The 72,089-nt window shown below is 44.5% G+C and overlaps 2 protein-coding genes across 2 annotated transcripts; one reads left to right on the top strand and one right to left on the bottom strand.

The window, feature by feature from the left end:
- Nucleotides 1-16,834: 16,834 nt before the first annotated feature.
- Nucleotides 16,835-27,935, bottom strand: RBM7 (RNA binding motif protein 7). Its single transcript, XM_079788190.1, has 5 exons — nt 27,730-27,935; nt 26,584-26,746; nt 25,618-25,705; nt 24,039-24,129; nt 16,835-21,245 (listed from the first exon to the last, which is right to left on the bottom strand). Exons 1-5 carry the CDS (start codon nt 27,823-27,825, stop codon nt 20,922-20,924), a joined length of 762 nt encoding a protein of 253 aa, XP_079644316.1. The 5' UTR covers nt 27,826-27,935; the 3' UTR covers nt 16,835-20,921.
- Nucleotides 27,936-28,011: 76 nt separating this feature from the next.
- On the top strand, nt 28,012-29,390 carry LOC307109463 (uncharacterized protein C11orf71). The gene has a single exon (XM_079788191.1). It carries the CDS (start codon nt 28,142-28,144, stop codon nt 28,544-28,546), a length of 405 nt encoding a protein of 134 aa, XP_079644317.1. The 5' UTR covers nt 28,012-28,141; the 3' UTR covers nt 28,547-29,390.
- The last annotated feature ends 42,699 nt before the right edge of the window (nt 29,391-72,089 follow it).

Genomic DNA, 72,089 nt, shown 5'->3' with positions numbered 1-72,089 from the left:
GGGAGGCGCAGGAGCAAAAACCACAAGTCCCAGCATCCAGTGCGCCGGCTCGCCCTGAACAGCCCGGCTTAACTGCCGAATAGGATGCTGGGACTTAGAGTCTCGCCTGTTATTGCGACCGATTTCTCCACCCCCGCCACGTGTTTTCAGATGTTATTGGACGCGCTTGTTTTTCAGAACTAAGTTTATTCGTTTCAAAGAGTCATTTCCTGAGTTTGGGTTAGTTGTAAACTGCCTAGTTGTCAAAGAAACTCCTTATGTTGTTTGGTCAAAAATGACCTGGTTATCTATTTTTAGGTTAGGAGGGTCAAATATATCTTTGATTTTTATGCTCGCTCCCCCTCCCCCGACCCTCTTTTTACTTACCTGCCCCTCCACTACACACACTGGGTATTTTTCTCATTTGATACGTATTAGTTGTGGAAGTCCCTTGCTTTCATTGGCAAAGAGTTATTCCGTATTTCTTCCAGAGGGATGTTTGTTTCGTTCAGCTGTTAGGTATCTCTGGTAATGATTACTCCTCCACCCTTACAAGTTCTCAAAGTTAAATCTAGACCTTGTATGACGAATCCAGGCGGCAAATTAAGTGAAAATGAACTAAAAACTCTAAATTCGCTCTGTAATCTGCTTTGATCTTTGTTGTTTTGAGAGAGAGAGAGAGGGAGAGAGAGAGACAGAGAGAGAGAAACATCGTTGCCTTAGGCTCCAGGCTCATGGTGGAACCGGCAACATTGGTTTATTGGGAGGATGCTCTAACCAGCTGAGCTACCAGGCCAGAGTTGCTTTGGTTTTAATGAAACTATATTTACTCCATCATTTCGGCAAGTAAAGATGACTACCAACAGGACCTTTCAAGTCTCTTAATGTTGACTATTCAGTAGCAAATTTCTGTGCGGAGTGCAACTTTGTCTCAAGCATTGGATTCAGCCTAGAATTATATCCTCTATAGATTTTCCTGAAAGTCGTATTGCCACTAATTACAGAGCTTGTGATCCTTCACATAGTGGTTCCTACATGGTAAGCTGGCATGGTGAGAGAGAAACTTTATTGCTTTATGAGACTGTAACAATAGAGTGGATTTCACCTTTAATTCCTTTGTTGTACCCAACCCACCACCAGCCCAGGCTCTGAGAAACTCTCTTTGGAGTCATCAAATTGTGTGCACGGATTACACACATACAGTATGGAGACTTTCATTAAGCAGATTGTGTATAGTTGTAACCGCATTGCCTGATGAGTCACATTGTTTTGCTATAGCTTTTTATTCATTTGTAGCCTACTTTTAGGTGAATGGCATTATAATGTAAGATTTACAGTTTACTGGGTTTTATGTGTAATATCATTAGATTTGTAATCTTCAATATTAATGTCCCAAAGCAGAGCAATGTATGCATCAAATTAACAAATCAAAACCATGAAAATAAGAGAGAGGACAGACTCAAGAAAATGGAGCCCTAGAATCTGAAAGCAGCCTTGTCCCACAGTGGACTCAATCATTTCTTTCTCTTTTCCTTAACAGAATTTATCTCAAAGCTACACCACTCTAAGAGACTTTGGTTTTTTTTTTCAAATCTGTTGTGAAACCATAAAAACTGCTTTTGTTAATTAACATCAAGTGTATAGGACCAAGAAATCTTGCTCTTTAAAATCATAGACAATGAGAAACTGCTAGTTGGTGTTATTTCAGTGAGAATAGAACACCTCTTATTGAAAGAAGCTGAGCCATTTAGGTCACTTTGACACAGAGAAGCTGCTTCTATTTCTAACCCAGGGGCAGAGATTCAGATAAAAAGTCTTCAGCCAGCATTCCTTTTATCTTAACTTTGTATTTTCTAGGGAAACAAGGCCCTGAGTCAGCGTCTCAACACTGCTGGTAGTCAGGCTATAATGTTCCTGTCATTCATCTATGACAATGTTTCTAACAGGACATGGCCAAGGCCACACAAACCCTCCCTTATAATAAGAGATCTCTAGATCTTTTTTTTTTTTTTTACAGTTTTTTAAATTGTGGCAAAATACACATAACATAAAATTTCCCGTTTTAAACAATTTTTAAGTGTGCAATTTAGTGGCATTCAGTACATTCTGATTGTTGTGCAACTCTCACCCCTATCCATCTTCAGAATTTTATCTTCCCAAATTGAAACTTCATACCCATTAAATATTCACTCCCCATTTCTGCCCAGTTGCTGTTCACCAACATTCTATTTATCCCTATAATTTAACTACACAAGGTACCTCATATAAGTGAAATCATACAGTATTGGTCCTTTTGTGTCTGGCTCATTTTACTTACCATAATGTCCTCAAATTCACCCAAGTTGTAGCATGTGTCAGAATTTCCTTCCTTTTCAAGGCTGAATAATAATTCAATGGATATATACAAATACCACATCTTATTTATCCATTCATTGGTTGATGGATACTTGGGTTGCTTCTACCCTTTGGCTATTGTGAATATTTACATGGATTTTAATTTTATTTTTTTACTGTTGCTTTCTTACCAGGACTTCCCCAGCCCTGCTTTTTTCCTCTCACATCCTAAAGAAAGATTACTGTAAAAACAATCCATAGATGATCCTCACTTCCCTTAGTTCTTCTTTAGAATCATCCTAAACCCTATTTTTTTCTTCATTGATTTTTAGAGAGTGGAAGGGAGGGAGGGAGGGAAGGAGGGAGGGGGAAAGAGAGAGAGAGAGAGAAAAAAAAAGACACATCGATGTGAGAGAGACACATTGATTGGTTGCCTCCCATATGCGCCCTGACTGTGGCTGGGGAGGGAACCTACAACCCAGTACGTGCCCCTGACTGGACATCGAATCCACAACCTTCAATGCATGAGCCACTGAGCAACACCAGCCAGGGCATCCTAAACCTTATTATTATTTTTTTTAATCCTTCTCTACTTCTTAGGAGAGGTCTCTGGTTCCTCTTGTTAATTATTACCTAGTTCACAAATCTAATATTGTTAATGTTATGTTCTTAACGAGTTTATCTGATATGCTTTATCACATTCCTACTAAAATAGACTTTAATTTCCAGAATATATGTATTTTTATACTTTACAGCACTAGCACAGAGCCATATTGTAATGGTAGTAGTACTAGTTAGTAGTCGCCAAAGTAATGAGACTATCTCACAACTGTAAACTGTCCTGCAGTTTATAAAGCATTTTCACATAGGCAGTAGGTACCTCACGAAGAGTTACTCGTTGATGATAATATCTCTTCTTTTCTCCTTTGTGGAACTTTCTCTTGAGAAATGTTGACATCAAGTTTACTGCCAATACTGATAACTGCTGTCTACTTCCTTCTAGCGGTCTGGGGAGGAATAAAGGATGATAAATCTTTTGCCTTTACCTTATATCACTGTAAAAAAATATATAAAACAAACATAATCTTCAAAACGCACCTTGGTCAAAATGGACACCTTAAAGGTTTTCACGAAATTTGAATTGCATTTTATCTCCGTTCAGATCAACAAACATTTACAGAATACTTGGTGTGTATCAAACACTTTGCTAGAATGCCCAAGTAAAAATGCATTTATTAAGCTGGTATTTATTATACCACACATTATAGGTATTTAAGATTTTAATGGTTCATTTTGGGTTTAGAATTGTTTATTTAGCAGATAAGGAAATAACTTTAATATTTCCTTCTGTGAAATGAGTTGTATGATGATTTTTTTTTTTTTTGCATGGCATACGTTTCGAATTTTATTGCACTTTTTCCATGACCATTGAATCCTGCTGGGCTCTGTGTCCAGGGCTCTGTGTCCAGAGCTCTGTGGCCTGGAAGGGTGAAGCTATGCAGCAAGCAGTTCACATGGAGAGACTGCCCGAGGAGAGCAGCGACCAATGACCTAGTCGCAATGGTTGCAAAAACCCCTTCAGGACTGAACCCTGTCCTTGTTGCTGTCAGCCATCGGTCCTTGACTGTCCCTGGGTCACAGGCAGGAAGCATGGCTGGTGGCTGCAGCTCATGTCCACAATCTTAAGGTGAAACAGTGGATCCTACAAGCCTAGCAGCACAATTTCAGGTCTTGGAAAGCCCTTCTCCACACCGCCTCCCGGATGCTTCCCTCAAACAGGGAGCACTTTCTGTCAGAAGCAGGCGAGTGTCACTGTCACTGTCTCCGTCTGGGAACGTCTCCGGAGGCTGCTGCATAGCGAGGCAGGGATTCCCAGAGAACCTGCTAGAAAATGCTGGAGATCGATGCAAGGGCCAGCCCAGATTGAGGTCCCCTGGATGAGCCCACCAATGGTATGATGATTAAATAAAAACATGAACATCTAATATGTTACATAGTAGGTAACCTTGAGAAACATGAAAATAAGAAGACAACAACACAAAATCTATGGGACACAGCAAAAGCAGTCCTAAGAGGGAAATTCACAGCAATATAGGCCAACCTCAAGAAGCAAGAAAAATTTCAAATATACCATCTAAACTTAAACCTAAAGGAACTAGAGAAAGAACAATAAACAAAGCCCTAAGTAAGTAGACAATGAAGATCGGAGTGGAAATAAATGAAATAGAGTCTTGAAAAATACAGTGAAATCAATAAAACCAAAACATGGTTCTTTGAAAAGATAAACAAATTGACAAACCTATAACCAGACTCATGAAGAAAAAAAGATAGAATGAAGTCACAAATAAAAGATAGAATGAAGTCACAAATAAAAGAAAAGTAACACCTGACACTGCATAAATACAAAGAATTATTTTTTGAAATATTAAGAGCAACTATAGGCCAACAAGTTGGACAATTGGGAAGAAATGGATAAATTCCTACAATTATACAATCTTCCAAAACTAAATCCAAACGAACCATAAAATCTGAACTGACTGATTACAACCAATGAAATTGAAGCAGTAATCAAAAATTCCTGACAAACTAAAGTGTTATATTCCAGAAAATTCAACAGCAAAGAAGAATTCCAGGCTCATTTTATGAGGCCAGCATTATCCTAATTGTAAAACCAGGAAAAAATACGACAAAGAAAGAAAATTATAGGCCAGTATCCCTGATGAACATAGATGCTAAAATCCTAAACAAAATATTAGCAAAATGAACCCAACAATACATTAAGAAGATCATTACCACAATCAAGTGGGATTTATTCCTGGGATGCAAAGTTGCTACAATATACACAAATCAGTTAACATGACAAACCACACAAAAAAAAATGAAAGATAAAAGTCATATGATCTTATCAATGGTTATAGAAAAAGCATTTGACAAAACCCAACACCCATCTATATATATAAAAGCCTAAGCGACCGTTACAAGCGAAACAACCGAACAGACGACTGAACAGGCTGCGTGGGGCGACCAGGCCAGAAGGGGGGTTAGTGAGGAGCGACCAAATGATGAACAGCAGGCTGCATGGGGCAACCAGGCCATCAGGGGGGGCAGTTAGTAGGCTGGCAGGTGAGCAGTGAGGAGCCAGTGGTCCTGGATTATGAGAGGGTGCAGTCTGGGCAGAGGGAGGACCCCCCGCCCCGTGCATGAATTTCATGCACTGGGCCTCTGGTTTATGATAAAAACTCTGAGCACAGTGGAAACAGGGAGAACATATCCCAACATAATAAAGGCCATATATGACAAACACATTGCTAACCGCATACTTAATGGGGAAAACTGAAAGTATTTCCCTCACAAACAGGAACAAGACAAAGATGTCTGAGTTCACCACTCATATTCAACATAGCACTGGAAGTCCTAAACATAGAAATCAGATAAGAAGAAATAAAAGCCATCCAAATTTGCAAAGAAGAAGTAAAATGGTCATTATTTACAATGACATGATACTGTATATAGAGAACACTAGTAGTTCCACCAAAAAGTTATTAGAACTGATAAAGAAATTCAGTAAAGTAGCAGGATACAAACATATGTCCTGACCAGAAAGGGAACCGTGACCTCCTGGTTCAGAGGTCGATGCTCAACTACTGAACCACATCAGCCAGGCAGGTTTTTCTTTCTTTTTCTTTTTCTTTTTTTAATTTATTTTAAAAAGGAAGGGGGAGAGAGGAAAAAAACATTGATGTGATAGAAACATTGATCAGTTGCCTTTCATATGCACCCCTGACTGGGGATCCAACCTGCAACCTAGGTATGTGCCCTCGATCAAGTATCAAACCCATAACTTTTTGGTGTATGGGACGATGCTCCAACCACCTAAGCCATGCAGCCATGGCAAAAGATGCAAATCATGTCTTAATTAACTTATTGGGGGAATTCTCTCACAATGTACATCAAACCATTAGGTTGTACACTTTATTTTTATTTATTTATTTTTAAGTGTGTGAAGTCTGAATTTATTTCTATTTTTTAAAAATGCTCAAGGAGGATCCAAGATGGTGGCCGACAAGATGGCAATGAGGGAGATAGTTTGAGTAAGTGAGAGAGTGAAAGGAGAGTGCGTGGACATACAGGGAGTGTGTGTATGTGTGAGTGAGGGACAGTTATATTCCACAGGACTGTCGGGAACTGGTGGACTAGGCTTCCCTGGCCAGGCAGCCTCTACTACTGCTGAAATATCTCCTGGGACGGCCAGCTCTGCCACAGAGACCTTGCCATCTTGAAGGGGAGAGTGGCTGTGATCAGAAGCCCAGACTTACCTTCACCTGAGGAGACCTCAGATACCACCCAAGTCCCTACAGCCAAATGCCCAGGGACCAGCTGGTTCGGCTGCAAACCCATGAACACCAAGACTCCAGCCTCCCAGCTGCAGGCACCTAAAAAGTTTGTCCAGGGGGAGACAAGGTGGCGGCCAAATGGGCGGACAGGTCCTGCACCTTCTCACACAGCAGATAGAAGAAACAGCTGAAGCGAATAACATCCACCTGGAATTGGAGAATTAAACACAGCTGGGGAGGCAATCCATGGACAGAAAAGTCAGAGATTGCCTGGAGAGGGTGGGATTAGGGACCTGGGCTGGAGGGAGAAACGCGCACAGCCGGGACTAGAGTCTCAGAGGGAGACTGTGCTGAACCACATTCGCGTCCCTTGGGGTCAGTGTAGCCCTCAAATGTGGAAGGGGGTCCACAGGGATGCTGGCAGTAGGGAACTCTAGATCTAAGCCCACAGCCATGGGAGGCTGCGTCCAGAAAGGCAGCCTGAAGTTCTACACGGGCCGCGCAGTGCCGGGGGGGAGAAAGATGGTAGGTGGTGCAGTAGTTCTATCTTTATAATTTCCTTGCTTTTCCTTGCTAAACCCAGTGGATGGGATCTTTCAAATAAAAACATTCATCGAGACTGCAGGGGAAGGTGGTTTTTATGGAAACTGGGGAGCAGAATAGGGAGAGATGATCAAGGGACATTTTTCTCCTGAAGACCAGACTCCTCCTAACAGCGCAGCTGCATCCAGCCTTGAGCTCGGCAAGGAAACAAAGATTCAAAATACCCCCAGGGAGCCCTCAGGGACTGGGTTGAGGGGCCATTTGGTCCCGGAAACTAATACAGAAACACCGCCACCTAGGGACCATGTCAGAAATAGATGCTTATGTAAATATAACTGAAAGCAGGCGGAAAAACAGAGTGGGCAGATGGATCCCGCCTGGCTGAAACCAAGGCTGTGGCATCTGACACAGAGGAGTGGTGGATCGCTGGGAACTTCAATACTTGCTGACTAGGAAACTGAGACGTGGAAGGCAGAACAGTAGAGATGGGTCTTAACCCAGCCCCAAGGGACATTGAAGCTCCGCTGAAGTGAACAAACTTCACTTTTTTATTTTTTATCTTTTACATAAGAAACTAAAAAATTTTTCACTTTATTTTATTATTTATTATTATTATTTACCTTTAAAATTTTTTTGGATTAGTGTTCTATATTCTATTTTTATCATTATTTTACTCTAACTCATTTTTTTACTTTATGCCAAAACTTTCTTCCTCACTCTTCCCTTTCTCATCCTGTTTCTCTTCTCCTATTCCTGCTTTAGTTTTTCTCTATCCTTTCTTTTTACTCGTTGTTAAAAATTGATCTTCTTGCCCTGGCCAGGGAACTCAGTTGATTGCAGCATTGTCCTGAAATGCCAAGGTTGTAGGTTCTATCCCTGGTGAGGGCACATACAGGAAACAACCAATGAGTGCATAAATAAGTGGAACAACAAATCAATGTTTCTCTCTCTCTCTCTCCTCCCTCCCTCTCTCCTTCTCTCTCTGTAAAATTCAATAAATAAAAATTTAAAAAATCATTTATCTTCTTTATCGACACCTTACTATTAAAGTAGTCTCTGTTGGCCTATTCATATATCTAATTTCCTCTCCCCTGCTCCAAGTCCATGCACACTTCTCTTTTCTCTTTCTTCACTAGCCAATTATTTTTTCTTTTCTTTCTTGTTGTTTTTGTTTGTTTGATTGTTTGTTAGTTTTTTTGTTTTTGTTTTTTTATTTTATGCTTTTGTTTTTCCTCTCCTCACTTGTTCTCTTCTTCTACTAATAGTTTAATTAGTTTCAATCACCAATTCAGGCCTATCTGCTCTCTATTCTCCTTTTCCAAAAAATAGATGAATACATAGATAGATAGATTAAAGAAAGGGAAATATTTATATGTTTTTCTTTTATATATATACTAGAGGCCCAGTGCACAAAATTCGTGGATGTAGGGGGGGTGTCCCTCAGCCTGGCCTGCACCCTCTCACAATCCAGGATCCCTCTCGCAATTCAGGACCACTGGCTCCTAATCGCTTGCCTGCCTGCCTGCCTGCCTTATCGCACCTAACTACTCTGTCTGCCTGCCTCATCACCTCTAACCACTCGCCTGCCTGCCTGATCGCCCCTAACCACTCTTCCTGCCTGCCAGACCCCCCTAACCACTCACTTGCCTGCCTGACCCCCCTAACCACTGACCTGGCTGCCTTATTGCCCTTAACCACTTGCCTACCTGCCTGATCTCCCCTAACCACTAGCCTGCCTGCCTGATTGCCCCTAACCATCTCTGCCTTGGCCCCTGCCACCACAGCTTTGTCCAGAAGGATGTCTGGAATGATGTCTGGAAGGTTGTTCGGCTGTCCAGTCTAATTAGCATATTATGCTTTTATTATTATAGATTTTAATATATATTTTTAAATTATTTTTTAATTATTATTTTCTACTATTTTTTGAGTATTTTGTTTTTTACTTTTCTTCTTATACACTCATTCTCTTTCTGCATACTCTATACTGAATCATGGCCATTTCCCCATTCATTTGATTTCTTTACCTTACCTTCTGGAAATAAGCTCTGCCTCTTCAGATTCAGCTTCTCTCCTTTTCTGAGTGTTTGTTGTTTGCATTTTTTGGATTAGTTGTATGTTTTTTGGAGTTTTCTCCCCATATACATATATTTTTTCCTTTCTTTTTTCTTCTTTTTCTTTTCTCTCTTACCTTTTTTCCTTTTCTCAATATCAATTTTGAGCACTTCTCTATCCCCTAATTCTTTTCTCCGGTGGTCACCTTTATTTGGGGTTATTGGTATTTTGAATACATTCCTGTTTTGTGCCCTACGGTTGTGTCTTGTCAAGTTATATTTTCTTCCTTTAAGTCAATGTGGTAGAGAGTGAGCCACATAACCAGACATCTTGAGAGGTGCAAACATGGGGAGACAAAATAACAGCCCCCATATGAAAGAAAAAGAGGAATCACTGGAAAAGGAAGTAAACAAAATGAAGGAAAGCAATTTGTCAGAGAATGGATTCAGAGCAATGGTCATAAGGATCCTGAAAAGGATGGAAGACAAATTCAACAACATGTGTAAGAACCAAGAGGAAATTAAGAAGAACCGAGAAGAAATGAAGAATGGCATAGCTGCCATAAAGAACACAATAGAAAGCATCCACAGTAGACTAGAAGAAGCTGAGGACTGCATCAGTGAGCTAGAAGACAAGGTAGGAAAAAATACCCAAGAACAGCAACTAGAAAAAAAAAACAACTTAAAAAACAGGAGGAGAGCCTAAGGGAACTTTGGGACAACACAAAACAAAACAACATCCACATAATAGGGGTGCCAGGAGGAGAGGAAACTGAGCAATAGAAAACCTGTTTGAAGAAATGACAGAAAACGTTCCTGATATTGGGAAGAAAAAAATCACACAATTCCAAGAAGTTCACAGAGTCCCAAACAAGATGAACCCAAAAAGACTGACACCAAGACACATTATAATTAAACTAGAGGCCTGTTGCACAAAGAGATTTGTGCAGCATGCCTTCCTTCTCTTGGCTTATAGCACCGGTTTTCCTCCGGCACCTGGGACCCAGACCTTCGCTCCAGCTGGAATCTGCTGTCTTTGCTGCAGACTCCGGAGTGTGCAGTCTTCATCTTCGCTGCAGCCAGAGTGCCACTCCTGTAGATCCCCTCACTTGCCGCCCTCCCTCTCATAGCAGGCATCCTGCCCAGCCCAGACACTTGGCGCCTGGAGCACCTGGGCAGCTGCCATCTTTGGCCATCTAATTTGCATATTCCCCTAATTGGCTGGTGGGCGTAGAGGGGTGATGGTCAATTTGCATGTTTCTCTTTTATTAGTGTAGATTGGAAACCACCAATGACAAAGTAAGAATCTTTTTTTTTTAAATTTAATAAATCTTTATTATTCAGAATATTACAATTGTTCCTCTTTTTTCCCCCATAGCTCCCCTCCACCCAGTTCCCACCCCACTCTCTGCCCTTACCCCCCCACACTGTCCTCATCCATAGGTGTACGATTTTTGTTCAGTCTCTTCCAGCAAGCCCCACACCCATTTCCCCCTGAGAATTGTCAGTCCACTCCCTTTCTATGCCCCTGATTCTATTATATTCACCAATTTATTCTGTTCATCAGATTTTTTCATTCACTTGATTTTTAGAATCACTTGTTGATAGATATGTATTTGTTGTTCATAATTTTTATCTTTACCTTTTTCTTCTTCTTCCTCTTCTTAAAGAATACCTTTCAGCATTTCATATAATACTGGTTTGGTGGCGATGAACTCCTTTAGCTTTTTCTTATCTGTGAAGCTCTTTATCTGCCCTTCCATTCTGAATGATAGCTTTGCTGGGTAGAGTAATCTTGGTAGAAGGTTCTTGCTATTCATCACTTTGAATATTTCTTGCCATTCCCATCTGGCCTGCATAGTTTCTGTTGAGAAATCAGCTGACAGTCGTATGGGTGTTCCCTTGTAGGTAATTAACTGTTTTTCTCTTGTTGCTTTTAATATTCTCTCTCTGTCTTTTACTCTTGGCATTTTAATTATGATGTGTCTTGGTGTGGTCCTCTTTGGATTCCTTTTGTTTGGGGTTCTGTGCGCTTCCTGGATTTGTAAGTCTATTTCTTTCACCAGGTGGGGAAGTTTTCGGTCATTATTTCTTCAAATAGGTTTTCAGTATCTTGCTTTCTCTCTTCTTCTGGCACCCCCATAATTCGGATGTTGGTACGCTTGAAGTTGTCTCAGAGGATCCTTACACTATCTTCATATTTTTGGATTCTTTTTGCTTTTCCGGTTGAGTGTTTTTTGCTTCTTTGTATTTCAAATCTTTGACTTGATTCTTGCTATCCTCTAGTCTGCTGTTAGATGTCTGTATAATATTTTTTATTTCAGTCAGTGCATGCTTAATTTCTAGTTGGTCCTTTTTCATATCCTCAAGGGTCTCACTAAATTTATCGGCTTTTTCTAGAAAATTCTTGAAAAACTTTATAACTGTGGTTTTGAACTCTTATCCAGTCATTTGCTTTCCTCCATTTCTTTCATTTGTGATTTGTTTCTTTGACTCCGCATTTTGGCTGCTTCCCTGAGTTGATAGTGTGGCTTTGTGTGCTAGGTGTCCTATAGGGTCCACTGGCTCAGCCTCCCGTTACCTGAGGTGGACACTCTTGGTGCACCCCTTTGTGGGCTGTGTGCACAGTCTTGTTGTAGTTAAGCCTTGTTGTTGTTGGTAACACTGGGAGGAATTGACCTCCGGGCCAATTGGCTGTGAGGATCAGCTGTGTCTACATTGGAAGAACTTCTGTGCTGGAGACACCCTTATGAGACAAGACTTGCAAAAGCCTCTGTGCTCAGCTTGGATGGGGCGGAGACTCAGGGCGGAGCAGATAGCATTGGTTTCCCATCAGCCCTGCCTTAATAGGCCCCTTGTGTCAGTGTCCCGTGGTAATCACTGCAAGCACCTCTGAGAGAAAGCCGCTCTCGAGTTCCACCTGTTGCCAGACAGTTCAGTTTCTCCCCGAATGAGTCTGGGTCCCCAGAGTCTCGCCCGGAACTGGAGTTCAAAGCTGTTGGGAGCTTTTGTCTCCCTCCCGCTTGAGAAAGCCAGCTGCATACTCAGTTGCCCACCCTCTCCGCGCACATGCCTTGTTACCTCTGCCTTCAGCAGTTTCTCTGAGTCTCAGTGTGCTTTACTCTTTCCTGACAGTCCAGTTTCACCCTGTATGAGTCTGGGTTCCCAGAGTCTCACCTGGAACTGGAGTTAAGCATAGTCAGGAGCTTTTGTCTCCCTCCCGCTTGAGAAAGCCAGCCGCGCACTCAGTTGCCAGTCCTCTCCGTGTGCACGTCTCAGTAACTCTGCCTCCTGAAGCTTCTCTGAGTCTTAATGTGCTCTTCTATTCCCTTCTAGTTGTAGAATTGCCACTCAGCCAGCCTTCCTGTGGTTCTGGATGATGTCCGTTTTGTCTTTTAGTTGTAGTTTTGAAATTGTGCGAGGCAGCAGTTTAGGTGTTTACCTATGCCGCCATCTTGGTTTCTCTCGCCAAAGTAAGAATCTTAAAGGCTGTCAGAGAGAGATAGAAAATTAACTATAAGGTATCTCCCATCAGACTATCAACTGATTTCTCAACAGAAACACATCAGGCCAGAAGGGAATGGAATGAAATATACAAAGTGATGCAAAGCAAGGGTCTGAATCCAAGAATACTGTACCCAGCAAGGCTATTATTCAAAATTGAAGGTGAAATTAAGAGCTTCACAGAGAAAAAAGGACTAAGGGAGTTTATTACCAACAAATCAGCAATGCAAGAAATGCTAAAGGGACTGCTGGAAAAAGAATAAATAGGAAGGGAAGAAGGAACACAGGCATAAAGAATAAAAATGGCAACAAACAAGTACCTATAAATAATATCTTTAAATGTAAATGGATTAAATGTCCCAATCAGAAGACATAGGGTAGCTGAATGGATAAGAAAACATGACCCATATATCTGCTGTCTACAGGAGACCCACTTCAGAACAAAGGACTCATACAGAATGATAGTGAAGGGGTGGAAAAATTTTTTTCAGGCAAATGGAAATGAGGGGAAAAAAAGCTGGGGTAGCAATACTTATATCTGACAAATTAGACCTCAAAGTGAAGGCCATAACAAGAGATTAGGAAGGCCACTTTATAATACTAAAGGGAGCAATTCAGTAACAAGATATAACTCTGGTAAACATATATACACCCAATACAGGAGCACCCAAATAGTCTCTTCATTCATTTATACACAGCCCCTTTTCCAGGTTCCTGAACCCTTGCAGATGGTGTTGGGAAAATTAGACAAGTACATACAAAAAAAAAAAAAAAAAATGAAACTAGACCACCAACTTACACCATACACAAGAATAAACTCAAAATGGCTAAAGGACTTAAATGTAAGACAGGAAACCATAAAAATCTTAGATGAAGTCATAGGCAGCAAAATAGTAGACATATATCTATTACCAAGACAGCTCCTAGGAAAATTGAAATTAAGGAGAAAATAAACAAATGGGACTACATCAAAATTAAAAGCTTCTGGACAGCAAAAGAAACCATTAACAAAACAACAAGGAAGCCCACTGAATGGGAGAACATATTTGCCAATGTTATCTCCGATAAGGATTTAATCTCCAAGATTTGTAGGGAACTCATACAACTTAACAAAAGGAAGATAAACAATCCAATCAAAAAATGGGCAAAGGACCTCAATAGACACTTTTTGAAAGAGGACATACAGAAAGCAAAGAGACATATGAAAACATGCTCAAAGTCACTAATAATCCAAGAGATGCAAATCAAAACAACAATGAGGTACCACCTCACACCTGTCAGAATGGCTATCATCAACAAATCAACAAAGGACAAGTGCTGGCGAGGATGTGGAAAAAAAGGAACCCTCCTGCACTGTTGGTGGGAATGCAGACTGGTGCAGCCACTGTGGAAGACAGTATGGCGTTTCCTCAAAAAATTAAAAAATGGAACTCTCATTTGACCCAGTGATACCACTTCTAGAAATATATCCCAAGAAATCAGAAAGAATATATGTACCCTTATGTTCATAGCAGCACAATTTGCAATAGCTAAGATTTGGAAACAGCCTAAGTGCCCATCCGCTGATACGTGGACTAAAAAACTGTGGTACATCTACACAATGGAATACTACGCTGCTATAAAAAGAAGGAACTCTTACCATTTGCAACAGCATGGATGGAACTGGAGAGCATTATGCTAAGCGAAATAAGCCAGTTGGATAAAGATAAATATCACATAATCTCACTCATTTGTGGAGTATAATAAACAACATAAACTGATGAAAATAGATCCAGGGACATAGAAGCATCGAACAGACCAGCCATCCAACCTCAGAGTGAATGGGAGGCCGGGGTGGGTTAGAGATCAACCAAAGGACTTGTATGCATGCATATAAGCATAACCCATGGACACAGAGAGTAGGGGGGTTAGGGTATGTGCTGGGGGTGGGAATGGCCAGGGAGAGGTCACTGGTGGGAAAAGGAAACATATGTAATACTTTATAAGTACCGCGCGCAAACCGATGGTGCCACTGGAGCTCCTTTATGTAACACTTTAAATAATAAAGACTTTAAATTAAAAAATAAACAAACAGGGCGCTGCTGGGTCCCCATCAGGGAAGCAGTGTTCCACCCAGTCCCAGCTTTCCTTCTCTTGTCTATCTTTTCTCAATCCTTCATCGCCCTCACTCGGGTTCACCCTTGGCCGTGCATGCGTGGCACAAGTGGTGCCCGAACCGGGCCTGCGAAGGGGGATCTACAATTATTAGGTGAAAGGAGGCCCCAAGGCGTGTGCACGCAGAAAGTAAGGTAGGGAGCCGAAGTGTGTTAATAGCTCGGTGTAAAACATGGGGAAAAAATAAAAATAAATAAAAAATAATAAATAAACAGCACATCAATGACATCAATGAGTTATGGGACATCAATCAACGTTATATAAGTGTAGCTAGAGTTTCCAAAGAGGAAAGTGAAGACAAAAATAATTCTTTTGGCTGTGGCCAGGTAGCTCATCAACCCAATACACCAAAGTTGTGCGTTCAATCCCTCAGAGCGCATACAATAATCAACCAATGAATACATAAATAAGTGGAACAATAAAATAGTGTTGTTCTCTCACTCCCTCATCCTCTCTCTCTCTCTCAAATCAATAAAAAAGTTTTTAAAATGTTTTAAATAATGGCCAGATTTTTCCAAATTTGATGAAAACGACAAACCATACAGGTTAATGAACCCCAAGCAAAAGGACATGAAGAAAATAACACTAAGGCACATCACAATCAAATTGCTCAAAATCAACCAGAGAAAAATAACACATTATGTACATGACAGTAGATTTTTTTTCCCATTGATTTTTTTAGAGAGTGGAAGGGAGGGAGAGAGAGAAAGAGACAGTGATGTGATCAATTGGTTGCCTCCTGCTCGAGCCCCGATGGGGGGCGGGGATCAAACTCACAACCCAGGTATGTGCCCTGACTGGGAATCAAACCCGTTACCTTTCAGTATACAGGATGATGCTCAACCCACTGAGGCACATAGGCCAGGGCTGGAGCCACATTTTTATAGTATTGAAAGAAAAAATCTGTCAACTTAGAATTCTACATCCAGCAAAAAAATAGGTATTTTTAAAAGGTTGAAAAGACTTTTTCAGACATACAAAATAATTTATCACCAGCAAGCCTGCAGTATAAAAAAAAAAATCAAGTTCTTCTAGCAGAATACCAGATGGATAAATGGATCTACACAAAGGAAAAAAGAGCTACAGAAATGACAAACTATTGGAAAAGTATGTACGGCTTTCTCTTATTTAAATCTCCTTAAAAGAAAATCTGTTTTTAACAACAATGCAGTGTGGGCTTATACATATGTAAATATAAAATGTATAAACAGCACAGCCACTAACAAATCTGGGTGTAGGAGGGAAGGCAAAATACATCAGAAACTAAAACTGAACTATCATTAGAGATAGTCTTACAAAAATTATAAGAAATACTACATACAACACCATTAATGTGGAAAGATACAAAAAATGGTTGATTTTTTTGAAGGATGTAAGGTATCCACATTGACTTCTGAGAAAGTAGAAAACATGAATAGAATAGCCATAAAGGAAATTGAGAAGGGAATAAAAGAGTTACTTCTAAGACCCCAACCCTATATAATAAAAACCTAATATGCTAAGTGTCCGGTCATCCGGTCGTCCATCCAACCAAAACATAATATGCTAATGATATGCTAAGGCCACTTAACCACTCACTATGACGTGCACTGACCACCGGGGGGGGTGGGGGGTGGGGGGGTGGAGATGCTCTGACTGGTAGGTGAGCTTGCTGCTGGGGTCCGGCCAATTGGGACTGAGCAAGACAGGCCAGACATGCCTTGGAGCCCTCCTGTAGTCCCTCCCTGGCTGGCCAACCTCCTGCATCCCTCCCCAGCCCCGATCATGTACTGGTGGGGTCCCTTGGCCTGGCCTGTGCCCTCTCGCAATCTGGGACCCCTCGGGGAGGGGGGGTGGAGTTCAAGAGCCGGTTTCGGCCCGATCCCGCAGGCCAGGCCAAGGGACCCCAATGGTGCACGAATTTGTGCACCAGGCCTCTAGTAGGTATATAAATGAATTTAAGTCTTCTAGAAACAGAGAATTCCTGTATTATTCAAATTTTTCCCAAGGCACTGAAAAAGATAAGCTTATCAACTCGCTCTACAAAACTAGTAGAACCATAATTCCAGAAACAAATTAAAGATTTTTTAAAGAAAGCCTAATGAATACAGATCAAAAACTTCTTAAAAATTTGAAAACCAAATAGAATTCTAGAGTGAATTAAATGCACAATATATTGAGATACATTGTTTTAATAATAAAATGCAATAATGGTTCAAGGTTAGCAAATCTATTTTTAGAAAGTTTTCTATGTTGAAGCCTTCTTTTTAAATTCAATTATTTGATAAATGTTCCTTCATCCATTCATCAAATATGTACAAAGTAGCCCTGTCTGGGTGGCTCAGTTGGTTGGAGTGGCGTCCCATACACCAAAAGGTTGCACGTTTCCCAGTCAGGTTACATATCTAGGTTCAGGTTCCATCCAAAGTTGGGGTGAGTAGAGGAGGCAACTGATGGATGTTTCTTTCTCACAGGGATGTTTCTCTCTCTCCCCCTTCCTCTCTCCCTAAAATCAAGAAAAACATATCCCTGGGTGAGGACTAAAATAAAAAATTTGCCTGGTCAATGTTTCTCGGTGGTTAGAGCATCAGCCCGTGGACCTAAGGGTCTCAGGTATGATTTCCGGTCAAGAGCACATACCTTGGTTTCAGGTTCAAGCCCCAGCCCCAGTTGGGGCCCATATGGGAAGCAACCAATCAATGTTTCTTTCTCTCTGTCCCCTCTCCCTTCCTTCCACTCTCTCTAAAACTCAATGGAAAAAAATATCGTCCGATGAGGATTAACAAAAAAAAATAAGAGAAAAATTTGCCAAGTATATTTATGCCAGGCACTGGACACTGCAAATTTCAGTAGTGAATAAAATATGGTCTCTGCTTTCATCAAGCTTAGATACACAAATAAAAAGAAAATGAAAATACAGTATAAAGGCTATTAAAGAGAAACATAGTAGTAAGAAAATACATAAACTGATACTTAAATATTAGGGTACTGTTGGAATAACCCTGTTGTGAGGAGTGCCCAGTCTAAGATGGTGGCAGTTGGTAAAAGGAACATGGGCCTTACAACATAACTAGAAAGTGGTATAAAGTTTATGGTTGATTGGATGGAGAAGGGTAGTCAAACATTCTTTGGGGGGGCGGGAGAGGTGCCTTAATATACATCCTATATAATAAAGAGCTAATATGCTAATTAGACCAAACAGCAGAACGACCTCCTGGACGAAGCCAGGGCTGCGAGGGCTGGCTGGGGCTGCAAGGGCCGAGTCCCTTGCACAAACTTCATGCATCAGGCCTCTAGTTATGTATAAAAAGATAAAATAAGGGTCAAGCAAATTTGGAAAATACAAGGTTAAGTATAAACAGATTTTTTTTTTTTGTTAATCCTCACCGGAGGATACTTTTCCATCGATTTTGAGAGAGTAGAAGGGAGTGGGACAGAGAAACAGCGATGTGAAAGACACAATTGATTATCTCCCATATGAGCCCCAACCAGGGCCAGGGATAGAGCCTGCAACCGAAGTATGTGTCCTTGACCAGAATCGAACCTGGGACCCTTCAGTCCACGGGCTGACTCTATCCACTGAGCCAAACAGGCTAGGACATAAGCATATTACTGGAGTGCTTGTCAGCAGCTTTATGGTGCTGTTTTTTATCATTCTCTTACAGAAAGTCAGTAGTAGGTTTGCCAAACATTTTATTACAGAACTCTATTTCACAGAACATGTGAGTAGTATTTCATAGAACACTCTGGAGAAGCTGCTCTCCTGCAATCTCCTTCTTACTCCTGAAGTTCTCAACACCTACGTAAACTGTTCACCAACTAGACTCAACTCTTTAGGAATGTCTTGTTCTATCCCTTTACACAGTACACTTAGTTACTTTCAATGAGGTGCGATTAAAGTGAAAAAGATTAACTGGAACCTCACAGGTGTGCCCCAAAAGGCACTGGAAAAAGATTCTGAATCAGGATCACCTATGAATCAATATGAAAGAACCTGACCCACAGGTAAGTGGCAATAGAGCAGTATTAACCTTTGTTAATATCTACAAATGCTACTGAATTGTCATGACACTTGAAAATAAGTTTATTGGAAAAAATCCTTCTATTAAACTGCTTGAGATGAAAAATTTGATCTTCATGCTCTCTATGCTGAATGGTTGAGTAGCTCCATTTACCTAGACAGAAAAAGGCATGCATTTAAAAAGAGGAAACTTGAATGTACATAAACTCCTAGAGACCAGGGAGAGTATAGTACTTGGAACAATAATCCACGTGTCACTGGAAGTCTGACTCTAAATACTAAGTTCAATATGTACAAAACGTTTATTTCTAAGATGCTTGAAAAACTGATATTCTTTTTTTTAATTTCATGTTTTTTATTTTAAAGAGAGGAAAGAAGAGGGATAAAGAAACAGAAACAAGGGAGAGAGACAGAGATAGAAACATCCATCAGCTGCCTCCTGCATGATCCTTTTGTGGATACAGCACACCACCCTGGCATGTGCCCTGACTGGGAATCGAACCAGTGACCTCTTCATTCATGGGTCCACGCTCAAGCACTGAGCCATACCAGCCAGATGAACTGATATTTTTATCACCAATCACTGAATAAAATGTTGCTAACTTTTTGTGTACAATGTCTCTATAGTGACATTAAAAAAAAAAAAAAAAAGAGCCCTGGCAGGCGTGGCTCAGTTGGTTAGGTGTTGTCCTGTCCACGGAAAGGTTGCTAATTTGATTCCAGGTCAGGACACATGCCTGTGTTGAGGGTCCAAGCCCCAGTCAGGAAGCATGCAGGAGGCAACCGGTCCATGTTCTGCTCTCATCGATGTTCCTCTCTCCCTTCCTCTCTAAAAATCAATAAAAATATTTTTAAAAAGAAGACACATACTCCTTTTTATGTTTTCAATATATTAAAAAGTAACAGTACAAAAATGCTAGTTATTAAAAAGGATCCAAATATATCAAGGAGTGAATTTGTATAAACAAGTTCTACAATTAAAGGGAAACAACTTGATACATAAAAGTTTTAACAGGATTTAAAATTTTTAAAATCAGAATGCGTAAGACTTAACTCTTTCAAATGTTCAAACATAAAGACAACATGTACAATCCCTATAATAAAATGTGTCCTTGCACACATACCCTGGGCACTTTAAAAAATTGTAAATTTTTAAAGTTTGAGTAATAGAGGCAGCACTTAAAGGCTTTGTGAACCTTTTCCCAAACAAGCATACTTTCAGTAAATCCTTTTATCTGACTCTGCATTTGCATTTTTGTTCTTCCTGAAAAGGAGAATTTACACTAATACTGAATTTTTAATTTAAAAAAATACATTTAGAGATATTTAACTTCCTGAGTGACTTCAGTTATTCAGTCAAACATGATTTAATGAGAAAATTCTAATATTTTAAAATGAAATAGGAAGTGTAGATTTACACTTGATATCCAATTAGGGAAAAACTCAAAGAGCATGTCACAGAACTTACACTTACATTCTTCATGAAGTTAAACGATATGATTATTCACAAACTTTACCAATAATCTTTCTCAAATGTTAGTAAAACAAATCATTGAAATTACATTTTCTCTTTTGTTAACAAAATACTACCGTATTTTAAACTACCAACTTGAATGTTTTCTATCATATACACAAAATGTGATTCACTAATAAGCAGGTTCTTGCAATACAATAGATAATAGATCATTAAAGTATTTGCTTTATGATACAACCAATACATATAACATGTGCCTTCCTCAATTTCTAAAACGATTAGGAATTGTGGAACTTTCTTTTGCATAAAACCCTTTCCTCTTCATGAAACCCTGAGGTGAAAGGTTATCAATGTAAAAACTGTAATCATAAGTCTTCTCATTTCTGTATCAGACTATAGCTATGTTTAAAAATTTTTATAAAGAAACGTGGCAACTTATAAAACTGCTTTGTACAGTTTTAACAAAACATTCCCAGACCAACTTAGTCCAAAGGGCCTAGGATGACTCTATAAAAACAATGTCCTTTGGACACTTGTTAGTTTCGAGATTAATGCCACTTTCCAGCTCTACTGCTGTCTCTTCTGTTATCGTGGTCATGGCTCCAGCCATCGCGATTCCTGTCTTCATAGAAGTAATCATCTCTGTGTCCTCTATAATGCTGTTCACGGCTATAGTGTCTGTCTACAAGGTAGGGATGAGAACTCTGCCTGGTTTTACGCAGTGATGATGGCGTATCTTGACGCCACTGGGAGCTTGAAGACTGGTTATAACTATGATTATGTGACTGAACTGATGGGGAAAATCCTGATTGATCAAGATGTGGAGAACCAAATTTCCCGCCATATGGCATCTGTCTCAAAACGTTGTTCATCTGAGGTAAGACAAAAAGAAGGAAATCGTAATTGCAAACATTTCTACATATCAAAGCCAATGGTTAGTCACAGTTAACCAAACTAATATAATAATAGAAAAGCAAAATCACTCTTGCCTAGATGGATCTTAATTTAAATATAACTAAAAGTAGTACAATACAATAGCTTCGTTCACTCCACTGTATAGCTACAGGATATTTGTACATAACTACCACTCCTTGCCCTCACGGAGACGACTTAGAAGGGAAGAAATCCTACAAAATGACTATAATATGGATCACTATGTGATGAACATATAAAGAGCCATGAGCTCAGTATTATTAGGAAAGGCTTCAGGAAGGTAGCATCTGATATAGGTATCAAAAGCATGAATGGGCCATTTTTAGAAAAATATTTTAAGGAGGTAAGTATGCCAAGGAAAGAAAACTGTACAAACAAACACACAAAAAAACACAAAACAAAACAAGGAAACACTGAATGGGTTCACAGAATAGCAAATAAATTCTGACTGAAACACATTAAAGATCTCCTAACCAGTAAATGGACAGTAAGGCTAGAAAGATTTATTTGAATTACAAGATGAAGTGCTAATTAAGTTGGCTAGAAAATTCTGATTTTATCTGCAAACAATGAAAAGTCACATCACCAGGATGATAAGCAAAGCAGAATTATATTAAATTTGAAGCAGTGTGTGAGATGGACTACTGAGGATAAAATGGAGAAATGTACTAACTGCCTAGGCAAGTGGTTCCCAAATTCTATGTGTGAATAGACATTAGCCAAAGATGATTTTCTTTAATGGCCTACAACAAATGAGACAAATAAAATGTATATAAAAGTTAATTCCTTTATATTGGTCTCAAAATTTTACTTTATTTCACCATTATATTTTGTAGACCTGTGAAATTCAAAAGGGTAGGAACCACAAGCCAAAACTGTGATTTGGGCAAAGAAAATAAAAAGAAGTGTGTGTAAGAAAAAGAAAAAAATAAAAGGAGTTGGCAACTGAAAGGAAACAAAGGTGAAACATCTCATGGAGATATTACAGAAAAAAGGGGAACATTCAAGGGGCAGCTAGTTTAGAAGACTCCAGTATATTAAAGTATTGATATTCAGTATTAAAGAGAGTATATGATTTTAAAAAGTCACTCAGCATAGGGTTGCAAGAACAAGAATGAATTTCGAGTATTTGAAACACACACACACCAACTGTGAAGAAAAATAAAAATGTGAAATGCAACTCTATCTATCTTCAATCCTTAAATATATATTTAAGGTCAGTGAAAACTAAACATGTGTGATCAGGAGGTCATGGTTCGATTCCCGGTCAGGGAAGAAATCAAGATACCTTGAAACAAATGAAAATGAGAACACAACCCAAAATCTATGGGACATAATGAAAGCAGCCCTAAGAGAGGTATTCATAGTATTTCAGGCCTACCTTAAGAAACAAGAAAAATCTCAAACAACCTAATTCTATACTTAAAGGAATAGAAAAATAACAACAAAGCCCAAAGTAAGAAGAAAAAAATAATAAAGGTCAAATCAGACATGAACAAAATAGAGTTTAAAAAAGAACAAACAAAAGATCAATGAAACCAAGAGCTCTTTTTTTTTAAAAGACAAACAAGATTGACAAACCTTTAACTAGACTCATCAAGAAAACAGAGGACCCAAATAAATAAAATTAGAAAAGATAGGACAAGTAACAACTTACAATACAAAGGATTGTAAGAAAATATTACAAACAACCGTATGCCAACAAATTGGATAGTCAGGATGAAATAGATAAATTCCTAGAAATATACAATCTTCCAAAACTGAATCCAGAATAATCAGAAATCTCAATAGAGAGATTACAACTAATGAAACTGAAGCAGTAATCCAAACTCCACACGTGCCAGAATGGCTACTATCAACAAACAACAAGTATTGGCGAGGATGTGGAGAAAAGGGAACCCTTGTGCACTGCTGGTGGGAATGCAGACTGGTGCAGCCACTGTGTAAAAATAGTATGGAGTTACCTCAAAAAAGTAAAAATGGAACTCTTATACCCAGCAATTCCACTTCTGGGAATATATCTGAAGAAACCCGAAACACTAACTCGAAAAAATAGATGCACCCCTATGGTTCACTGAAGCGTCAATTACAATAGCCAAGATTTGGAACCAGCCCAAGTGCCCATCATTAGATGAGTGGAGAAAACAACCTGTGGTACATTTTATACAATGGAATACTACTCGAACATAAAAAAGAAGGAAATCTTACCCTTTGTGACAGCATGGATGGACCCAGAGAATATTATGGTAAGTGAAATAAGCCAGTGTAAGAAAGACAAGTACCATATGATTTCACTTATATGTGGAATCTAATTAACAAAATAAACTACCAAACAAAACAGTAACAGAATCAGAGACAGAGATCAGAATGATAGCTGTCAGAGGGGAGGGGAGTTGCCATGTTGGGTGAAAAGGGTAAAGGGATTAAGCAAAGAAAAAAAAACAAACTCATAGGCACAGACAACAGTATGACAATTATGAGAGGAAAAGGGGGATGATGGGAGGTAGAAGAGAGGAGAGTAAAGGGGGATAAAACGTGATGGAAGAAGACTTGACTTGGGGTGGTGAACACAAAATACAATATACAGATGATGTTTTATAGAATTGTACACCTGAAACCTATATAATTTTATTAACAAATGTCACCCAAAAAATTCATTAAAAAAAAAGAAGAATCATCTGAACATTTTAAGTATTTTGTTTTTTACGTAATAAATTGAAAAATCAGCCTACCACTGCTTGTTTCTGAAAATTTTCTGGAGAAGAGAAAGCTCTCTGAATTATCTGTGGTGATGGAGTCATGTTATCCACAGTCCTTTCATGTCTGCAAAAAATAATAAAACAACATTTAATCATTCATTCAACAAGAATTTACTACATAACAATCATGAGCAGACACAGCTCTCAAAGGAATGAACAAGACAAGGTTATTTGCTCTCATGTAGCTGGGGTAAGGATTCAGACAATAAGACAGCTTCACATAGTTGTAAGTGATATGCTGAATGACTAAAGAGAAAGTAGAGATGAGAGAGAGAGGATTCTATTTTTGCTTAGCTTGTCAGGGATAGTCTTTGTAAATAGACATTTGAAGTGAGAGCTGAATAACAAGGTTACCTGGAAGAAAAACATTCCAGCTGAGGGAAGGAGTAGTAAGGTGTCAGCAAACTATAGCCCATGACCAAATCATTTTTTGCAAACAGTTTTATTAGAACATAACCACACTCTTTTTCATGCATTAGATCTAAGTACATTGTCCTCTTTCAGGTCCTCAGTCATTTATATCATCTTTCCTTGTTACAACTTTCTCCAAGCACTTTCTACTTCTTTCTTAGAGAACTAATTATGAGTAATTAAAAGGGTAGTCACAAAATACATATATTATGTCACTTCATCTAGACTTTAAGCTCCACTAGGCAGCACATCAGAGTGGCTGGGCTTGATCATACTGCCTGGGTTTGACTCCCAGCCCACAATGTAAGAGCAGTTCAGACTTGAACAAGTTAACCTCCAATCCTCATTTTCTTCATATACAAGGAAGACATAATAATCCCTACCTCATAAGACTACTGTGAAACATAAAGATCATAAATGCAAAAAACTTGGTAAAGAATATACCAGTGAAAAAACTGTCCCTGGTAAAATTTCTGCCTCCCCAAAGCAAATAAAATTATTTAAGTAAATAAAAGAGTGTGGTTATGTTCTAATAAAATTATTTAAGGTATCAAATAAATATGATACCTTTCTTAACCCCCAGGAGCTGGAAGGCATTTTAGAGATCATTTAATTCAATTTCTTTTCCTTACAAATGTAAGGATAGGAGCAGAGAAATGAGCCTAGTCAAGATTACACAATTGGTAGAGGCAGACCTAGAATCCAATTCCATGAACTCTTAGTCCAATAGCCTATTTACTAACATGTATTTTAAAACTGCAAGTAACCAATTAGTGGTATAAACTAATTTAAATTTTAAAAGATAAAATAAAATGTAAATTGAGTACATTGCAAGTAATAAGTGTAAGTAATATTTTGCGAAATTTTGTTATATAGATGTATATTTGGGTGTGGGTATGTCTTTATAAGTGAAAATAAATATAGTTTTATATATATATCTGTTTTAAGGGGATTATATATAATTTATACATCTACAGTCCCCTTAGAATAGATATATAAATAACTATAATCCAACACAGCAAATAATATAGCACAATAAAGAGATAGGAGCATTAAAGAGAAAACCAAACATTATGCATTCTGAGATTACTACCTAAGAAAATTCCTGATAAAGGATTTAACAATAGGTGAGAAATATTACCTGTTAGGAGATGTGGAGGTAGGGCTTGAATTTCCAACATGATGCTGGGAATATGACAAACTAACATCCTGTGAGGCATGGCTACTTCCTAAAATAAAATAATTTGAGAAATTCTTCTTGATAGAAAATTTAATTGGAAATTTTCTCTCTCCCACCCCAAATCACTCCAAAAAGGTACACATAAGCTAAAAGAGAAAAACCTCAAATGCTTTAGAGTTTCATCAGAGTGAAAATTCTAAACGTTCATTAGCAGATATATCCAAAACAAACAGTCCCAAATAAGGGAATATCTGGTGTATAAATATCCACTCTATCATAATATTCTGATCCTCACACTAAATTGTAAGACTGGACACATGCAAAGTTTCATTCCCACATGATCAAGAATCAAAACTTATAAAAGTAAATTACAAAGCAACCAGGAAAAGTATTTTCACCTGGCTGGTGTGCTCAGTGGTTAGAGTGTCGCCCATGCAGCAAAGGAAAGGGTCAAGGACAGGGACCTGGGTTTCGATTCCTGAGCCCCTACTGGGGCTTGTTAGAGAGGCAACCAATGGATGTGTCTCTCACAGGGCTGTTTTTCTCTCTCTCCCCCCTCCCTTCCTTCCACTCTCTCTCTGAAAAGCATTGGAAAAAAATATCCTCTAGTGAGGACTAGCAACAACAAAAAAGCATTTCAGAAAATAATTCTTGTTTCTTTCATAACATGGACCCAAAACCCAAGTCTTTCTAACAATAAAGTTTATGTTCTGTTAACTAACCCAAGCTGAAATTTTAAACTAAGTTTTTAAATTACAACTTTCAAAATTCATGTTGTCAGTGTTACCCACAAAGCTTACAGTAGTTTCATCCATAAAGGTTCTTTAAAACGGAATAAAATTTAAAAAAGCCAAAGCAGCAAATAATCCCTCTCCCCAAACAACACAGATTTAAATATCTTAATGCTGCAATTGAATAGTGAGTTACCTGATCTAAACTGAATTTTGATGGGCCTTCCAAAAAGTTTTATTCCATTAAGTAGATTCATTGCATAAGGAACAGATACTTCATGTTTGAAATTCACAAATGCAAACTGCTTTGGTTTACCATCCTTATCTTTTGGAATTTTCACTTTTATTACTGGCCCAGCCTATAGACAAAAAAAGAATTTACAACTTAAATAAGGCAATTTCAGGAGAATATTTAAATTTTACAAGATTAAAAACAAAAGAAATGTAATCAGGAACTCTAACAAATACATACACACAGATTTCCATTTCGATTAGAATAAAGATCCTACAGATACATTACTGAAGATTAATTTATTTGGGGTAGGGAACCCTTAACGAACTAGAAACAATCACTGAATTTACATTTCTCAGCACTTTACAACTTTAAGGAGATGGCCAACAACCATCGGCATTCCCTCTGTAGAAATTAATGTTTATCAACAGTAGTTTCTTTGGACAAAAAAATTCAGTTTTGTATGCCTTAATCAAACTTACCAGTGGTTGGGGGGGAACAGGATACTTCCAATTTTTAACACATTGTAATACAGAAACACCACAATGCTACTTTTCCAGGGAGTATTTATGACGCTATTTTAAATATCTTAATGCTGCAATTTTGTAAGAAACTAAGTGGAAAAGACAGACTGACAAGGAAATTGAAATATAATTTGTCAGACAAACTAAAGACAGTGTTTTAAGGGGAAGACGTGAAAAGGAGGAACAGAAAAAACACTGTTCTCTATAAATGTCTTAATCACTGTGTTGTACACCTCAAACTAATATATTATCGTTTGTCAACTATAATTAAAAAACTAATTAAAAAACAAAACAAAACAAAACACTGCTCAAGAGAGAACCCATGTGTATTACCTCCCTGCGACCCCTGAATGTTTGGCTCGGAAATGCTTTATTGAGGATCCTCCCACCACCTTTGGTCCTCACTTCCGCGAGAGCTAACTAGGGTTCGACACCCACCGACGCCTAACGCAACCTCAGGCCCTCCCGGCCCAGCGGTAGGGTGCTCGTCCGGACGGCCCAGCGGGCACGGAAGGAGCGGGGAGCCGTGGGGCCCGGCCCTACGCCAGCGGAAAACGAGAGGAAAAGGCCGGTCCCAGCCGCTTACCTGGTGGAAAAGCTCGAAAAGGAGCTCCTCGGTCACTTTCGTTTCTAGGTTGCCCACAAAGAGAGTACGATCCGCTTCCGCCGCCGCCGCCCCCATCTCGGCGTCGCCCCCTCCCGAGAGAGGCCGAGGGGTCGCCGCTGACGCTCCCACTGCGCACTCTCGAAAGCCCACGACCCGGCGCTCCCAGGCGTCGCCGACGTAAACGTCAGTCACGCTCGCTCCCGCCTGGCGTCGACGTGCGCTGACGGAGTGCGCAAGCTCGCGAGGAGAGCGCTCGTTGAAGGCTGCGGCTCCCAGCATGGATCGCGGAGCAGGCCCTCTCCGCGCCCGGCACGGGCTGGACTGACCGGCGGAGCGCGGAGGCCTCCCTGAACCGAGGGACGTGAGGCAGGGCCGGCGGCCGCGTTGGAAGATGGCCCTGAACGACGTGTCGTCCCTGTGCGCCGGCGACCGAGGGAACACGGTGGCCCACCGCGCTCCCCGCGACGGCCTCAGCCCGCCGGCTTCAGCGCTGGCGACGGTCTCTGGAGACAGCGCCCTCGTGGCCAGGCCCGAGGCGACCCACCCGGGACTTCCTCCTCGGCCAGACGTCCGGACCGAGAGCCGTCGGGAGCCTGGCAGCGGCTGGAGCCCGCCGCGCTCAGTGAAGGGAAGGGACCCGGATGGGCGGCGCCGAAGCCGCGCGGCGAGGTTCTCCCCGTACCCGACCCCCGGCGCGGAACTGGACCTGCTGCGGAGCGCGCGGCGCGGCGACTGCGACCCCGGCCCGCGTTTCGGCTTAAAAAGCATACCGCCCCGCCCCCCGATTAGCATGTGAACAAGGCCTCTAAATTAATCCTTTCTTGGTGCAGTCGCAATCTCATTTTTAAGGGGAATATAAAAATACGTACGAGTCTTGTTAATATAGCCTAGCACAAGGAAGATGTTATTGCTGAATTCAGATGGGGTTAAGCCGCTAAAATGATTAGTTCGGGAAGGAGGGAGAAGACTTTCTTCTTAGCCCTAAAATTGAACTAATGGGAACACCCTTCCCAAAGGTCAACAATCCTTGTATTCACCCTTGGTGCACGCCATCCCCCACAATGGCTCCACACTTCTCTCTGCACAAGTCTTCACTCCCTGGCAGAGTATCCTGCTCTGAGACTTGTAATTGAGCTTTCTTAACTGCCTGCCTTTCCTCACATTATTCCCTCTACCTTCACTTCTGTTGGCGAAAAGGAAATGCTTCAATTTATTAATCTGCTTATCTTCCCCCGCCCCAGGGCCCAGTAATCCTATGATCTTGTCCTTAACATTTACCCTCGTCCATCTCCCTCCTTCATCTTAAGGAATATTTACAAACTTCCATCTCAACCATACTAAAAACAAAAGCAAAACCTAAACCTCGATATTCTCAAATTATTAAGTCAGTTTACATTTCTTTGCCAAAAGCTCCAAATGAATTTTTGCACTTATATTGGTCATTTTAATATTTGTATCCAATTCCAGCTTCCTTAATCAAAACCTGTCGTCTCAAAATTACTGAAATTGATCTTCCAGCCTCTGTTAAGAAGCTGTTCACCTACTCACTTGGACTTTTTTTTTTTTAATTTATTGATTTTTTACAGAGAGGAAGAGAGAGGGATAGAGAGTTAGAAACATCGATCAGCTGCCTCTTGCATACCCCCTATTGGGGATGTGCCTGCAACCAAGGTACATGCCCTTGACCGGAATCGAACCTGGGACCCTTGAGTCCACAGGCCCACGCTCTATCCACTGAGCCAAACCGGTTTCGGCATTCCTTGGACTTTCTTGTTTGTCCTTACTTACTCAACCATCCCACAATATATGAAGATCTCTTTGATAAGCATATGGATGAACTTGATGCATTCTTGCTATGGAGGAGTATACTCTAGATGGAGAGCCTAATGAATCGATAGGTAATCTGCACACTAGACTTACCTATTAGGTGCAGTGATAATAGGTTCAGTGATAGGTTCATTAGGTGCAGTGATAATAAGCACTGGTTGTGATGGCTTTCCGTAACATTGCACCTATGGTGTTCTCTTACTTGGCTGATTACTTCTTATTGGCTAATAGTTTTATTTCCTAACCATACATTTCTCAAAGTTTAAAGGATAGTATTGGGAGAAAGTAGTTTTTCTAAGAGCCAACTCTTTATGCAAGCAAGTAGACTAGCTTTTTCCCAGTGGACCCTTCAAACAGCTAAATTACCACACACCACACAGAACTGAATTGTTAGAATTACATCTTAAGGAAAATGTTGATAAACCAGAGAGCTTCCATAAGAGGGTGATTAATATAGTAAGGTCAGAAAACCAGGTCATAGGAAAAATGAGAGAATAGTAATAGCTGCCTTTTATTGAGTGCTATGTGCAAGGCAGTGTGCCAAGGGCTTTTATTCAGTGTTTATTCAGATGTTCATTGAGAACTTAATTCTGTGCTAGGCACTTAGAATAAAGTTGTGAATAAGATAAGGTCTCTGCTTTTATATATGTCATTTAATTCTCACAACAGCCCATAAGAGGTATTATACGTGTTTTTTTCTTTTTGCTGAGAAGCGGAGGCACAAAGAGATGAAGTAAACTTTCCAAGGTCACAGCTAGTAAATGATAGAACCTTAAGCCTTTCAACCTAGGTTTCTCATTTGACCCATGCAACTCAAATATGATTTGAGAAACTATTTTCTCAATTCTCCCAAGGATAGTATATAACATATTCTTTTTTTAAAAAAATATATTTTATTAATTTTTTACAGAGAGGAAGGGAGAGGGATAGAGAGCTAGAAACATCAATGAGAGGGAAACATCGACCAGCTGCCTCCTGCACACCCCCTACTGGGGATGTGCCTGCAACCAATGTACATGCCCTTGACCGGAATCGAACCTGGGACCTTTGAGTCCGCAGACCGATGCTCTATCCACTGAGCCAAACCTGTTTCAGCAACATATTCTAGATATCTAAAAAGATGTTAATTTATAATATACTAGAGGCCCAGTGCACGAAATTCGTGCATGGGGGCGGGAGGGTGTCCCTCAGCCCAACCTGCACCCTCTTCCAATCTGGGATCCCTCTCGCAATCAGGAACCACTGGCTCCTAACCGCTTGCCTGCCTGTCTGATGGCCCTAACTGCCTAGCTGCTCTCCCCTCCTGGCCTGATCCCCCTAACTGCCTATCTGCTCTCCCTTCCTCTTCGAGCCCTTCAGACCCCTGGCACAGGCATGCTGAGAGCTCTCTGCCGTGGCCCTGCCCCCATCCTGATTGGTTATTATGTGACAGTATTCTGGCCAATTTGCATATTTCTCTATTACTAGTATGGATGAAAAATACCTTAAGCTGGGCATTATGATAACCCATGGTTGACAAAGGAATCCCAAAATTATTGAATGGAGAGTTTAGACTGGGAAAGAATAATAAAATTAAGGCTAAAGATAAAAGATTTTCATAAAACTTAGAGATAGATTAGGAAAATACCACATCATAAGGTAATGAATTAACTGCCCAAAGTTCAGTTAATTCCAGTCAAGTGTAAATAGGACTAGCTGACTTAAATTCTTTCCCATTTAACCTATAATTCTATATTCTAAAAAATGATTAAAATTAGAAATGGAGAATTAGGGGGAAAGAGAAAAATGATTTATAATATGTAGGATGACCATATTTACTGTGCAAACTAGGACCCTTGAGAGTGGAAGAGGATGCTATCACTTGAACTGGGGCAACAGGCATATTAGGATTGTCCCAGGTAAATTCAGTGGGTGATAAAATCCAAGGAGAGGATACAGCATTAGATATGCCTTTGAGGCATATTCTTCAGCTTCAGAGAAAGGAGGCTGAGATTTGTGAATGAAGGAACAAAAGTCTGGCATAAAAGTGCATGAGGAAGGGAGGACCCAGTGGGAGTGACTTCATTTCTGTCCTGGCATGGGGCCATCAAGAGTAGAGCTTTGATTGGAGATAGTGTACATGTGCAAGGGAAAAAAAGAATGTGAGAAAAGAAAATGTGGCTCAGTTGGTAGGAGAGTCATCCTGTACACCAAAAAGTCTTGGGTTCCATTCCTTGTCAGGACACATACCTAAGTTTCAGTTTGATCCTCAGGTCTTATTGGGGCAAGTGTAGGAGGCAAGCCATCACTGTTTGTTTCTTGTTCTTGTTCTTTTTTTGTTAATCCTCACCCAAGGATTTTTTTTTCCTCTTTTTTTTTTTTTTTTTAGGGAAAGTGGAAGAAAGAAGGAAAGACAGAGAGACATTGATGTGAGAGAAACACATCTATTGGTTGTCTCCTGCACAAACCCCAACCAGACACAGGGCCAGGGGGGAGCCTGCAACCAAGGTAAGTGCCCTTGACTGGAATCAAATCTGAGACCCTTTGGTCCACAGGCCAATGCTCTGTCCACTGAGCCAAACTCTCTAGGGCTGTTCTTTTTTTAAAGAATAGTTTATTGATTTTTAAAGTTTACTTATTTTCAGAGAGAGAGGAAGGGAGAAGAGAGAAACACCCATGTGAGAGCCTAACATCCATTGGCTGCCTCCTGCACACCTCTTACTGGGGATCGAGTCTGCAACCCAGGCACTGAGCCCTGATCAGAATTAAACCAGTACCCTTTTGTTGCATGGGACAATGCCCAATCAACTTAGCCACACCAGCCAGGACTCTCCTTGTTCTCAACATCTACACTAGTGACTAAGTTACAATGTATTCCTAGATTCACAAAGAATGTATTGTGGAAGCAAGAACCAACATAAACCTCTTTTAATGAAAATACATGAAGCAGGGACAAGTTTCCCAAGAGTAGTACTTGTTATTAAGAATTTGTATACAAAGTGAATTCTTATATAATGTCAGTGATTGAATATAGCATAATGTCATTCTAAAATAGATGAATTTTCTAAGATTAATGCAAAAATAGTCCAAAAAATTAATTGTTCTGTAAGTTTTTTAAAACCATTGTAATTTTCTGTTTGTTTTTATTGCCCCTTAAGTGTTAGAACTTACTAAGCAACTGACCAGCATGTGTTGAAGTGGAATCCTATTATAATATTACTTCCTGTACTCATCAGCACTAAAACTCTTAAAAAGAATGCCCATTAGGGGTAGAGAAAAAAAGGAGGCCAATGAAACTGTTTACCTAGGAAGGAAGGAAGGAAGGAAGGAAGGAAGGAAGGAAGGAAGGAAGGAAGGAAGGAAGGAAGGAAGGAAGGAAGGAAGATAAGGAAAAGAGAGACAGAGAAAGAGAGAAAAACTGTTTACCTCAGTAGCCAGATTTAATGATAAGCCTAATTCTAAGAGGGGTAACTTGGAAGGAAAAAAGGAAAGGAGGGAGAAAAGTCCTACAGGGAAGCAGGGAGTAAGTAGACTTCTCATGGTCAAAGTTCAACTGCCTGATGAGCAAAATTAATTATGTCTCTCATTCCTTTGGGGAATCCATATCCCACTCAGATTCAGATTTTGTCTTACCATTTTCCATGAAAAGCACTCTGACCAAATATATAAGTTTGAATACCTATGATTCCATACCACCTATTATTACCTGTGTTCATTGCCTACATCCATTTAACTGCAAAGTCCTGCCCATTTTATCTTTACAATGTGTTTATCCTATATAATATGCAAATCAATCAAACGACTGGTCGCTATGATGTGCACTGATCATGTAATTTCTACTCCAGTGTTTCCTATAGTCCATAGAACTTCCACTAGAAATGCAAGATACTCCTTTGAAAAAAGTTAAGTCAGTAAATTTGAAAGTGATGTATGTTTCATCATCATCTTAGGGAGACATAATTTGTAATAACATGTTAAAAGTTTTGATAATACATCATCTTAGGGAGACATAATCCTATCTAATAATAGAGTAACGTAAATTACCATCACTCCGCTACGCCCACGATTGGGCGGCGGGAGGCTGGGGGGCGGGACTCGGGGTGGCCTATCCGGCCATTGAGAGGCACAGATCCGCTGCCACTGAGGGGGCTACCCTGCTGTTGAGAGGCGCAGGGGGCGGCCGCTCCCTGTGCTTCTCAATGGCCAGATCCGCGGCCGCTGAGGGGGCCTGCTGCGGACACCCGGCTGCGCCTCTCAACGGCAGGGTAGCCAGGTGTCCGCGGCAGCCCCCCTCAGTGGCCGTTGAGAGGCGCAGGGGGCGGGAGTCCCGCCCCCTGCGCCTCTCAACAGCAGGGTAGCCCCCCTCAGCGGCTGCGGACCATCAAAAGCGTGGGAGCTGGGTGCCTGTTTGCTCCAGCACCCAGCTCCACCGCAAAAAGCGAAAGCGTGTAGGGGATCCTACACGTGCATGATTCAATCATGCACTGGGCCTCTATTTTGTAATAACATGTTAAAAGTTTTGATAATACTGACCACCAGGGGGAAGGCACTCAACACAGGAGCTGCCCCAGCCTGCAGGCCCCAGGCCCCCCGATCGCCCCGCCAATTGCCATGCAGAGGGAGGCTACCGGCATTGGTGGTGGCGGCAGGACAGGTCTACCGAGTGGGTGGTGCCATGCCGGCCAATGTGGGTGCCAGCGGGTGCCCCACCATTGCCCTGCTGGTCACCCCACAGATTGGCCCTGATCGCCAGCCAGGCCTAGGGACCCTACCTGTGCACGAATTTTGTGCACCAGGCCTCTAGTGTTTCTATAAGCACATCACCTATACTATATTTACCTGGACATTTAGCCTGTTTTGTTTACCTCTAAATGTATATAGCATCCAGACTAATGAGCCTTTTAAGGCATGTTTCTGATCACATAATTTCTACTGCAGTGTTTCCTATTGTCCATAGAACTTCCACTAGAAATGCAAGATACTCCTTTGAAAAAAGTTAAGTCAGTAAATTTGAAAGTGATGTATGTTTCATCATCATCTTAGGAAGACATAATTTGTAATAACATGTTAAAATTTTTGATTATACTTTTACAAAAGGAAACCCTTCATTTGTATTTTAAGTTCATTTTAACCAGTGTTTCACAAATTTATTTGTCCATAAGTTAAATTTTTTTTCATACTACCTTTCTTCCTGATATATATTTCTCAGTTCCTCAGAAATCATTAGAAATGCTGCCTACTTAAAAAGCTCCATTTGCTCCCCATGTCAGATATTAGAAATGGATTTTTATATTGTATGGCAGAATTTAGTGAGCTTTTAGAATGTTATCAATTAGGCAAATTAGTTTCCTCACTCATGGTTTGACAAGGTTCAACCCCATCTTTATTCAACATGATGTCTTTGGCGAGTGAGTGGGAGGAAGGAGGCAAGCATGCAGCTGAGATTCCCTAACCACTGAAGTCACGACTGGCATTGTTACTAATTAAAGGCATTAGGAACATCCTCTGTTGAATACAGATAGGTGCAATTATTAATATGCGAATGTAATGTTACAAAAAGGTAATGGTCTACTTTATTATTGCACTGGAATATTTGAAGGCAGACCTACTTCAAAATAGACTTGTAAATCAGAGGGGAGAAAACATTGCCTTCAGCTTCCCAAAGACCTGAGAGTAATTGAAGTAATTCAACTCTAAAAAATTGCACAGTCCATAAACAGACTTTCAAGACTTTCCATAATCTGTCCAAGTTGTATTGCCATCCTTATTTCTTATTCATTCTTTTCCCCAGGTAGTTGATGCTTATTTCTGCCTGTGTCTATGCTATTCTAGTCCCTTTAACTAAATTGCTTGTCTCATTTTTTGCCATCCAGATTGGTCAAAGGTCTTTACATTGCAAAGCACACACCCATTTCAATCAGGTCAAGCAAAAAATGGACTTTATTGACTTACAGAGCTGGAAAAGTGTGGTGAATGTCTGATATTCTGTCTGCCTAGCAACTGTCTTTCATATTTAACATTTCAATTTTTTCTTTCCTTGGAGCCTTCTCCCTCATGTATTTGAGGTGAGACTTCATATCTAGGGATAGAGGTATAATCTAAGTTTTATCTTCCCTATTACATTGAAGCTCCCCAAGGGCAGATGACATATTTAAATTTATACTGTATTTGTTTGTACCTATTGTCTAAAGAGTACATATTAATGAATGCCTGTTAAATGATTGAATGAACTTTATAGATAGGCTATCACCTTAGAATCAAAATCCAAAAATGGAACATTCCAGGAAGGCAAGGGCAGAAATTGTAATCTCTTTAAGGATCTAAATTTAACTAGTTGCTGGGACAGGCATGAGTAATGTGGTAAGACAAATGAAGTTTACTTCAATTGAAATGAGTCTGCCTCTAGGAACATACCCTAAAGACAGATCCAAATCAAAGACAAATACTTAAAGCACGTAGTATTTAATGCATTTTAAAATTTACCTACATATAATAAAAAATATGGAAACTATATATCCAAAATAGATGGATAAAGAAAAAAATGAGTGCTTACTCTATGTCAGGTTGCTACTAACCACTTTCATAAGGATTGTTTTATTTAGTCTTTGCAATCATTTTGTGATGGGTTGAAAAACTTTTTCTGTAAAGAGCCAGGTAGTAAATATTTAAGACTTTGTAGTTGTAAATGTAAGAAATGTCCAAAACTGTAGGTAACTTTTTTTTTTGTTAATCCTTACCCAAGGGTATTTTTTTCCATTGATTTCTAGAGAGTGGGAGAGAGGGAGAGAAACATCAGTGTGAGAGAGACACATTGATTGGTTGCCTCCCACCCATGCCCAACTGGGTGGGATTGAACTTGCAATCGAACCTTCAGTGCATGGGCCCATGCGCTAACCACTGAGCTATGCTGGCCAGGTCTGTAGATAACTTTTTTATAAGAGTTTATTTGAGCCAAACTGATGACACATGCCAGGGAGCAAGTGTTACCAGAAAGGTTCCAGCCTGGAGCCTTTTTGCCTCGGACCAGCTGGTAATGTGTGGGTTTTTATTTTCATGCAGGAAAGATCTCACATGAGTCCAGATGATTTTAGGAGTATGTTTATCAAAGCTGGGGACAGTGAAACAAGGAAGGGCTTGGGATAGAAGCAGCAGAAAGGACAGAAGTGAGCCAGCGTGGGTCTGTTGTCAGCTCACTAGAAAGTCAGAGAAAAGGAGGCCTTGGAGATAGGTTCAGGGGTAAGCCGGGAAAAGTGCCCACTGCCTGCTGATCCCCTGGGTGCAAGTCTTGTGGGGAGCCTTAGAGTTTAGGAGATACACGCCTGTGAGAGGAGCGGTAGAAGGAAAAGGCATGGGCCTGCTCCTGGGAGGGAGAGTACAGTTGGGCCCTTTGGTCTTGAGGGTTTTAAAGGCTTGGAGTTCAGCCTGGCTGATGTGGCTCAGTGGGTTGAGTATCCTCCCATGGACCAAGAGGTCCCAGGTTTGATTCCCAGTCAGGGCACATGCCTGGGTTGTGGGGCTCAATCCCCGGTGGGGGGCATGCAGGAGGCAGCCAAGATCAATGTTTCTATCTCTCGCACTCCCTTCCTCTCTGAAATAAATATATATATATATATATATATATATATATATATATATATATATATATATATATGGCTTGGAGTTCAGGGGAGGTCTTAGGGGAGGCAATCAATAGAATATTCATCAGCTTTATGCTAATGCACCAAAATTAGATTTATTCCCTTAACTTGATCCTTTCTTGGTTGGCACAAATGGCACCCCTAATTGGATTTTTGCTATTTCTCTGAATAGGGTGATTTAAGCTATTTATCCTCTGGGTGGGTAGGAGTATAAACCATTTACTCTTAAGCATCTTTTGTTAGGGAAGATAGGATTTTTCGATTTACTAGATGGCTGTAAACTGCTTGGCCATTTAACTATTATCTCAGTTTCCCTATTCCACTTGCCCTGGCTTACTAGCCTGTCTCACAAGATCTCAAATGCTGTAGAGAATAAGTTTTGCAGCTTCTATTATGCATTTGAAATTAAGAAGAGAAAGTAAGGAAGATTACATGGAGATGGGAGAAAGCAATGTGGGGATATGATTACATGATAGGCAACAAGATTTTATGTGCCCTTTTGGACCAGAATTGAATCTGGGACCCTTCAGTCCCCAGGCCAATGCTCTATCCACTGAGCCAAACGGGCTCTTCTGTTTTATTTTTAATAAGAAGAATTCTAGATTAAAAATGGTGGCAGTAAGTGGATGCTGCACAGACACATTCCCAGGACCAAACTGGAATTACAACTAAACTACAGAAAAACTTCCTGACTACTCAATGGAAGATGCACTGTAGAGATCCCTGATAATAGAGAACAGAAAGTGGAGATGGCATAGAGACTGGTAGAAGGGGTGGAGGTGCAAAAGGGCTGGCCAGGATCCCACATACAGCAACTGAAGCTCTGGAAAGATATCTCAGCTGTGGGGGGCTGCCATTGAGAACTCTGTGGTCTAATCCCCAAGCTGGGCCCCCCAGCAGAGAGCACCAGAACTGAGAAGGGTGCCTACACAACATCTGGCTGTAAAAAGCAGTGGAGTTGCTATCTGTCAGGGAGAGATAGCTGGAAAGCAGGCACTCTCTTAAAGGGCCAATGCACAAAATTCCCTGTGGAGCCACTCACCTTGTTCTCTAGTAGAGGGACTGAAGCTGTGTGAGCAGAAGCCATGATTGGGAGCTCTGGGGTTAGAGCTCAGAAGGAAGACACCCCAGTTTCCTGTGCTGAGTCATTCCTTCACATTGCAGAAGTCATCTTTCTCATGCAGAAATTTGCAATACAGGCGGCTTTGCCTGGGGGAAAAACAGTTGACCCACCATATTGGAAAACACCTTGCCCATGGTACACAGTTTCTGAGGCCCATTAAGAGACTGAGAATAACAATTAGCATCCAGGCAGAAGCAATTGCCCCACCCCGTTAAAAAAAACTCACCACACCTGTGGATGATTGCCTGAGGGTTTTTCAAGATGGAATCCTATCAGTCTGTAAGGCAGAGGTGGTCTCTGGAGGCTTTGAGTCTTTTCTGCTCTAATAAGTCAAAACAGCATTTGACACTGTCTTGCACTAGTGTTTGAGAAGCATAGCAGATCTACATAATACATAGTCACAAACCTAAACAGGGAGCCAAAATGAGGACACAAAGAAAAACCCCAAATGAAAGAACAAAAGAATTCTTTAGAAGAAGAGATATATGAAATGGAGATAAGAAATTTATCTGATATAGAGTTCAGAATAATGATGGTAAACATGCTCAACAGCATGAGAAAAGATATAGTAACTATGAAAACAGAAATAAATAATGAAATAGCAAGAATAAAAAAACACATTGGAAGGAATCCACAGTGAATTAGGGGAAGCTGAGGATCGAATCAGTGAATTAGAAGACAGAGTTGAAAGTATCACTCATTCAGAGAATCAAAAAGAAAGGAAAAAATCCTATCTAATAAAAGAGTAGTATGCAAATTGACCATCACTCCAGCACAAGATGGCTGCCCCATGTGGTCAAAGATGGCTGCCCCCATGTGGATACAAGATGGCCACCACAAGATGGCCAGCAGGGGAGGGCAGTTGGGAGGGACCAGGCCTGCAAGGGAGGGCAGTTGGGGACAATCAAGCCTGCAGGGGAGGGCAGTTAGGGGTGACCAGGCTGGCAGAGGAAGGAAGTTTGGGGTGATCAGGCCTACAGGGAAGGGCAGTGGGGGGGGGGCAGGCCTGCAGGGGAGAGCAGTTGGGGGGGACCAGGCCTTTAGGGGAGGGCAGTTAGGGGTGACCAGGCCTACAGGGGAGGGCAGTTAGGGGCAAACAGGCTGGCAGGGGAGCAGTTAGGCATCAATCAGGCTGTCAGGGGAGTGGTTAGGGGGTGATCAGGCTGGCAGGCAGAAGTGGTTAGGGGCAATCAGGAAGGCAGACAGGCGAGCAATTGGGAGCCAGCAGTTCTGGATTGTTAGAGGGATGTCCCAGATTGGAGAGGGTGCAGGCTGGGCTGAGGGACACCCCCCCCCCCCATGCACGAATTTCATGCACCTGGCCTCTAGTGTGTGTGTGTGTGTGTGTGTGTGTGTGTGTGTGTGTGTGTATGTGTATATCAGGAGAACTTAAGGGAGCTGTGGGACACCATGAAATGTAACAATATTTGAATAGCAAGTGTGCTAGAAAGGGAGAAAGGGATAGAGAAGGTGGTTGAAGAAATAATGGCAGAAAACTTCCCTAATCTAGTAAAGGAAAGAGTCATACAAGTTCATGAGGCACAGAGAGTCCTAATCAAGAAGAACCCAAATAGGCCCATGCCCAGACACATCCTATTTAAAATGCCAAAAATTAAAGGCAAAGAGAGAATCTTAAAGGCAGCAAGGGAAAAGCAAACTATTATCTACAAAGGAGCTCCCATAAGGCTGACACCTGATTTCTCATCAGAAACTTTACAGGCCAGAAGAGAATGGCATGAAGTACTCAAGGTAATGAAACCAAGATCCAGCAAGACTATCATTCAAAATAGTGAAATAAAGACCTTCCAAGACCAAAAAATAATAATAATAAATTTAAAAAAGGCTAAAGGAGTACATCACCACCAAGCCAGCATTACAAGAAATGCCAAAGGGACTGAAGTAATGAGAAGAAGAAATATAGAGAGAAACCTAGGCATACAGAATTAAAACGGCAATAAATAAGTATCTATCGCCGAAACCGGTTTGGCTCAGTGGATAGAGCGTCGGCCTGCGGACTGAAAGGTCCCAGGTTCGATTCCGGTCTTCTGTGCTCAGCTGGGATGGGGCGGAGTCTCAGGGTGGAGCAGACAGCCTTGGTTTCCCGTCATCCCCGCCCTACGAGGGCCCTGTGTCTTCATGTCTCGCGGCAATGGCTGTGCGCACCTCTGAGAGAAGGCTGCTCTCGAGTTTCGCCCACTGCTAGACAGTCCAGTTTCTCCCCGAATGAGTCTGGTACCCAAAGTTTCACCAGGAGCTGGATTTCAGTGCAGTTGGGAGGTTTTGTTTTCCTCCCGAACGAGAAAGCTAGCTGCGCATTAGCTGTCCACCCTCTCCGCGCGCTGAGAGAAAGCCAGCCGCGTATTCAGCCGTCCGCCCTTTCCATGCACGCGGGTCTCCGCACCTCCACAGTTCCTCTGAGTCTGTGTCCTTTTCTCTTTCCTTCTAGTTGTAGAATTTCCACTCAGCCACCTTTCCGGTGGTTCTGGACAATGTCCGCTCTGTCTTTCAGTTGCAGTTTTAAAATTGTTGTGTGAGGCCGCAGTATAGATGTTTACCTTATGCTGCCATCTTGGTTTCTCCTGTTTATTGATTTTTTTAGTGAGAGAGAGAGGGAGAGAGGGGGAGAGAGAGAGAGAGAGAGAGAGAGAGAGAGAGAGAGAGAGAGAGGGAGGAACATCGATGTGAGAGAGAAACATTAACTGGTTGTCTCCTGTATGCACCCTGGCTGGGGATCAAACCCAAAACCTAGATATGTGGCCTGACCAGGAATCAAACCTGCAACCTTTTGGTGCAGAGGACGAGGCTCCTACCAACTGAGCCACCTGGCCAGGGCAAAAAAAAAAAAAAAAAAAAACCAACATAAAAACAATAAAATAAATAACTCAGTAACACAACTGAAAGAAGACTTTTTAAAAATTAAAAACAATATAAATGGTATTATACTACACATATTCTTCTGTGGCTAACTTATTTCTCTACTTGATTTGGCCTGGGTTATCTGGACTCTGTACATTATTATTCATGGCCTACTTCATTTCAGGCAAAGCAAAAGACGTTGTCACCCCACAGAGAATTTCAGGATTGTTGGGGAGGAATTCTGTAAAACTTGCCAAATTGGGACATACCAGCAATTTAAAAATAATCCAGTATGTTGATGTGGGAAGGCTGTGCATATAAATTCTTTAATTATCTCTCCTTTTGGCTAAATTTGAGTTTTGTGGCATGAGAGTGGATCTGCATTTGCACAGCTGCCATGACATTTGATGCCAGTTTCACTTGGCTCCTTCCTCGGACTGAGCTCGGAGCAATGTGGCAGTTCTGTGATGTGGCCACAGTTTCTACGGTAAAGCCATCCATTTTAATAAAGTAAAGGTCTAGCCCATTGAGTCTAGTTGAATACAGCTGTTGCATTGATCTCTTCTGATGCTACAGCCGTTGAGTTCATTTCCTTAATCACATTTTCCATATGGGTAAAAGCATGAAGCTGCCTGGTATCTTCCAGAGTGCATGCATTCTAATTTCAGAATTTAATCAAATGGAACTGGCTTCCTGACAGAATAAACAGAGCAAAATACTGTATCCAGACCAGCTGCCAAACTAGTAGCCTGAATTTATTTTCCCTTGCTTTGCTAAATGCATCTTGAATTTTTGAAAACATAGTCCAGGTTAAGGAAATTTAGAGTTTTTGAACCAAGACCAGTCACTTCTAATATTCTTCCATAAATACATCCATTAAATTTCAAAAACCAGGTAGCTGAGTTAATCCTTTTTCACATGTCTGAGGCCAGAGAAGAAAACACATTCCTCTTTCCTATGAACACAGGGATTGTGTGCGCAAACCCTGCCATTTGGGCTAATCTCATAGTAGAGAGTGCCTGTAAATATCTATACGTTTTTTCCTGGTTACTTCCCCTGTGCTTCTTATTTGATTCTGACAATCTAACTCATATCTGAAATCTCTCCTGGTATTTTCTATGCCACTTTTTATGTCTTATTCCATATATAAATATAAAATATTTACTTGTAATGTAGATACAATGTAGCAACCAGGACACATAGAGAGAAATAAGAGTCAGCTGGCTCTCAAACCACTTGGCTTGTGAAAGGAGGCTTGAGGAGGCGCAGAATGCATTACTAACTCCTTTGTTATTGCTAATTTTATTTTTTTCATCTGCAAAATAGACTCTTTTATTGCATGTGTGTCTTTCATTAACCACAAATATTTTGTTTATATTTATGTTGCAATCTCATTTACCCTTTAACACCAAACTAGGGATAGCTTTGGAAGGGGGATATATATGGACAGAACTTTATGGTTCAGTCAGAAGACACTTGGAAATAGCCTTAAATGGACACCACTCCCACAAGCGGTTTATTCACATCCTAGCTTCCTGCAGGCCCTGAAATTACCTTCCCCACCTCCAGTTCATATCCCAGCTCCTTTCTAGGCTAACCCCTAGTCGTATAACAACACTGGGCTCAGCAGTCACTTCCTCCTAGAGCCTTTCTTGCTCTCTTCTGTATCTTCACACTCTTTCTTGGTTTTTAAAAACATCCATAATATAAGGACTCCCAAAATTTAAATTCCTCATCCAGGTTTCTTCTGAGCTTCAGATATTTATGTATAACTAGAGGCCCTCTCGAAATCCGGGACTCCTCAGGGGATGTTGGAGAGCCGGTTTTGGCTCAATCCCTGCAGGCCGGCTCCAGGGCGTGCCGGCCCATCTCGCCCAGTCTTGATCAGGGCTGATGGGGGCCAGCCAGGGAGGGACTGTGGGAGGTTGGCCAGCCAGGGAGGGATTGCGGGAGGGCTCCAGGCATGTCCGGCCGTTTCATCCAGTCCCGATCAGCTGGACTCCAGCAGCAAGCTAACCTACCGGTCGGAGCGTCTGCCCCCTGGTGGTCAGTGCACGTCACAGCAACTTGTCGGACAGTTGTAAGGGACACTTAGCATATTAGGCTTTTATTATATAGGATTGTTTACTCAATATCTCCACTTAGATGGCATCTGAAACTAAACATGCCCAAACCAAAATCATTACCCCTCCTTCAAAAAACCCAAACCTGGCACTAATGTTGAATTAGTTTTCTATTGCTATGAAACAAATTGCCAAAAAATCTGGTGGTTTAAAGCTACAGTAAACATTTCTTGTCTCACAGTTCCTGTGGGTTGGGAATTTGGGATTAGTTTAGCTGGGTGATGCTGGCTTAAACTCTCTCATGAGTTTACAGTCAAGATGTTGGCGAGGGCTGCAGTCATCTGAGAGCTCAAATGGGTATGGAAGATCCCCTTCCAAGATAGTGACTCATATGGCTGCCAAGTTGGTCGGACACCTTAGTTTCTTCACACATGAACTTCTCCACAAGGCTTCTTAGAGCTGCTTGAATGTCCTAATAACACAGTGGCTGGCTTCCCCCAGAGCAGATAATCCAAAAGAGAGCAAGGAGAAAGCTATAATGTCTTTCATGACTCAGCCTCATAAGGTAAACACTTTGGTCAGTATTCTATTGTTCACACAGGCTACCCATGATTCAGTGTGGAAGGGAACTACGCAAGAGTGTAAATCCCAGGAGACGAAGCTCATTGGGGTCATCCCAGAGGCTGGTTACCATCTCTGTCTATCCAATTGTTCATATCAGAAACCTGAGAGTCATCTTTGACACCTCTGTCTGTCCCCTTTAGTTAATACCAAGTCTATTCTACCTCATCTATACTGTATTTTCCGGCGTATAAGACAACTGGGCGTATAGAAGATTTTTCTGGGTTAAAAAGTCGTCATATATGCTGGAAAATACGGTACTTTGATTGTATCTACTATTATTGCTCTAGTCCAAAGCAACCACCTCTTGTCTAGTCTATAATACTGCAATAACCTCTAAACCATTCTCTCAGATGAGTAGTAACTGACGATTTTTTCATATGTCTCTTGGCTTTCTGGATGTCCACTTTGGAGAAGTGTCTATTTAGGTCCTTTGCCCATTTTTCAATTTGGATTGTTTGTCTTCCTTTTGTTAACTTGTATGAGATCCCTATATATTTTGGAGATTAACCCCTTATCAGATGTATCATTAGCCAATATGTTCTCCTATGTAGTGGGCTCTCTTATTATTTTGATGATGGGTGTGTGTGTGTGTGTGTGTGTGTGTGTGTGTGTGTGTGTTTGTTTTTTGCTGTGCAGAAGCTTTTTATTTTGAAGTAGTCCCATTTGTTTATTTTTCTCCTTAGTTCCCATTGTCCTAGGCTAGGAGATGTATCAGTAAACATATTGATACGAGGGATGTCTAAGATTTTGGTGCCTATGGTTTCTTCTAGTACTTTTATGGTTTCACCTCTTACATTTAAGTTTTTTATCCATTTTGAGTTTGTTCTTGGTGTATGGTGTAAGTTGGTGGTCTAATTTCATTTTTTTTGGCATGTATCTGTCCAATTTTTCCAACACCATTTATTGAAGAGACTATCTCTGCTCCAATGTATGTTCTTGCCTCCTTTGTCAAATATTAATTGAGCATAGTGGCTTGGGTCTATTTCTGGGTTCCCTGTTCTGTTCCATTGATCTATATGCCTGTTCTTGTGCCAGTACCAGGCTGTTTTGAGTACAGTGGCTTTGTAGTATAACTTATATCTGGTATTGTGATTCCTCCAACTTCGTTGTTCTTTCTCAAGATTACTGTAGCTATTCGGGGTCTTTTTGAATCTATATACATTTTTGTTTGTTTGTTTATTTATTTTATTACTGCTTTCATTTCACCAGTAGATACTGGCCTATTCAGGTTTTCTGATTCTTCCTGATTGAGTTCTGTAAGGTTGTATATTTCTAGGAATATGTCCATTTAGTCCAGGTTGTCCTGTTTGTTGGAATAAAGTCAACTTTTATTACAACTTTTTTGTATTTCTGTGGGTTCAGTTGTTACTTCACCTCTTTCATTTCTGATTTTGTTTATTTGGGTCCTCTCTTTTTATTTCCTGTTGAGCCTGGTTAGAGGTTCATCAATCCTGTTTCTCCCTTTGAAGAACCAGATCTTGGTTTTATTGATTTTTGAATTGTTTTATTTCTTTGTTTGTTTCTACTAGTATATCATTTATTTCCGCTCTGGTCTTTTTAAAAAATATATATATATTTTTTATTGATTCAGAGAGGAAGGGAGAGGGAGAGAGATAGAAATACAAATGATGAGAAAGAATAGTTGATCAGCTGCCTCCTGCACACCCCACACTGGGGATTGAGCCCGCAACTTGGGCATGTGGCTTGACCAGGAATCAAACTGTGACCTCCTGGTTCATAGGTCAACATTCAACCACTGAGCCACGCCTGCCGGGCTCTGCTCTTTATTATTTCCTTCCTTCTATTTGTTCTGGGATTTTCTTTCTAATTCTTTAAGTTGTAATCCTATATAATAAAAGGGTAATATGCAAATTAGACGTCACTCCGCTACAAAAATGGCGGCGCCCATAGCCACAAAATGGCGGCGCCCAGTGCTCTCAGCCCCGCCAGAGTCCCCCAGTCCGGCTGGGAGGCACTCGAGCTCTTATGCAAATGATCAAGCCCCACGTACCGGCCGCCCGCCATCGGCCGGGGTGTGCGGCCAGCGTGCGGCTGGCTAAGATCCAGCCCCACGCACAGGCCGGTCCTCGCCGCCGCCGCCGCCCGCCATCGGCCGGGGTGTGCGGCCGGCGTGCAGCTGTCAAAGATCCAGCCCCACGCACAGGCCGGTCCTCGCCGCCGCCGCCGCCCGCCATCGGCCGGGGTGTGCGGCCAGCATGCGGCTGGCAATGATCCAGCCCCACGCACAGGCCGGTCCTCGCCGCCCGCCATCGGCCGGGGTGTGCGGCCAGCATGCGGCTGGCTAAGATCCAGCCCCACGCACAGGCCGGTCCTCGCCGCCCGCCATCGGCCGGGGTGTGCGGCCAGCATGCGGCTGGCTAAGATCCAGCCCCACGCACAGGCCGGTCCTCGCCGCCCGCCATCGGCCGGGGTGTGCGGCCAGCATGCGGCTGGCAATGATCCAGCCCCACGCACAGGCCGGTCTCGCCGCCCGCCATCGGCCGGGGTGTGCGGCCAGCGTGCAGCTGTCAAAGATCCAGCCCCACGCACAGGCCGGTCCTCGCCGCCGCCGCCGCCCGCCATCGGCCGGGGTGTGCGGCCAGCATGCGGCTGGCAATGATCCAGCCCCACGCACAGGCCGGTCCTCGCCGCCCGCCATCGGCCGGGGTGTGCGGCCGGCGTGCGGCTGGCTAAGATCCAGCCCCACGCACAGGCCGGTCCACGCCGCCGCCGCCGCCCGCCATCGGCCGGGGTGTGCGGCCGGCATGCGGCTGGCAATGATCCAGCCCCACGCACAGGCCGATCTCGCCGCCCGCCATCGGCCGGGGTGTGCGGCCGGCGTGCGGCTATCAATGATCCAGCCCCACGCACAGGCCGGTCCACACCGCCGCCGCCGCCCGCCATCGGCCGGGGTGTGCGGCCGGCGTGCGGCTATCAATGATCCAGCCCTACGCACAGGCCGGTCCACGCCGCCGCCGCCGCCCGCCATCAGCCGGGGTGTGCGGCCGGCGTGCGGCTATCAATGATCCAGCCCTACGCACGGGCGGGTCCACGCCGCCGCCGCCGCCCGCCATCGGCCGGGGTGTGCGGCCAGCATGCGGCTATCAATGATCCAGCCCCACGCACAGGCCGGTCCTCGCCGCCGCCGCCCGCCATCGGCCGGGGTGTGCGGCCAGCGTGCGGCTGTCAAAGATCCAGCCCCACGCACAGGCCGGTCCTCGCCGCCGCCGCTGCCGCCGCCCGCCATCGGCCGGGGTGTGCGGCCAGCATGCGGCTGGCAATGATCCAGCCCCACACACAGGCCGGTCCTCGCCGCCGCCGCTGCCGCCGCCCGCCATCGGCCGGGGTGTGCGGCCAGCGTGCAGCTGTCAAAGATCCAGCCCCACGCACAGGCCGGTCCTCGCCGCCGCCGCCGCCCGCCATCGGCCGGGGTGTGCGGCCAGCGTGCAGCTGTCAAAGATCCAGCCCCAAGCACAGGCCGGTCCTCGCCGCCGCCGCCGCCCGCCATCGGCCGGGGTGTGCAGCCGGCGTGCGGCTGTCAAAGATCCAGCCCCACGCACAGGCCGGTCCTCGCCGCAGCCGCCCGCCAGCGGCCTGTGACTGGGTTGTGCAGCTGGGAGGCGCCTGAGGTGTCTGGCCAGGGGTCATGTGGGATGCGCCCACTGGAGTAGCAGATCGAGCATGGCTGCTCTGTGACCTCTGTAGTGTCTGGGGCTAAGCAGGGAGGCTGGAATGTTTGGGCCTATGGGCCAGGCCAGGGGTCGTGGGGACCAAGTGGACAGGCTGGATCCACCTACTCCAGTGGCAGATCCAGCCTCATTGCTCCCCAGCCTCTGGCATGTCTGGGCCTGTTAGCCCCTCCATGAAGCTGGATGTTACTTTCAGGGGACACACAAGTGGGCGGGGAGTTGACTCTGGGTCTTCTGGTGCAGGGGGACTTGATGCTGTGTCCCACTTTGTGCTGGCCCAGACTCTGACAGCAGGGAGGAGGAAGTCCCACCCCCACCGATTCAGCCAGAATCACCCATTGGTCAGACAGCTCTCAGTGGCCTGACAGCCATCTGACAGCAGGGAGGAGGAAGTCCCACCCTTAGAGAATTGACCGTTGGTCAGATAGCTCCCTGCCACCTGACAGCCAGGACTCGCATTCACCTGACAGCAGGGAGGTGGGACTATGTCTAAACATCTACTATTGAAACAAGGTAGCTCTGCAGCCGAAAGAAGCCGTCGTTATCGACAGAAAATGTCTGAAGACCAACGTGCTTCTGATCTTAAAAGAAGGCGGCAGTGTAGACAGAATATGTGCAAAGAACAGTCATTAACAAGTACTGCCAATACTGGTAGGATCTGCCTTCTCATAAAAAATGGAGTACATGAGGATGCAATTCTAGAACATAGTTGTGGTGCAATGACTATTAGATGCCAATTTTGCCTATCACTAAATTTCTCTGATGAAAAACCATCTGATGGAAAATTTACTCGATGTTGTAGCAAAGGTAAAGTCTGTCCAAATGACATAGATTTTCCAGAATACCCAGCATATTTAAAAAGATTAATGACAAACGAAGATTCTGACAGTAAAAATTTCATGGAAAATATTCGTTCCATAAATAGTTCTTTTGCTTTTGCTTCCATGGGTGCAAATATTGCATCGCCATCAGGGTATGGGCCATACTGTTTTAGAATACACGGACAAGTTTATCACCGTACTGGAACTTTACATCCTTCAGATGGTGTTTCTCGGAAGTTTGCTCAACTCTATATTTTGGATACAGCCGAAGCTACCAGTAAACGATTAGCAATGCCAGAAAACCAGGACTGCTCAGAAAGACTCATGATCAACATCAATAACCTCATGCATGAAATAAATGAATTAACAAAATCGTACAAGATGCTACATGAGGTAGAAAAGGAAGCCCAATCTGAAGCAGCAGCAAAAGGTATAGCTCCCACAGAGGTAACTATGGCGATTAAATATGATCGTAACAGTGACCCAGGTAGATATAAGTCTCCCCGTGTAACCGAGGTTGCTGTCATATTCAGAAACCAAGATGGAGAACCTCCTTTTGAAAGGGACTTGCTCATCTATCTAATAATAGTCTATCTAATAATAGAGTAATATGCAAATCATCACTCCGCTACACTCACAAGCCACGCCCACCAGCCACGCCCCAGCCACGCCCACCATCTAATCTGAGTGAGTATGCAATTAAACTGAAAACATGGTGGCAGCCCCGCCCCCCAGCCTCTCCAGGTCTCTGGGAGTTGGAGAAGTCAGGCGGCAGCGCCTGAGGCTGGCTGCAGCCACAGAGACCAAGAAGCCGCCTGCCCCATGATCCCAGGCTGCAGCCAGCCTCAGAAGCCTCAGGTCCGCCTGTCCAACGTCCTGGGGAGACGGAGAAACTGGGCCCCAGCGCCTGAGGCTGGCTGCAGCCACGGAGACCAAGAAGCCGCCTGCCCCATGATCCCAGGCTGCAGCCAGCCTCAGAAGCCTCAGGTCCGCCCTCCCCACGTCCTGGGGGAGACAAGAAACCGGGTGCCAGCACCTGAGGGTGGATGCGATCTGGGAGACGAAGAAGCTGCTTGCCCTATGATCCCAGGCTACAGCCAGCTGGAGAAGCTGCCCACCCCATGTCCACCCACCCCACGTCCTGGGGGAGATGGAGAAACCGGGCCCCAGTACCTGAGGCTGGCTGCAGCCCGGGAGATGGAGAAGCCGCTCACCCTGCGGTCCTGGGCACCAGTAACTGCAGCTGGCTGTGGCTTGGGAGACAGAGAAGCCGCCCACCCTGCAGTCCAGGTGCCAGCACCTGCAGCTGGCTACAGCATGGTAGATGGAGAATCCGCCCACCCTGCAGTCCTGGGCACCAGTACCTGTGGCTGGCTGTGGCCTGGGAGACAAAGAAGCCGCTCACCCTGCGGTCCTGGGCACCAGTACCTGCGGCTGGCTGTGGCCTGGGAGACAGAGAAGCCGCCCACCCTGCGGGCCTGGGCACCAGTACCTGCGGCTGGCTGTGGCCTGGGAGACAAAGAAGCCGCCCACCCTGCGGTCCTGGGCGCCAGCACTTGCAGCTGCAGCACAGGCGAAGCCCCCTGTCCACCATCCCCTGAGGCTGCAGCCAGCCTGAGCGCCTATGGCTGACCAGAGGGAAGGAAGCCCGGATCCTGGGTGCCTGTGGTCAGCTGGAGGAGGGAATCCTGGGTACCAGGTGTGGGCCGAGGCAGAGGTAGTTAGGGGCAATCAAGCCAGCAGGGGAGCAGTTAGGGACAATCAGGCTGGTAGGCAGAAGCAGTTAGGGGCAATCAGGCAGGCAGGTGAGCGGTTAGGAGCCAGCAGTTCTGAATTGTGAGAGGGATGTCCAACTGCTGGTAATCCCATGAGGGGTCCCAGATTGGAGAGGGTGCAGGCCAGGCTGAGGGACACACTCCCCGCTGCCCTCCCCCCCCCCCCCCCGTGCACGAATTTCGTGCACCGGGCCTCTAGTGTTAGATAACTTCTTATCAGTTTTTCTTATTTTTTGAGGTAGGCCTATAGTGCTATGATCATCCCTCTCAGGACTCCTTTCACTGTGTCCCATAAATTTTGGATTGTTTTGTGTTCATTTTTATTTGTTTCCAGGATGTTTTTTTATTTCTTCTTTGATCTCTTTGGTAATCCATTCATTGTTTATAACATACTATTTAGCCTCCATGTATTTTATTGTTTTGATAGTTTTTATTGTAGCTGAGTTCTAATTTCATACCACTGTGGTCTGAGAAGTTGCTGTTATGATTTTAATCTTCTTGAATTTGTAGAGACTTAGCTTGTGTCCTAACATGTGGCCTATCTCTGAAAATGTCCCATGTGCACTTGAGAAGAATGTATATTCCATAGCTTTGGGGTGGAATGTTCTGAAGATGTCAATTAGTTCCATCTGTTCTACGGGGTCATTTAATTTTGCTGTTTCCTTGCTGATTTTTTTGTCTAGAAGATTTATCCAGTGATGTCAGTGGAGTAATAAAGTGCCCTACTATGATTGTATTGCTGTCTATATCTCTCTTGATATCTTCCAGAAGTTTTTTTTATATATTTAGATGCTCCTGTATTGGGTGCATATATGTTTACCAGAGTTATAGCCTCTTGTTGTATCGATCCCTTTAATATTATGAAGTGTACTTCCTTATATTTTGTTATGTCTTCTTTGAGGTCTATTTGGCAGATATAAGTATTGCTACCCAGCATTTTTTTTCATTTTCATTTGCCAGAAAAATATTTTCCATTCCTTCACTTTCAGTCTGTGTGAGTCCTTTGTTCTCAGGTGGGTCTCTTGTAGACAGCATATATATGGGTCATATTTTCTTATCCATTCAGCTACTCTATGTCTTTTTATTGGAGCATTAACCCACTTACATTTAAGGTTATTATTGATAGGTAGTTGTTTGTTGCCATTTTTATTCTTTATGCCTGTGTTCCTTCTTCACTTTCTATTTCTTCTTTTTACAAACAGTCCCTTTAGTATTTTTTGCATTGCTGGCTTGGTGGTAATAAACTCCCTTAGCCTTTTTTTGTCAGAGGAGCTCCTGATTTCACCTTCAATTTTGAATGATAGCCTTGCTGGAGAGTATTCTTGGATTCAGTCCCTTGCTTTGCATCACTTTGTATACTTCATTCCATTCCCTCCTGGCCTGATGTGTTCCTGTTGAGAAATAAGTTGATGGTCTAATGGGAGATCCCTTGAAGATAACTTTCTCTCTCTCTCTGGCAGCTTTTAAGATTCTTATTTTGCTAATTTAATTACGATGCATCTTGGTATTGGTCTTTTTGTGTTCATCTTGTTTGAGACTCTGTGCTTCTTGGACTTGTGTGACTTTTTTCTTCCCAAAGTCAGGGAAGTTTTCTGTCATTAATTCTTCAAACAAATTTTCTATTCCTTGCTCAGCTTCCTTTCCTCTGGCACCCCTATTATGTGGATATTGTTTCATTGCATGTTGTCCCAAAGCCCCTTAAACTTTCCGCCTGCTATTAATTTTTTTCCAGTTGCTGCTCTACTTGTTTTTTTTCTACCTTGTTTTCTGTCTCATTGATTCAGTCCTCATCTTCTTCTAGTCTACTGTTGAAACCTTCCATTGTGTTCTTTATTGCAGCTATGTCATTCTTCACTTCCTCTTGATTCTTATACATGATGTATTTCTCATCCAGATGTTTGAGCATCTTTATAACCATTATTCTGAATTATTTCTCTGACATTGCTTGCCTCCATTTAATTTAGTTCCTCTTCTGGTGAGTCCTCCTTTTCTTTTATTTGGAGGTTGTTTCTTATTTTTGCTGTTCCTTTGTAGTTGTTTCTATGTATTAGATCAAACTGCTATGTCACCCAGATTTTTTGAATTGGTCTTATGTAGTAGATGTTTTGTGGGACCCAGTGGTGCAGTCTTTCAGTTTTCCAGCACTGGGTGTTCTACGGATGTTCCCTACTTGAGATTCTTGGATTCCCCTGATGTAGTTTGGTCTTGAATGTTACTGTCCCATTTGTGGATAGAATCTTCTCTCAGGGTGTCTGATTATGTAGCTTCCTCCCTCCATGTCATGCCAACTATTGTGGAAGTGTTGACTGAATAGCACAAAATACAACACGACAAGACATGACATGACATAAAAGGAACAGAACACAAATGTACACAAGACACCTATAATCCCAATAAAAGTGACCACCAGAGGAAAGAGAATTAGGAAAGAGAAAAGAGAGCAAGAGTGATAGCAAGGAAAAAAAGAAGGAATATGGGGAGAAAACAAAGAAATAAGCCAAAAAGCACAAACAAAAAACACCCAGAAAAAGGTAGGGGGGCAGAATCTGTAGATGCAGAGATTAAATAAAGAAAATAAGGTTAAGGAATTGGAGGAATAGGGGAAGGACCATGGTTTAGAATATAGGAGGGAGCAAAGAAATGAGAAGACAAGAAGAAAAATAAAAAAATTAAAAATAATTTTTAAAGAATAGAGTAGAGAGCAGATAGGCCTGAATTTAGGAAGTGAAACAAGTTAAAAAATTAGGAGAAGAAAAGAGCAAGAGAAGAGAGAAAAATATTGAGTAGTGAAAAAGAAAAGAAGGGGAAATGGAGTAGGAGCAAGGAAGAGGAAATTAGATATATGAATAAACCAACAGAGACTATAATAATAACACATCAATAATGCAGATAAAGAAGATCAATTTTAAAAAGTGGTGGAGGGGAGAGAAAGGAAGGAGGAAAACTAAAATGGAAAAAGAAGAAAATTGGAAGGAAAAAATAGAAGAAAGGAAGAAAACGGTGAAAAAAAGAAATAAAAATGATTAAAAAAAACCACAAAACCCTGAAGTGCAGTTCACTTCAGCCAAGTTTTAATACCCCAATGGGAGCTGGTTTAGGACCCCCACTCTTCTGTTCTGTCTGCCAGTTCTGGGCTTCCTGTTAGGTACTTAGGTGTTGGCCATTGTCAAGCACTGTCTTTTGACTTTTAGCACCCTGCTTGAAACTCCAAGTGATCCACAGGTCTTCTGCTTTTGTCTGTCTCCACAGGCCTTGGCTGCAAGCAGGCCAGGCCAATCTGTCCTCTTTGACTGTCTGTCAGTTGTCAATCTTAGTCACTCAAGCATCTGTTTCTAATAGGTCTTTAGGTGGGAGTGGTACTGTTTCGCTTTCAGGGAATAAAATGGGTGCTTTTTCCTGACCCAGAGCTACTCCTCCACAAGTGGCCCAAAATATTACTCTGCCCTGGGTTGGTCAGAGATCTTTGTATGGAGACCAAGGGGGTTGTCTGGCAACCTGGAGTCTTTATCAGTCTGGTTCCCAGAATAGTATGGCGGTCACTGAGGGCTCCTAGAGTAAGGTGATCAGACGTCCAGCTTTTGGCGGGACAGTCCCGATTTTTAACAATTTGTCCCGCGTCCCGCAGCGTTTTAAAAAAGTCCCAATTTTTGGAAAGAATGCATGACAAGCTAGGGAACGGCGGGAGAACTGGAAGGGAATATATGGTTTTCGGCGGCCATTTAGCCAGGATATGAGTTTTATATTATTTTTGTTAATTTTATAATGTTAAACTTTAATAACAACAAATAATTGTTGAGAACTGATTATCGAGAACTGCTTATCAAAGTTCGCATTGTTGATCAGTTGTTAGAATTCGACCACCATTGTTTGGACTTAATGAACAATGGCATTTTTGGGGATTGGCAACGACGAAAACATTTTGTAACTGTCTCTCAGACGATACACATCGTACTGCGTGCTAGTAAGCTAGTTAAACAAGTGATGTCATTACAAATCAGCTATTCAGATAATTTAGGTAAGTAATTTATTTATTTATTTCATAAATACATAAATTTTCTTGAATTTAGCAGACAGTACTCGTATTATATATATTTTATAGTGGCGGCAAAAAGTCTAGCGCCGGCCTTGAAAGTGACACTTACGACTTACGTTACGGCAAATTCAGAGGAAAAATAATACAAGTTAGTATTGTTATTATTTAGAAAGAAATATAGGATTAAAATAATTTTTAAAATATAGTTACTTTATAACAATCAAATTAATTTAATTTATAAACTAACAATAAAATACGTTCATGTAATTATGTACCTACTTACTGTGTTTTTAAGCAATATGTATATAATAATTTATAATATAATTTTAAATTTTTTTTTTTTAGATTTTTAACATAATGAGTAAGAAAAGAGGATGCAAATTCAACGATGATCTAAGAAGTGAATTTCCTTTTATTAAAAAAACCAAAAGCGATTACAATATAGACCAAATTTTTAATCAAGAACCCCGCCCCCTCCCCCCCCCCCCCCTCCCGGCCCGAAACCGGTTTGGCTCAGTGGATAGAGCGTTGGCCTGCGGACTCAAGGGTCCCAGGTTCGATTCCAGTCAAGGGCATGTACCTTGGTTGCGGGCACATCCCCAGTAGGGGTTGTGCAAGAGGCAGCTGATCAATGTTTCTCTCTCATCGATGTTTCTAACTCTCTATCCCTCTCTCTTCCTCTCTGTAAAAAATCAATAAAATATATTAAAAAAAAAAAGACACCCCCCCCCCTCCCGGTCAATGGTGTCCCACTTTACCAATGTTAAAATCTGGTCACCTTATCCTAGAGACTATTCAGACCTGTGAGCTTGGCCTCTGCCTTTCCTTTCTCTTTAAAGCTCAAACTGCAGGGTGTGCCCTGAGGCTACTGGGAGGGGCCAGCTCCTTCTAGGTTTGGAAGCTTAAGAATATCCCAATGCCAGAGTCCTGGCCACGTCCTCCCTGCCCTGCTTCCCTCCCCAGCCTCTCCTCAGGCACCTCAAATCCGCGCTTCCCTCCCTGGGCCAAAGCCTTGGGTGAGTGACTGCAATTGGAAAGTCCTGTGTTCTGGGTTTAGAGAATAAAAACAAAGACAAGACAACACAAAAACAACACCACGGTGGCTTTCTCTCCCCAGGACCGCGCTGCTTTCTTCTCATGGCACCGCCTTTCTCGGCTGTGGTTCTGGGTCCAGACTCCCTGGCAGCCAGCTGCCCATCGGCTTTTCCTTTTCCCATAGGCTTTGGATGTTACGCCTGCTACCAAGGGAGTCAGCCTTGGTGCTCAACCTGGGCAGGGCTTCTATTTTTCTGAGGGAACAGATTCTCCCGTAGCGCAGCTTCCTCCTCTCCCTCTCAACCCACTGGCCTGCCACCCTACTGGAGCCCCTGCCACCCTTCCTACAGTCTCCAGGCGTTTTCTGCCCTTCCTTGTTGTAGGTGGTCTCCTCACCTGGGCTAACTTGTTAATTCCGGGGGGATGTTCTCTGATCTTACCTTATAATAGAGAAACCTGCAAATTGACCGCACCTCCGCTATGCCCATGATTGGGCCAGCGGAGGCTGAGGGCGGGACTCCGGGTGGCCTGTCGACCGTTGATAAAATCAAGATGGCGGTGCCCAGTGGCCGCACCCGAGCCGCTGCTCCCCTGGGGTGCCTGGGATGATCGGCACCCCGGGGGGCGTGGCCAAGCCCGTGACCGCTCCCTGGGGGTGCCTGGGGTGATAGGCACCCCTGGGGGGCGTGACCACGCCCGTGCAGTTGCTCCCCGGGGGTGCCTAGGGTGATCGGCACCCCGGGGGGGCGTGGCCGCGCCCGTGCCCGCTCCCCGGAGGTGCCTGGGGTGATCGGCACCCCGGGGGGCGTGGTCACGCCCGTGCAGCTGCTCCCCGGGCGTGCCTGGGGTGATCGGCACCCCGGGGGGCGTGACCACGCCCGTGCAGCTGCTCCCCGGGGGTGCCTGGGGTGATCGGCACCCCGGGGGGGCGTGGCCGCGCCCGTGCCCGCTCCCGGGGGGTGCCTGGGGTGATAGGCACCCGGGGGGCGTGGTCACGCCCGTGTAGCTGCTCCCCGGGGGTGCCTGGGGTGATCGGCACCCCGGGGGGCGTGGCATGGGGGCGTGGCCGCTCCCCGGGGGTGCCTGGGGCGATGGGCACCCCGGGGGGGCGTGGTATGGGGGCGTGGCCGCTCCCCGGGGGTGCCTGGGGCGATCGGCACCCCGGGGGGACGTGGCCGCGCCCGTGCCTGCTCCCCGGGGGTGCCTGGGGTGATCGGCACCCCGGGGGGCGTGGCCGCGCCCCTGCTGCCACTCCCCGGGGGTGCCTGGGGTGATCGGCTCCCTGGGGGGGCGTGGCCGCGCCCCTGCTGCCGCTCCCCGCGGGTGCCTGGGGCGATTGGCACCCCGGGGGGCGTGGCCGCGCCCGTGCCCGCTCCCGGGGGGTGCCTGGGGTGATAGGCACCCGGGGGGCGTGGTCACGCCCGTGTAGCTGCTCCCCGGGGGTGCCTGGGGTGATCGGCACCCCGGGGGGCGTGGCATGGGGGCGTGGCCGCTCCCCGGGGGTGCCTGGGGCGATGGGCACCCCGGGGCGGCGTGGTATGGGGGCGTGGCCGCTCCCCGGGGGTGCCTGGGGCGATCGGCACCCCGGGGGGACGTGGCCGCGCCCGTGCCTGCTCCCCGGGGGTGCCTGGGGTGATCGGCACCCCGGGGGGCGTGGCCGCGCCCCTGCTGCCACTCCCCGGGGGTGCCTGGGGTGATCGGCTCCCTGGGGGGGCGTGGCCGCGCCCCTGCTGCCGCTCCCCGCGGGTGCCTGGGGCGATTGGCACCCCGGGGGGGCGTGGCCGCGCCCGTGCCCGCTCCCGGGGGGTGCCTGGGGTGATAGGCACCCGGGGGGCGTGGTCACGCCCGTGTAGCTGCTCCCCGGGGGTGCCTGGGGTGATCGGCACCCCGGGGGGCGTGGCATGGGGGCGTGGCCGCTCCCCGGGGGTGCCTGGGGCGATGGGCACCCCGGGGCGGCGTGGTATGGGGGCGTGGCCGCTCCCTGGGGGTGCCTGGGGCGATCGGCACCCCGGGGGGACCGTGGCATGCGGGCGTGGCCGCTCCCCGGGGGTGCCTGGGGCGATCGGCACCCCGGGGGGGCGTGGCCGCGCCCGTGCCTGCTCCCCGGGGGTGCCTGGGGTGATCGGCACCCCGGGGGGCGTGGCCGCGCCCCTGCTGCCACTCCCCGGGGGTGCCTGGGGTGATCGGCTCCCTGGGGGGGCGTGGCCGCGCCCGTGCCCGCTCCCCGGGGGTGCCTGGGGTGATCGGCACCCCGGGGGGGCGTGGCCGCGCCCATGCCCGCTCCCTGGGGGTGCCTGGGGTGATCGTCACCCCGGGGGGCGTGGCCGCGCCCCTGCTGCCGCTCCCCGGGGGTGCCTGGGCGATCGGCACCCCGGGGGGGCGTGGCCGCGCCCGTGCCGCTGCTCCCCGGGCGTGCCTGGGGTGATCGGCACCCCGGGGGGCGTGACCACGCCCGTGCAGCTGCTCCCCGGTGGTGCCTGGGGTGATCGGCACCCCGGGGGGGCGTGGCCGCGCCCGTGCCCGCTCCCTGGGGGTGCCTGGGGTGATCGGCACCCCGGAGGGCGTGGCCGCGCCCATGCTGCCGCTCCCCGGGGGTGCCTGGGGCAATCGGCACCCCCTGGGGGCATGGCAAGGGGGCGTGGCCGCTCCCCGGGGGTGCCTGGGGCGATCGGCACCCCGGGGGGCGTGGCCACGCCCCTGCCATTGCTCCCTGGGGTTGCCTGGGGAGATCGGCACCCCGGGGGGGGCGTGGCCGCGCTCGTGCCGCCGCTCCCCGGGGGTGCCTGGGGCGATCGGCACCCCAGGGGGCGTGGCATGGGGGCGTGGCCGCTCCCTGGGGGTGCCTGGGGCGATCCATGTGAGAGGGATGTCCAACTGCAGGTTTAGGCCCGATTCCACAGGGATCGGGCCTAAACCTGCAGTTGGACATCCCCCGAGGGGTCCCATATTAGAGAGGGTGCAAGCTGGGCTGAGGGACACCCTCCCCAGTGCACGAATTTCATGCACCGGGCCTCTAGTTTAGTTATATTTCCAGCCTGTCCCCGAGATGAGGTGCATGACAAGTCTGCTTATTCAGCCATTATTTTTCCCCCTCCCAAAGCTTATATATTGTATTTTGAAGGTATAGTTGAAAGTCTGAGACACATCCTGCTTTTCTTTTTTTAATACGAGAAAGCTTATTTAGAAAGTTACAGGGGAGTAGAAGTTACAGGGCTGCGTAGGCTCAGGAAACAAGTTACAGAGGCAGAAGGGCCCGTGGAGCTTAGGAGAGAGAAAGGCAAAGGTAACAGGGGCGGGGAGGTGAGGGGGTGCGGGGCGTGCTCCAGGGAGGGAGAGCTTCCACATCCTATTTTTCACACGTAGTAATGTACACATCTTGGTCCATCTTTTGACATTGATATCTTCTTTAGTAATGTTAATGTGAGAAACACTTAAACCTGTGAAGAATTTTTGTGAGTTTATTTGAGCCAAACTCATCAGCAAATGCTGGAAAGCAGAATTTCACCAAATTTTGAAAAAAACCCAGATTGAGACAATGCTCTGAAGAATGGCAGTTTTGTACCTTATTTTATACACTAGAGGCCCGGTGCACTAAATTTGTGCAGGTGGGGGTGTCCCCTCAGCCCAGGACCCCTTGGGGGATGTCCAACTGCCAGTTTAGGCCCGATCCTGGGGATTGGGCCTAAACTGGCAGTCGGACATCCCTCTCACAATCCGGGACCACTAGCTCCTAACTGCTCACCTGCCTGCCTGCCTGATCACCCCTAACTGCCCCCCCTGCTGGCCTGGTCATCCCCAACTGCCCCCCGCTGCTGGCCTGGTCACCCCCAACTACCGCCCACCAGCCTGGTTGCCCCCACTGCCCCCATATGCTGGCTTGGTCACCCCTCACTGCCCCTCCCCCGCCGGCCTGGTCGCCCCGTGCAGCCTGCTGTTCGGTCATTTGGTCGCCCCTCACTGCCCCTTCTGCCGGCCTGGTCACCCCACACAGCCCACTGCTCAGTCTGTACCTCCGCTATGCCCACAGCCAATCAGGAGTGAGTATGCAAATTAACCTGACAAAGATGGCGGGTTAATTTGCATATGCAGGTGTGGAGTGGCTGGGAGGGGCGGGACACCTGCTATGAGGGGGAGGGGGGCAGCGGAGGGAGCTACAGGAGCGGTGCTCCGGCCCGGGAGCAAGGACTTGCAGGCTCCCAGGCGGCCGGGAGCGAAGCCAGGGGAAGGAAGGACTATTCTTGCACGAATATCATGCAATGGGCCTCTAGTATATATAGATTACAATAAAAAGAGGAGTTACATGAAATCCATTGGTGATAGATTAGGGAGGTGGGAGAAAGCAAAAGTGGGGGGGAGACCTCTGGGATTGGATAAAAAGTAAAATGATAGGCACATACATCTTTTACACAGGTGGGTACCAGACAGTTAACAGTCAACAATTAACATGATAAAACAATGAGAGGATTTATGTCCTCCACCGCCCTGGTTGTGCCTTGTGGGGTCTGGAAAAAAGGAAGTTACCCTGACATTCCAAAGGAATGTTATGGTAGATGCAAAAGACAATAGATGGCTCAGTTAAGGTAAAGATTGACCTTTGTCAGGGAAGATACCAGCCTAGGACATGACTACCCACCATAAATTGCTTTTAGTTTAAAAAAGTGTTAATTACAGTCCATCCTTTGTGGTTATTTTAGGTCTCTGAGGTTTTGTTGTTGTTGTTGCTGTTGTTTTTAATATATGTTTATTGATTTCAGAGAGGAAGACAGAGGGAGAGAGAGATAGAAACATCAATGATGAGAGAGAATCACTGATTGGCTGCCTCCTGCATGCCCCCTAGTGGGGATTGAGCCCCCCGCAATCCAGGCATGTGCCCTTGACTGACATCGAACCCGGGACCCTTCAGTCCGCAGGCCAATGCTCTATCCCCTGAGCCAAACTGGCTAGGGCAGGTCTCTGAGTTTTTAAGGCCACTGAGCAGGCCTCCCTGAACTTGTCAGGTGTAGCATGTGGCCCCCTTTCATCCACAGTGATCATCCTATATTGTCACAGCCAGTGAGTAGCCAAGCTGGACTAGGGTCCAGATCTCCTGCTGTAGAGCTCATTTCAGGCGTTGCCACCCCAGAATCCCACCTTCAAGACCCTATCTACTGTCAGGGCAGAAGCCTGTCTGATTAGTGCTGCCTTTTCATAAGGAAGTTTCTGTCTGGCTATAGAATCAAGTGAAAGTATACATGAGAAACAAGCTTTTAATCTTCCTTCCTCCTCTAAAGAAGGAAATGACATTTGCTTCAAAGAAAGTACAGCTGGACAACCAAGGGGTCCGGGCTGCCTGTCACTACTTGAGCCAATTAAGCAGTGACAGGGTTGAATCATATATGAACGTTTATTCCAATAATGCCGGCAGTATGGGAAGAGCAGTCGATCATCCACAAAAATCTGCTCTGCACCCCACCATAAGCCAGCTGCTTATATTAGGTAGAAGGTCAGAGATTACATGGGGAAGTAGGAATTACAGGCATGGGAAAGTGGGCATGGTTAATCATTGCAGGTTACTAGGTGTGCGGGCTGGGGGTTAAGAGGGCTTGCAAGGGGACACGCGCCCCTGGGTACTGGGACCAGATTACATGTAACAGGGGCCTGTAAAGAGCAGGTGCCTCCGGGACTAGATTGTCTGAGCCACGAGGTTGTAAGTCTTTCCATAATGATAGGCAGTTGGGACAAGAGGATGGACTGCATTCGATGTTAGCTCCCATGTCCCAGGGCGTACAACTCTCAGCCAGGTGAGAGTGTGCTTTCTAATCAGAACAGAACCATCATTTAACAGAGCATGATTAGTATTCCTTATAACTAATAGCTAGTCCCCAATATTTCTGTCCCTAACAAAAGGTCAAGTAATCTTAGGCTGGGAGGGAAGCTAGTCTGAGGCAGGCAGAGAATTGAAAAGATCAGAAATCCTGCGGAAGTATGTCAAGTTGGAGGGAAAGGAAAAGATTTCTGTAGGTGGATTGCATATGAATGGAAGGGAAAGTTTGTGCAACTTTTTTTGGAGGGAGCAGCAATTCAGAGCCCAGATCAGAAACATGTCTCAGGCTGCGCCCAGAGGTCTGCACTCCATGCCTTTACCGCTTCCCATTGCTGGGGCTACTGGAAAGATTGGGTCATTTGCAGGGCTCAAGGACAAACAGGAAGTCCTGAGGAGGACACACTGAAACAGGAAAATCCAGGCCCAGCGGAGAAGCACCTGAGGCAAAAAATTGTTTCTTAGGAGGTGAAGTTGCGGTACGCTAGGGGATTTCAGAAATCAGATCCAGTTAATGTTCTTGACTTGTGTCCTCCGCAGCTCTGGGGACCAAGGTGGTGCAAAGGAAAGGCTCCCTGCGCCTGGGGGGAGAGCTGGCTCCCTCCCAGTCCTGTCATTGGCAGCAGGGAGCTTTGTGTGCCCCTCTCCCCGGGGGCTCAGGGCCTCCTGTGACTCTGTAGGAAATGGACCTCTGGGCCCCATCTCCAGCACGGTGGGCTTTTGATGGAATTTACTGAATTCCCCCAGGACAAACGGAATGTAGGGCGGAGGGAAGAGAAACAAAGAGCTGTGCATGTGGGCCAACATGGTGGAAACCCCCGAGGCGTCTGCCTCAGCTAGACGGGAGGTGGAGGCAGCTAGAAAGGCCTCAGCCCAATATTTTAAATGGCCCAAGGGGAGACAGCAAGACCTAGGTGACAGGAAGCCCGTGACCTTAGAGTACTCAGCTATGATCGCTACTCCATGTGAGACAGCCGCCCACTCAGGAGAGTGTATTGAAGGTCTCATTTTCACCATACTTCTGTCTCCTCCAAGCCCGTCATTTGAATTCAGACAGGTGAGCCATTTCTCACAATTCAGCAGCTTAGGCAATAATGGAACATGTGTGAACCCCTCCCCCAGGGCTTTCTGCATTGCACAAAAAGCTAATTCCTGGAAAATACAAAGGGATGAGTCTCTAATCTCTGACAGCAGACATGCCAAGTGCCCTGACCGCCAGTGGGTAGAGAGGACACTCTCTGTGGGTAGAGAGGGGGCTGAGCAGCCCTGGTCAAACTCGGGCTCACAGGGCAGCTGTACCGAGTTCTGCTCTGCTCCCCGAGGCGCTGTGGGCTGGCTAATTCCTTCCCCAAACATCTGCTTGCTGTCAGGTTAGGAAAGCTACACCTGCTTTCCACTTTTTCAAAGACTTGAGAGGATTTGGGAAGGGCTGTAATGAAGGGAACTGGGAAATTCTTGAGACAGATATTGTTTAATAGCTTAAGTGGTGCCTGTGAGTAAGCTCAGATGTGGAGGACTGACAGTTGCCTGGGGCAGTGGTCTGCAAACTGCGGCTCCTGAGCCACGTGTGGCTCTTTGGCCCCTTGAGTGTGGCTCTTCCACAAAATACCACGGCCTGGGCGAGTCTATTTTGAAGAAGTGGCATTAGAAGAAGTTTAAGTTTAAAAAATTTGGCTCTCCAAAGAAATTTCAATCATTGTACTGTTGATATTTGGCTCTGTTGACTAATGAGTTTGCCGACCACTGGCCTGGGCATCAGCCAAGGTTCTTGGTGGCGAAGGGCAGGCCCCGGGTGAGGTGTTGTCTGCTGCTGCCGCTCGGCAGCATGATGGACATGAGCTCCAGCCATCCTTGTATCAGGCTGGTTATGTGCAGAAGCCGGCAGAGGGGATGTGGCCACTACCTCCCAAGACTCACCAAAGAGGAGAAGGTGTGTTAACAGGAGGCAAGGGTTGATATCCAACACCCAGATAGTAACGTGTCTGTTGCTCTTGTTTAATTTGCTCTGCATGGTGAATTTGTTAGGGTCAGAAATAGAACAGTGGAGACTAGCTATAGTTATAAGAAATATTAATCATGCTCTGTTAACCGTAATTGTTTTGTTCTGATAAAATAAAGCACATTCTAACCTGGCTGAGAGTTGTACACCCAGGACCTGGAGTAGCGGGCCATCCTCCTCATTGGAGAGCTGCCTATTACCATGGAAAGATTAACGACCTTGGTGCAGAAATCAGAGGTGCCTGCCCTTTGCAAACCCTCAGCCCACATTGACTGTAATATGTAACTATTATACCCATTTTTATTCCTTTTTGCCTATTTCCCCATGCCTGCATGCCCATTCTATTCCCTTGTTGCCTATTTCCCCATGCCTGCATGCCCATTCTATTCCCTTTGCCTACTTCCCCAGGCAATCTTTGCCCTTCTACTCAATATAAGCAGCTGGCTTATTGAGGTGGTATAGAGCAGATTTTCGTGGATGACCTGCTGCTCTCCCATACTGCCGGCAGTATTGGAATAAATGCTCATCTATTATTCAACCCTCTCTCTGCTTAATTGGCTCAAGTAGTGACAGGCAGCCCGGACCCATTTTTGTCTGGTTTCAAGTTTAGGCTGGATAATTCACTTCGGCAGTTTTTAGTTTTTCTGAATTGTTGCTTCCATTGATGTCTTATTCAATTATGTGGCAGCCATAATCTATTTGTAAAACACTTTAGTTTATATGGAGATGTCACATCCTCTATTTTATTTTATTTAAAAAAATTTTTTTTATTGATTTTTAGGGAGAGAGAGAAACATTGGTGTGAGAATGAAACATAGATTGCCTGCCTCAAGCACACCCCTACCAGGGATCGAGTCCACCACCTGGGCATGTGTCCTGACTGAGAATTGAATCAGCAACCTCACGTGCACAGATGATGCCCAACCAACTGAGTCACACTGGCCAGGGCACTGCCTCTATTTTATTTATTCATTTTTTACTTCAAATGGCTCTACATTTCTAACAGTGTCCAACTTGGATAAGGTTAAACTTTAGGGAACCCCAAAATAAATAGCTTGCATATGATACTTTATTCCTCCCACATGTAAAGAGACTTGCTCAGCAGGCCATTCTCCTCCCCACAATAGTTCAGGGACAAGTTCTCTCCATCTTGGTTCTTTGTCTAATTTTGAGTGGGCATGTCATCTGGGTTGTAGCCAGTGGAAAGGGGAAAGCATATGGCCTCTCTTGGTCTGGTCTCAAGACACCAGCTATAAAGGGACATGCCACTCCTGTCACACGCCACTGGAGAGAACTTAGTCACATTGTCCGCAGGGAAGGTGGGGAACGGTAGTGTAGTGGGGCAGCCCTGCGCCTTGCTACTTTTCTGTTACTGTGAGAGAAAGAAAGGATGAAAGCCAGCAGGGGGTGCCACACTTACATGAGGTTGACACCAGTTTCCTTTTCCACAAAGAACAGATTAAGAGAGATAGTGGACTTACTCAAAGACGCACAAGGTTAAGGGTCAGTGCTGGAGCACGGATAGCTTGGCACCTCAGTTCTTTTCCTTCTCCAGACCATTCTCCCAGGACAGTGATGCAGGGCATCTGAAAGTGCTGCCCTGGAAAAGCTAGGCTGTATCACTATCAGCATATGGAGCCAATGGGGCTAAGTGCAAGATGGTGACGTAACTGTGTCCAGCGCCTCTGCCTTTCCCCTACCCACAAGCACAGAGACTGAGATGATAACTGCTCTGTGGGCTGGAATCCCACCCTTTGGACAGTGGATGTGTGCGGACACAAAACCAGACAGAGAGTGTTAATGATATCAGGAACGGTGAGCTGATGCCCCTCTCCCTGCCCCCCATCATGTCTCGTGAAGCTGAAGAATAAAATCATGGACCAGAAGAGCTAAGCAAAAGTGTGGAAAATTTATTTCAAGCAGATTTAGACTCCCTGCACAGGGAGGGGGCCCAATAATGGGTTTCCGCTGAAGCCTTGTGGTCTAGGGGCATATAATTGCTACAAGCCTGCTCTGTATCTACCCCTGTCGGCCACCTGGTTGATTCCCTCAATTGTTCTTGCCCAGCAACAGACCTGAACTTTCCCTGTTCCTATGCCTCAGCTCACCTTGTTGTTGCAGACCCTCCCTAGTTCCACATGCCCCCCCCCACCCCGCTCTGAGTCTAAAAACACCCTGTTATTTCTGCATGGTTGTTTCTGTGGTTAGGCTGCTCAAACTGCCGTGTCTGCCCCTGACAATGTTCTGCCTGCCTTTGTTTTCCATTCGACCCCTGTTCTGTCTGCCTGTGTGTCAAGCTAACGCCTCTCATTAACACTCTCCCTACCACCCTTTTGAAGCCAACTCTCTCTGCCACAAATGTTTTCCTGTGACCATTCTGGTTCCCACTGGCTTTTTTTTTTTTAAATTTTTAAAAATTGATTTTAGAGAGAGAGGAAGGAAGAGTGAGAGAGCAAGAGAGACTTATTCCATTTATTCATTGGTTGATTCTTGTATGTGCCCTGACCGGAGATCAAGCCCACAACCTTGGTGTATCGGAATGATGCTCTAACCAGGCAGCGCACCCACTGGCTTCTATTATTCTAGAATTCCTTATGCGCTTGACTACCTGTGTCCCCAGTACAATCAGTCTATAAAGAGTAAGAATTTGCCTGGCTCTGGTGTGGTTCAGTGGTTGAGCGTTGACCTAAGAACCAGGAGGTCATGATTCAGTTCCTGGTCAGGACACAGGACACAGGGCTGGATCCCCAGTGGGGGGCATGCAGGAAGCAGCCGATCAATGATTCTCTCTCATCATTGATGTTTCTGTCTCTGTCTCCATCTCCCTTCCTCTCTGAAATCAATAAAAAAATGTATTTTTTAAAAATAAAGAAAACAACAGATCAAAATGGAGTCACTTTTGCTAAGCCATGTCAAAAAAAACAAAACTTAATAACTAACTGAATTGCAACTTTAAACCAATCAGTCTGGAGTTTTCTGATCAACTGCAGGGAGGTAATTTGCCTTTAGCGGGGACTAAGGGAAGATGCCCTGGCCTGAAATAGTCCATTCTTTTAGCTTCTAGTCTCACCCTCTTTCTGCCTATAAGAACCTTCCATTTTGTACAGCTCATTTGAGCGCGCTTTTAGTTGCTAGATGGGATGCCACCAGATTCATAAATCACTTAATAGAGCCAATTAGGTCTTCAAATTTAGTCAGTTGAATTTGGTCTTTAACACCTAGAATAAGCAGCAAAGTTACTTTTGCCTAGTCCTTTAATACAGCACAGAAATAGGGAAATAAATTTCAGTTCTAAAAAATTTCAATGCATTTGTGTCACACATAGGTTGTCTTGTACTTTTTATTTCATGCATGTTTATCTAGCTCCTTGGCTAAATTCAGAGCTTCTTCAGGACCAGAGTTTCATTGCTTGCCTTAGGTAATTTGACAGTACATAGCACAGTGTTGAGCATAAATATCACAATTGAAAAATATCACCTCTTCCACGAAGTCTCTCATGATGCCACCCACAAGTTCTCAGTAATTTTACAGGCCTTTGTTCACCCCACTATTTTGGCTCGTTACCTGTGGCAAGATAGGGCTTTCTTCCCTCTTTTCCTCCTTTACGATTTCTTGGGAGGGGCAGTTCTTTGGTAAAATTAAGCAAAGAGACAAGAATGTGGTTAATGTAATAATTCATTGAAGTTAAGCCTTGAGAAGCAGTCATACTAGGGAGAGGGGGAAAGTGTCTTATTTATGAATGTGGAGGCACTAGAGCCTCCCCAGCAACTGCAAACCACCGAGGAGTTGATGTTGTCCCCCAAGTGGAGGTGGGTCTGGGGGAAAATGAGAGAAATTGAATGAAATCAGGGAGACTGTAGGGAAGGAGGGTGAGGGAGACTGGAGAAAGGTCACCCTAACAGGTGAATGGTGGTGACTCAATGGGAAAAGTAGAGTAATGTTCTGCTTCATCCTTTTTAACTATATGCAATTAGCCCGTGTGCCTGCCTGTTCCTCTGCTAGACTATGAGATCTAAGAGGGTGGGCCAGGACTACGGCTTCTCACTTTTCATGCCCCACTGCCTGCCAAGGTGACATCCCTTCACAGGAGGGAGTTATGAACAGAACTGAAGGTGAGGCCGAGTTCCTCCACTCATCATGATTGGATACATTTGTTGTTTAGCTGTCTAAAATTTAGTAAAAGGGACTGTAATTACCTGTTGTATCTACCTTCCTGGTCTAAATTTGGCAGTCACATTTAGTAGCCACTCTGTAATCCAACTCTCTGATCTCCTTCATTAAGAGTCTCTTCAAATGTCCTTTGAAGCCCAGCATCATTATATCATTTTTCACTGATACTGGTCTTGGGACCAGTTTCCCCTCTGGCAGGCTCCTTAATTGGTGATTTGGCAACATTGGTTTTTTTTCTTCCAACCTGCCAGTTCCCTTCATTTAAAGCAAATTCTGTCAAATGAATAAGTGCCCATAGCACAATTACCAAGCACAAAACTAAACTGCAACTATGCATTAGCTTATCAGGGTAGTGCCTGCTTTATTAAAAAGAAAGACAAGCCTATGAGATTGACAAGAACGGAGCATTTCATTTTTCCCAGCGTTTTATTGCTGCAGTATCCCATTTGATGGCCTCCCACTTGCAGAGCGTCAGCTCCCTGCAATGACACTAATGAAGAACTGCTGCCTTGTGTTCATTCTTTAACCAGCCGTGTTGGTCTTTAATGGGAATGTGGCACCCCTCCCCCGTTCCCGCGGAGTTAGGATCAGCTGGGTCTCTGGGGTACCTCTGATGTGTACACAGCACTCCTTTCCCTGTAGGATTTCTCTGATTAGATGGTAACTGCACTTTCTGTCGATAAATTCAATGTGCTGTATATTTCAAATTATGGGCAGAAACAGGGATATTTTTCCAACTGGGAAAATTAAAAAGCCCAAGTGGGAAGAATGATCACTTTATTTTTCATCACATTTCTCTGCTTTGTGGGATATACTGTTTTAAGTATTCCCTAATCATTTTCTTCAGTGTATACCCCATGACGGCACCCACATTCAACCATGTTGGTTAATTCTTGCTCATGACTGACTTCTAAATAGTTTCACATTTAACCAGGTTGGTTAATTCTTGCTCATGACTGACTTCTAAATAGTTTCTCATTTAAGCCGAAAGTTACTCTGTCGCTTTGCCGGGATGTCCAGTCTGGCTTGATTTCCCCTGGGGCTCATTTAGTTTCTTTTCTGCTTCCTTCTTTGGGTTCCCACCACTTGCCCAAAGTATAGACATTTGATCTCATGTCAGTTCTCAGAGATTCCAAAATAAGTGAAGTCAGTTTAAGCTGCCAGCATGGTGAGGGCAGTGAGGTGAACGGTATTTTCAACTCAGTTTGATCCCCCTATCATGAAATGTAACTGAGTCCAAGGTTCGGTCTGCACAGCTGGGACATCACCTGAGGTCACTATCAGAGCAGACCTGCTTCAGGGCCAGGGCCAGAGGGAGTAGCAGCTGGAGGGTAGGGAATAGAGTGGATGCTCCCCTCCCCCGTTGGAGCATTTTATTTCTAAGGATAATGGACAGATTTTGATTTTTCCAGACAATAAATGAGTATCACACAGAGCATCAAATTGACTAGAAATGGCTCGATGTTTCAAATGAAGCTTCTAAGATGACATTAAAATAAGAAATTTCTTATTTTCAGTTGTGGGAAAAGAAAAACTGATACAATGTTTTAAAATACATTTATTTTTTTTAAAATATATTTTTTATTGATTTCAGAGAGGAAAGGAGAGGGAGAGAGAGATAGAAACATCAATAATGAGAGAGAATCACTGATTGGTTGCTTCCTACACGCCTCCTATTGGGGATGGAGCCCAAAACCCAGCATGTGCCCTTGACCAGAATCGAACCTGGGACCCTGCAGTCCGCAGGCTGGCACTTTATACACTCAGCCAAACCGGCTAGGGCAAGACTTTATTTTTTTTTAATATTACTGAACTGTTGAGTATGAATGCCTAGCAAAGGCTTGCTAACATTATTATTGTGATCACTATTGCTCTTATTAGCAATTCAAATCAACAAACATTTATTGAGGCACTGTAATAAAAGATGGGAGGAACATAAGTGACAAAATTAAACGATACAGTTCTTGAATTTAGTGGCCAATAAGATCAGGTAAAGCAGGGTGGAATGACCTATGTTCTAAGGAAGCAACCCAGAGGGAGGAACAGGAAGTTCTGACTTTGAGGCCACTGCTGTGCTTGGCATTGAGGCGCATAAAGGGTTCTGGGCAGTGAAAAACCCTGGGGTATTTGGATTGAAAGAACTGTATCATCACAGCCTTAAGGGCAGGGAAGTGAAGGCAAGTGCTCAGGGATGAGGAGGGGCCGGGCGCACCTGGAGCCCAGGGCTGCAGGGGCCGGACAGGAAACAGGCTTTAGGTTGGCCTGAGTGCCATACCAGCACTTTGTATTTTAAGGCGGTGCCATGACATGCTACAAGGAGTGTAGCAGAGTGGGTAAGACTTAAAACCCAACTCTGACATTTGATAGCTTCATGAACTTGGGCACCAGTTTTTTAACCCATAAATCAAAGATAATTATAGTACAGATGCTCTTTGTTTTATAATAGGGTTACAACCCAATAAACCCATTGTACGTTGAAAATACCATAAGTCAAAAATGCATGTAAGACACCTAACCTACTGAACACCATAAGTTTGGGCTAGTCTACCTTAAATGTGCTTAGAACGCAATATCCTAAAAACACTGGCATCACACACTGTAGAGTATTGGCGTTTACCCTCTTAATCATGGGCCTAACCACTGAGGCTCACCCCTCTCTGTCCAGCACCACAGGAGTGTTTCGTGCCATGTATTGCTAGCCCAGGAAAAGATAAAAATTCAAAGCACGGTTTCTACTGAATGTGCATTGCTTTTGCACCATTGTAAAGTAAAAAACTGCGGGTCGAACCACTGTCAGTCAGGGACACCTGGAATTCCCATCTAATTTGTGAAAATCAAATACATGTGAAAGAACCTAGCCCATTTCTAGGCACAAAGAATGCTCCCAATAAAGGGTTGCTAGTATAAGTGGTTTAACAATAGGATAGATTATTGTAATAGATAATAAGAACTAATTGGAGCAGGTTTGGCTCAGTGGATTGAGCGTCAGGCCCTCGGACTAAAGGGTTCCGGATTCAATTGTGGTCAAGGGAATATACCTCAGTTGCAAGGCTCGATCCCAAGCCCTGGTCAGGGCCCGTGCAGGAGGCAACCAATCGACGTATCTCTCTCACATCAATGTTTGTCTCTTCCCCCTCCCTTCCACTTTATCTAAAAGTTGAAGGAAAAATATCCTTGGATGAAAATTAACAACAACAAAAATAACTATTTGGAAATATAAGAAAGGTAAAGGAGCCCGGCTGGTGTGGCTCAGTGGTTGAGGGTCCAACTATGAGCCAGGAGATCATGGTTAAATTCCTGGTCAGGGCACATGCCCAGGTTGCAGGCTCAATCCCCAGTGTGGGGCGTGAAGGAGGCAGCCGATCAATGATTCTCATCATTAATGTTTCTCTCTCTCTCCCTCTCCCCGCCTCTCTGAAATCAATAAAGGTATGTATATTTTAAAATGCCAGCAGGCCCAGGCTCCCTCTTTGTCAGGGAGAAGACTTCCTTGCGTTTGCTGCTTGTCAGCAATCCTAGGTCTACCTCAGCCTATCTTCATCACTCTGATTTTCACCTCCACTGTCTCATGCCGGTCTTCTCCTGGTGTGTGTCTCTCTTCCTCTTTTGAGGACAACATACTGTTGGATTAATGGTTCACCTTGTTCCAGTATGACCTCACCTGAGCCAGTTACATCTACAATGACCCTATTTCCAAATAAGGTCACAGTTACAGGAACTAGGGGGTTAGGACTTGAACATCTTTTGGGGGGACCCCATAACAATGAGTTTCTGGTACTGATGGCCCAGCAAGGTTAGAGCTGTACAGTGTAAAGTTGAGATGTGCAGGCTGGAGCTCAGGAGAGAGGTCAGAGCTATAGATGATGGTTGAAGAATCATCACGTGAAGTTGGCAGTTGAAACACGTGAGCGACTATATGAAATTGGTCAGAGAAAGAATATAGCATGGAAAGAAGGAAAAGAATACAACCTAATGTAATTTTTCTTATCATTAATACCAGCCTCTGTTCAAGGCCAGGCCAAGAATTACTGAGGGTGGGTTTGGTGGTGGGTAGCTGTTGAGTAAGGACTGGACCAGAATTGGCATGGGATAAGGGCTGACAGCAGGAATAAGCCCGTAGTGGCCTATCTAAGGATATGGGGTTGGATGAGGCATTGAGATTTCTGGGTAATAGCAAAGTCATATGGAATAGAAAACCATGTGTGCATCAGAAAGTCAGTTTCTGCTTCCTGGAATGACCTGGAATGGATCATTATCCAGAGCAGTGGTTCTCAAAGTGGGTCCCCTGTACCTGCAGCAGCATCACCTGGGTGGTCTCAGGGGTTAGAAATGCAAGTTCCCAGGCCCCACCCAGACATACTGATTGAGGAATGCAGGGCCAGGGCCCAGCACTGTGTTCCGGTAGCTCTCCAGGTGATCACAGTGTGCACTAACATTTGAGAAGCACCAGGTCACAAACTGAGAAATTAAAGCTGGGAGGAATATGCTGGTGGGACATCTCATAGCAACCCACTGCCCAGAGGTGGCATGCAGAGCGGTGAGGATGATTTCCCCTTTAAGTCCAGAAGAGAGAAGCCGAGATTTAAGTTAACAAGGTGATTAATAACAGCTGAAGATTAGTGCAATGGCATCTAACTATATCTTTGTATTTCAACTTATTTTAATACTAGAGGCCCGATGCATGAAGATTCATGCAAGAATGGGCCTTCCTTCCCCTGGCTGCCCACACCACCTTCGCTCTGGCCAGAGCAGCCTTTCTGTTCCGACCCGGAGCCGCCTTTCTGCCTTCCCATGCTGCCCAGAGGCCCCAAGCAGCTGGGGTGGTGCGGAACGCCTGCCCCACCCCAGGCCGCTTGGCACCTGCATATGCAAATTAACCCACCATCTTTGTTGGGTTAATTTGCATAC

The sequence above is a fragment of the Cnephaeus nilssonii genome (assembly GCF_951640355.1).
Source record: "Cnephaeus nilssonii genome assembly, chromosome: 13".
Classification (NCBI taxonomy): Eukaryota; Metazoa; Chordata; class Mammalia; order Chiroptera; family Vespertilionidae; genus Cnephaeus; species Cnephaeus nilssonii.
This window is presented reverse-complemented; position numbering and strand designations above follow the sequence as displayed.

Bases quoted from the DNA above. Each gene is read 5' to 3' on its own strand.
- RBM7 (XM_079788190.1), bottom strand. From the start codon at position 27,825: ATGGGGGCGGCGGCGGCGGAAGCGGATCGTACTCTCTTTGTGGGCAAC. The intron at 26,747-27,729 runs GTAAGCGGCTGG...TTTTGTCTATAG, and splicing joins TTTTCGAGCTTTTCCACCAG to GCTGGGCCAGTAATAAAAGT. The intron at 24,130-25,617 runs GTAATATTTCTC...TATTTTTTGCAG, and splicing joins ACCTCCACATCTCCTAACAG to ACATGAAAGGACTGTGGATA.
- LOC307109463 (XM_079788191.1), top strand. From the start codon at position 28,142: ATGGCCCTGAACGACGTGTCGTCCCTGTGCGCCGGCGACCGAGGGAAC.